At 42.5% G+C, this 59897-nt stretch overlaps 1 protein-coding gene across 1 annotated transcript; it reads right to left on the bottom strand.

Annotated features, from left to right (window-relative positions):
• Nucleotides 1–470: 470 nt before the first annotated feature.
• IL31RA (interleukin 31 receptor A) lies at nucleotides 471–43612 on the bottom strand. The gene is made up of 14 exons (XM_012932713.2): nucleotides 43546–43612; nucleotides 42213–42324; nucleotides 40437–40615; nucleotides 39210–39361; nucleotides 24456–24633; nucleotides 16194–16273; nucleotides 13415–13631; nucleotides 11261–11443; nucleotides 10161–10262; nucleotides 7387–7533; nucleotides 5453–5593; nucleotides 3704–3797; nucleotides 2340–2421; nucleotides 471–935 (listed from the first exon to the last, which is right to left on the bottom strand). The coding sequence occupies exons 1-14, from the start codon at nucleotides 43601–43603 to the stop codon at nucleotides 471–473; spliced, it is 2190 nt and encodes a 729-aa protein (XP_012788167.2). The 5' UTR covers nucleotides 43604–43612.
• Between the last annotated feature and the right edge of the window lie 16285 nt (nucleotides 43613–59897).

The raw sequence follows: 59897 nt of genomic DNA, 5'->3' as shown, positions 1-59897 counted from the left end.
AACCACCACAACAACCACCCTTTCAATAAAGCAGTCAGGGCTACCTCAAATGTGGAGTCAAGAACTCCGGGAGGAGAAGTTCTCCCATCTCAGCAGGAGTGGCAAGAGTCAGGGACCAGTTATTCTCTGGCAACGGGCAAATCTCCTTGGGGACTCTGAGAAGGTCCAGTGCAGGCATGGCCAGGAGCGAGTCTGGATGGTACATCCACCTCAGGGCCCAGGGCCCTTGGAAGTCAGTGTTCAAGGGAGCAGTGAAAGCTTGTTGTTGACATCTGAACTGAGTCAAATAATTGCTCAGACTTCAGTGTCTGGGTCCAATAAGCTTAACCAGCCACTGTTGAGTGACATGCAAGATTTTTTCTTTGACAAGCAGAGCAGGGATATGACTAAGGAAGATCTTCTGGCTGAGCTTCAACTCTCCTCCGCGGGAGAGGCTCCTGAAATGCAAGAGAGATTCGAGCTGCATGGCCTCAGTCTTGCTTGCTTTGGTCTAGCAGTGTTTCAGACCCAAGAAATTCTCTGGTTGTGACAGAATTTTTCAGGTAGGGATTTGGTGCTTCTTCCTCAGAGAAATGGTCTGGCCCAGAACGTTGTGTGGAAGAAAAATGCTCCTTGACTTCTGAGCGGCTGCCCTCCAGCATATCAGGACACAGCTGGGTCTTTGTGGGTGGATCCTTGGTTGAAATGGAGTAATCCTCAAAACTCTTCTCAACGGAACAGTATGGCCTGAAGGGGGAGGTCACATACTCGTTTTCTTCACCTCCCAAAACATTTTCCTGACCTTTTCTAGGCGGCTCTACGGAAACGTCTTCCAGAAAATTCTCAAAGTTCACTACCAACTTGTCAATAAGGTCATGGGGTATAGGACATGGTTTTAGGATCCTGTCTTCCTCCCTGTTCATAGGGTCATCAAACTCCTTCAGATTCAGCTTATCCTGGAAAAGAGAAAGAAACACCCAACCAATCATTTGGGAAGTATATATGGTGCAACCAAAACCTGGTTGCATTTTGGAATCTCAGTAACTAACCAGCCCCACATTTTCTGCTCTTCATGCCCTTTCACAGGAACTAGGCCTGTTTCCTCAGAAACTGCCCCCATATTCAAAAGCTTTCTTTTTTTATGCATTTATTTCTTAGAGGGGCTGTTTGGTGGACCACACCCAGCAATGCTCAGACCTTATGTCTGGCGCCAGGTATTCAACAGGGGTTCACCGCACTGAATGTAAGGGAAGCACCCTGCACTGTTTCTTTGCCCCTTAAATTTTAGGGGAGGAGGCCAACTCCAGCAGTGCTCAGGACTTACTCCTGGGTCTGCACTGAGGGATGACTCAGGGGAGTACTCAAGGGACCACATGGCAACCAAACTCAGGTCAGCCACATGCAGGGCAAGAATCCTACCCACTGTACTATTTTGCTCCAGGCCCTAGATCTAAAAATTTTTTTTAAAAAAAAGCTTTTATAAAAACTTATTGAAAAGGAGGGTTTGTGCTTAGGGACTATTAGGGATTATTCACAGAAGCATCCCTGCCTCTCGCCCTTCAATTGCTCTAACCCTCAAACCCCAGTAAAGGTTGGGCTGCCCAGCCTGGGGGCAGCAAGGCATGTCAGCAGCTCCTCAATGGCGCCAGAGGGTCTGAGCATGAACTTGCTCCTGGTTACTTTTCGTGGGGGGGTGGGGGGGTTGCCACACCTAGCAGGGCTCAGGGAGTACTTCTGGCTCTGTACTTAGGGACCACTCCTGGAATTGCTCTGGGGACCATATGCGGTGTCAGGAATCAAACCCAGGTTGGACACGTGCAAGGCAAATGCCCTGCCCACTGTACTCTTGCTCCAGCCCCTCCTGGCTACTTTTAGGGGGCTTCAGATCATACATCCAGGCTTCTTGCTCTCCAATTACTAGTAAGACCATGGGGAAAGGGCTGAATTTTCCTCTTCTCACCCCATGTCAGTCCTAGGCAGAGCTAATGCAGGGGCCTTGCCAGCCTGAGAATCCCCTTTCCTCTTGTCTGCAGAGGGAGGTCAAAGGGCCCCAGGGGGCCTGGCCCCAGCTAGAATTTGGGGTTGTGTGAGCCTCAGGTTCTCCTCATGTGAGCCCTGGAACTCCACCATCACTTGGGTTTTTTTTTTGGGGGGGGGTCACACCTGGCGATGCACAGGGGTTACTCCTGGCTCTGCACTCAGGAATCACCCCTAGCGGTGCTCAGGGGACCATATGGGATGCTGGGAATTGAAACCGGGTCGGCCGCATGCAAGGCAAACACCCTACCTGCTGTGCTATTGCTCCAGCCCCTCCACCATCACTTGGACCACTTCCCACCACCACACGTGCTGACCTTTACCTTGAATACCTGTCCATGCCATGAGGCTATGCTGCTTTCAGCAGGGTTGGGGACATTCGGCCAGCAGAGGTGCTTCAATTTGCTAATGAGAGATAAGATTGTAAAACAGAAAACAGGAAACATGACCCCAAGAAATAATCTCCATTCATGTGATGACCCTGTTCCCAAAGTGGGACACTGTGGGCTGCTCTGTGGAGGTTAAGCACCGGGTGGCCTCCTGAGAGAATCTGAAGGAGTGAAGTCGTTGGCGGGTTGCAGTAGTGAGGCTCCCACGGGGTATGATGGGAGAAGCCCTCAGCCCTGACCAGGCTGCTCCCCTTTTCTGCCCCTCTTTCCCCACAGCTATTCCTGATGCCAGAGACCACACCATCATAGACCATTTGCTCAAACATCTTTTCCAGGAAAAGAGACACCCCAGTCCCATGAAGCACAGAGATTCTGGAAGACTGCTTTTACCCGCAACCAACAGCGCAGCACCGGCCGCTTGTTAGAGGTGCAAGAGGATTTGTGCTGGCGCCCTGCTTGCAACCTACGGTTGGGAATTGGCTGGGCCAGGAACAGCTCACAGCTGCTGAGCAAAGGCCCACGGCTGTCCAAGTGTGAAGGGAGACAGGTTGAAGGATGCCAGAGTCCTCGGCCATGGGGCACTCACAGGTCCTGAAGAGAAGCTCCCTTCCAGGACAAGCAGGACAAAGGCCCCTCGGGTGAGGTAGAGGATGAGTTCAGACTGGACGCCTGTGTGAGCCATGTGTGAGCATTCCCTGCTTGCCTTAGAGAGAAGCTGAGGGCCTGGAGACCCCTTGCTGCTACCACAGTCCCCACTAGACACTTAAAGAATCATCTCATGAACTCTAGTCATGGATGACAACCACCACAGAGACAGCCTGCTGAGCTGCGGGCACGCCCCTGGAGCATGGAGCAGTGTGGAGAAAGAATCCTCTTGTCTAGTCAGAATTCTGAAGAGCCAAGGGCGTGGATCACTGTATCACTATCACTGTCATCCTGTTGCTCATCCATTTGCTCAAGCGGGCAACAGTAACATCTCCATTGTGAGACTTGTTGTTACTATTTTTGGCATATCGAATACGCCATGGGTAGCTTGCCAGGCTCTCTGAGAGGGGCAGAGGAATTGAACCCAGGCCTGCCACGTGCAAGGCAAATGCCCTACCATTGTGCTATCGCTCCAGCCCAAGGGTGTGGATTAACAAGGGTAAGGATTAATTGAATTAATTAAATAGGCGCCACTTAATCAAATGAATGCTGGGTGCGATACTAGAGGAGTACCTCTCTCCCCGCCCATCTCACCTCCCTCCCCCTTCCACCCCTGATCTCAGGGAATGGGGCACTCTGGTCTATAAACTCACTTGGGCGTTTTGAGCGTGTAGACCACTGTCAGGATGATGAAAATCAGCAGTCCTCCCCCAACCAGAGCCGTTACAAGGAGAATCTCAGGGACACCTTCGAGGAAAGAACAACAAAGTCAGTGGGAGACCAAGTGCCTCACTCTGAAGAGACTCAAAGATGGACCCTTTCTTCCTAAAGCTTTAGGAACTTTATAATTCTTCTCATCTCTAAAAACTCAATCCCGTAAAATGCTGGGTGTTAGGTCTCCCAGGATTTCTTCTCCCTGAATAATACTGTCAGACATTGTGTGCACCAAGTCAGTTCTACAAGCTCAATCAGTGGGTAAATCTTGAACAAGCACTTAGGATTTGCCAAGCACTGTTCTGAGTCACAGAACAAACAGTCATCAGTAACAAATACAGGTACTTTGTGCTCAAGGACACTTATGTTCTGAGAGAAAAATTCAGGCAATAAATAGCACAAGATATTTCATAAACACAAGATGGGAAGCTAGAGTAGGTGAGGTGAGTGGGAGTGGGGGAGATATTAGCAACTTTTGGTGGGGCACTGAAGGAAGACTTCTTGGAGAATGGAGTTTTGACTTAATATTAATAATGACAGGGAATTAGCCGTGCCAATTTGCAGTAATACTGTAAAAATGATTTTTTACAACATATATGTTTTTTTTAAATACACTCCAGGCAGAAGGAACAGGAGATTCCAAAGTCTTGAAGCAGAATATTATGGATCCTAGGGCAAAAAGTGGCAGGCAATGCACAATGAAAGCTCCAGAACGCTTTGGGAAGAAGTTTGGATTTTTGTTTTGGCTTTGGTGGTCACACCTGGCAGTGCTCAGGGCTTACTCCTTGCTCTGTGTTCAAGGATCACTTCTGGAGGGAGGACCACCTAGGGTGCTGGGGATGTGAACCGGTCAACTGCATGCAACACAAGCACTTTACCACTGTACTATCACTCAACTGGAGAGATAGCACAGCAGGTAGGGCGTTAGTCTTGTACGTGGCCGACCGGGTTGGATTCCTCCATCCCTCTCAGAGAGCCCGGCAAGCTACCGAGATTATCTTGCTACCTGTGGTGTATTTGATATGCCAAAAACAGTAACAAGGAATAAGTAAAAACAGTAACAAGCCACGGGTAGCTTGCCAGGCTCTGCCGTGCAGGTGGGATACTCTCAGTAGCTTGACAGGCTCTCCAAGAAGGACGGAGGAATCGAACCCAGGTCAGCCGCATGCAAGCCAAACGCCCTACTCACTGTGCTATCGATCCAGCCCCCAGTCCTTAGTATATTCTTAAAATCAAATATCTGTCACTGACGCATTTGTCAGAATGAACATTTATGCTTCTTTAATTCTCTTCTTTCTTCTTTACCTTGTCCCTTATTTCATCTCCTACTCCTTGATAATTTCCCCCTAACTCTGCATAAAACTCCACTACGTTTGACATTTTCATTATATTTAAGTTTTCTTGACCCATTTTTTATGTAGAACCTGATATATGAACATATCGTGTACTTTTTGGCTCAAAATAACTGCATGAATGATGAGATTAAATTTCTTCCCCCATTGTGGGGTGATGACCCTCACCTCTATTCCTCAAGATGATTGGGGCTTCTTTCTGGAAAGGTGGTAAGCAGAGCGCAGAGTTAGGTATTCATTTTCGCTCAGGTTTCCCCTGCCTTTGGCAAATGTCATCTCTGATTGCCTTAAAGAAATGCCAAGAAGAGTTCTTCAGGGCTAGAAGGAAATACTCACTAATTGACAATGTCTTGAAGTTTATCCTTGTGCTATTGATTCCTCCTGCTCTGGTGCTGGCCAGGACCTGAACAGAGTAAGAGGTCTTTCTTGTCAGGGAGTCCAGATCATACTGCAGGATGTTGGAGTTGACAGTCTTAGCTAAAGGGAAAGTACAACAATTAACCACCAAAGTCACACCCACTCACAAGCACATAAAAGCCTTGGAACCTGCATTTCCAGGATGGACCGCATCTTACATTCCATTTCCTCTCTCCATGTTCTGTCTAAAACTAGCTTCTCAAGAGCTGAATAGATGATAGTATGGGGACTACGGTGCTTGCCTTGTGTGTGGCAAGCACAAATTTGATCCCTGTCACCAATATAGAGTGTCACCTCTAAGAGTGACCCATGGGCACAGAACCAAGCCCTGAGAACTGCCAGGTGATCTTTTACAATAAAATAGCTATATTTAAAGGCAAAAACTATAATACTCATTGAAGACAACAGGGTAAATTTTCATGCAGTTGAAATGGCAGTGGTATCTTGTACTGGATACCAAACACACAAACAAAAGAAAACAGATTTAAACTGAATTCCATCTAAATAAGAGTTTCTGCACTAAAAAGATCAAGATCAAGAGAATGGAATCAAGATAGTGAAAGGAAATGTGAAAAAAAAAAGATTCACAAATCACATATCTGGTGAGGAACTTATATCCAGAACATATAAAGATAACTTACAACTTAACCATGAGAAGACAAGCAATACAATTTTTAAATGGACTGAGATTGGGGGCTGGAGAGATAGTAGGGTCTTTCAGGTACAAGAACTTGCCTTGTGCATAGCCAATCCAGGTTATATTCCCCCACATCCTATACATTCCCCTAAGCCCTGCCAGGAATAATCCCTGAGTGAAGAGCCAGGGTAAGCCTTGAACACTGCCAGTTGTGGTCCTAAAACAATAATAGATTGATAAATAAAATAAATAAATAAATAAATAAATAAAATGGGCAGAGATTGAAAAGACTTTCTCCAAAGAAGAGAGACAAATGGTCACAAGCACTGCCAAGATGGTCAATGTCTTTAGTCAGGAGGGAAATGCAGATGAATACACACAATAATATTTTCCTATCCCTAGGATTACCATACGAATGCATTTGTTTTAACCCAAATGCTCAACTATGGATGAATAGATCAAGAAGTAATAGTAAATATACACAATGAAATACTATGCAGCCCTAAGGAAAAAACAAAATCACTCAATTTTCAGCAACATGGATGGAACTAGAGGCTATCATGCTAAATGAAGTCAGTCAGAAAGAAAGGGATAGATACAGAATGATCTTTCTCATAAGTGGGATTTGAAGAAAGGGAGGAACAAAGGTCCAAAAGCAAGAGAATAGGAGAACTGTCTCCCAGAATTGAGTTGTTAAGGGAGTATTAAAGGGAGAATGTTGGGGTCCTTAGGGGAGGGAGGTGGGTGGACTAGTGATGGGTTTTTTGTTGGAATTATGGGCTTGAGAAATCACTGCACATCAGAAAATCCAATTAATAAAAAATCTTTTTTTTAAAGAATGTGTTTTGTTTGGGTGCCACTCTTCATAGTATTCAGGGCCTACTCCCAGCTCAGTGCTCAGGGGTCACTCCTGCTCTCTGCAAAGAAAAGAGAGGTGGTCAAAGAGATGAGTGGCTGAGTGACTCATGCGGGTCCTGGGAACCAGCCCTCTGGCTGGTCTGTCCATGGACTCTCTTTGAGGTCTGGGTTTCTTTCTCTTTTTTTGGAGGTGGGGGGCGAGGGTTACGTCTGATTCTGCACTCAGAGATCACTGCTAGCTTGCTCGGGGGACCATGTGGAGTGCCAGAGATTGTGAAACCAGGTTGATCATGTGCAACGCAGGCACCCGACCCACTGTGCTATTACTCGGGCCCCATGATCTTTCTTTTCAACTTACAGAACTCCTTTCCATCTTCCGCTTGGTAAAATATAGTATAGTTGCTGATGAAACCATTCCTCTCATTCTTGGGGATCTCTTGCCATAATATCGTGACAGTCTTCACACCAATGTTCTCAGCCCTGATCACGGGTCCTGTCTTCGGTACTTCATGGGGCAGGAAGAGAAATAATGAATCCTGAATCACCCCAACGCATCCTGCCCCTCCCCACCCCTCCAGGCTCAGACCAGAACAGACTGGCTCAGAGCTAGTGGAAGCAACAGACTGGGGAATGGATGAATGTGCTTCTCAGCTCTCTGGACTCATCAGTCTTAGACTTGAAGGGAAGTGGTACCAAACAGCAGCCCCTTTGTTTCTACCTGTAAAGTGTAGCAATGACCAAATGGCTAGATAGTAAGCACCTATGGAGTGACAGAATAGACTTTCCAGTGTTGAATCTGAAAGGAGTTCAAAAAAGGCACAAATAAAGGCTAATTGCAGCACTCATTAAGACTTGGAAAAAACTAATTGCATATATATGCAATATATGCAATATATATTTTATCTCATTAGTAGTTTTGATTTTTTTAATTAGATATCAAGGAGTGAAACTCCTGGATCATATGTTGGTTCTTTTTAAATTGTTTGAGAAATCCCCACTCTGTTTTCCATAGAGGCTTTACATTTTAAAATTTACATTCCACCATCAGTGAATAACTAATATTCGTCAGTGAATAACAGTATTCTGGCTGTTTCACATCCCCAGCAACAAGTAGTGTTTCTAGACTTTTTAATACAGACTATTCTCACAGGTGAGTTTTTAAAATTTGTAGTTCTCTGATAATCAGTGGTGATCAGACTTTATTAAGGTGCGTATAAGCTAAATGTAAGTCCAATAAGATGTAATTGTAATTAAATGTTATTGTAAACCAAATAAGATGGTATTATTTGGGGGGTTATAACAGAGTTTTGTGACTTTTTTTTTTTTTTTGCTTTCTGCGTCACACCTGGCAATGCACAGGGGTTACTCCTGGCTCTGCACTCAGGAATCACTCCTGGTAGTGCTCAGGGGACCATATGGGATGCTGGGAATTGAACCCGGGTCGGCCGCGTGCAAGGCAAATGCCCTACCCACTGTGCTATTGTTCCAGCCCCTGAGTTTTGTGACTTTTAAAAATATATTGTGGGCATTATCTCTTTGTCTGATGTATGATATATATATGTATTTTTTCTCCAATTCATATGATATTTTCTTTTAATGTCAGTTTCTTTGTACAGAGGCTTTTTGTTGCAACTTTTACTTTTGTTTTCTTGTTGATGGATTTGAATCAATGAAGCCAAAATTTAAAAAAATAATAAATGAATAAAGGCTTAGTAGTTTGCTAGTGTTGTGAGTAGATAGGGGACCCTGGTAATGAGTTTGGGGGAAATAACAGTAATAATAAATAGAAACCACGTAGCCTTTAAGTAGCTCAAAAGCACGAGGACCACATTCCTATGAGATGCATATACTAAGCTCTTTGGAAATGAGGAAACTGAGGCACCATCCAGAGAATGATGGACCCACACACACACACACCCTTCAGAAAAGGAGAAGCATAAAGAGAATCTAAAGGTTGTGGTAAGAATTTTAAAGGATGATCAAGAGCCTATGACTACTTTCTCTGAAACAACACCCATATTAACTTTCATGTGCGCAGAGAATCCTGGCCAAGACAATGTGGAGAGATTGTACAAAACTTTCTCTTAAAAGCCATTCTCTGCTCTTTCCCCTCGGCGGCGGAGCCTGTGTTCTCTCTTGATTACCTAGTCCCCTTTCTCTCCCCTCACATTTCTCTAAGTAAATTTCTTTCAAGAAAACTATTTTGTTTCACCATTTAAATTGTAACAACAAGTCTCACAATGGAGACATTACTGGTACCCGCTGGAGCACATCGATGAGTAACTGAATGACAGTGATACAGTGATTTTGCCTCCTCCTGAAATTCTTTTTTCCTGAGAGACAGTGTCAGATCTGAAAGGCATGTGCTGAGGTTAGGGTTGACTTTCCTCTCAGCAAAGAGCATTCCTCAATTCCTTGTTTCAGCCTGGGTTCCCTGCCCGCCCAGAACTCAGGTGATGCTCACTAGTTCCCACATGGAGCAGCACATACGGGTTTCAGGTGTGGCTTCGGCTGCCTCATGGGGCTGGTGCAGACTATGAATGTCCATGTCACATAGATGTTCAGAGCAGACTTGACCAGTCCTGTCCATGTCGGGCATTTCCCCGGGTGGCCCAGGTGAACTGGGCAGAGAGATGAGAGCACTGTTTTCTCGAGGCTACCTCCCATGCGCCCCACTTCACCCAGGTTCCCTGCACTGCTAATAAAACACTGTTATAACACAATTAACACTGTTGCAATCATGTTACCTAAATAACAATAAAGTATTTTTTTTAAAAAAAGGTTATTTCAACATCTCCAACCTATGTTTAAGTAAATGATTTCTGCTTATAGTTCTGTTTGTACTGTTTCCTCATGACTGAAGGCACATTATTTCGCTCCTCTGAGCTTCAGTTTTTCATTTGTGCAAGGAGGGCCTTGGATGCTCTCCTATGTCTGCCCCAGCTTTGAAGTTCAGTGAATCTATAACCATGACTGGGAGCACCCAGAGCTCACTCCTAGCAGCAGATGGAGCACAGCCCACAGGAGCCCCAAGGCAGCCGTGAGAGTCTCAGGCATTCGAAGCTTTGTCTGAATGAGGGAGAGGCCACTGCATCACCACTAATACACCAGATAGACCATGCCCACACATACTGCCTTCTTGGACGTAGGTCTGGATGGAATATGGCTCGCCCACTCGGTCTTGCATCATTGGATACACAGAGATGTTATAGCACCATAAAGGTCTTAATTTATCTGGAAAAAAAAGAGAGAAAGCTCTAGTGCAGAATATATGACGGAGTCGAAGGAATATGGATAGAAGGGTTATGGACTACAACCCATGGAAGTTATTCTATTCTACAGTTTCCCATAACATCCAACAAAGCTACATGTTATTTACTTCTCTTATTGTATTTGTTTTGTATTACCCCTTTTTTTAATGCACAGGCTGGTAAGTTGTTTATATTTGTGCAGATGAAAAATGATGAGGTTTGCTAAGATGGCTTCTAATGTCTATTCCAAGTTTAATGTTTTTAATTAATTTTTTTTTACTTTGGGACACAGCAGTGTTCAGGGCTTATTCCTGACTCTGATCATCTAATTAATTAAACTCTACACCACTCTGGAAAAAAATGACAGAGCTATCCAAGAAGGGAGAAGCAGGAGATTCAATCACTTCTCCATCACTGACTTATTACATGATTTTGGGAAACTGCAAAATAAACTTAGTCCTCTCGACTGCATGTGCACTGGGGAGCTCAGCCTGAATGCTAGATCCTCAGCAGGCTGCATCACAGGCTTCAGATAGAAAGAAGCTAGTAAGCGTGAAAAATGACTGGAATGATGGAGTTAGTAAGATAATGTCTTACAAGGATCACGGACATTCTTGACAAAACAGCTTTTCCCTGCATCTGTGTCTGGGAGACTGACTTAGCTCTTATAGAGGCAACTAGAGCTGAAAAGAGTAGTCTGGGTCCTCAGTCACTGCAGCAAAGATCAAGCTCTCTGGGCTGTACTCTCCATTGGTAGGTGAGATGTTTTCCACCTGGAGCGTGGCCAGATTCTGGTCTGACTGTACGACTTCCCTTAGCAGCCTGACTAGGAAATGCGCTTCTCCTAGCCTGCTGCTTCCAGAGGGCCACAGTTCAGAGCCTGGATGCCAGAGTTGTGATTTAAAAGCAAATAAACAAACAGACAACACTAAAATGAAACCAGATCTATGCAGATGGAACGAGGGGGCAATTCTGCAGTACCTTGCTGGATTGTCCAGTTCCTGGCCTGAGTCACAGACTCCCAGGAAAGGGTGGAGGGCTCTGAGTCCCGATCTGGGACCCACTCAACCATCCACGTGTCCACGTCCGGAGAGGAGCTCTGCCATTCCACCACGAGCTGGTCCTGAGTGCAATGGGCGAGGACAGACTCGACGCTCCTAAAGGCTTCAGGGAAATAAAAGGCTGCTTCAGTACCCTCCACGCATGCTCCAAAGGGACCAACCTTGCACAGGGTTCCATCATCAAGCAGGTGGAGCTTCAGGAGCTCCCCTGTCATGTCCCCTAGGTATAGAGCTATCTCCGCTTCATTTACATCTGCATTTCCTCCCTCCAACATTTGCTATTTAAATACTTTGTGTGCCTGTATTGGTGTTGGGGGTACCTGGCTATGCTCAGGAGCTATCACTAACACAAAGTTCAGGGGTTGCTCCTGGCAGTGCTCAGGGAACCACATGGTGGGTACGGAACCCAGAGTTCCCACATGCAAAAGCATGTGCTCCAGCCCATTGAACTATCTCCTCAAACCTCTAAGTATTTACAAATCTTTCTCAAATTTACCTATATCTAGAAAGAAGCTCCCTAGGGATTTACTAGTGGAGAAAAGATTCATTCCCCTGGTGTCTCTGTAAATTGGAATAAAAGCCAACCTGAGACAAAGATCGGCTCCCTAAAGGTAGGATTTCATGTACCAATAATTCTGTAGGCTGGGATGCTGCAATGTGGTGACCCTAAAAAATCATACCCAAGGAGGTAATTTCAAAATTCAATGGTCTCAGATGGCCCCCTATCAACTGGTTAGATTCCTATTCACACAGTGGTGAGATTGTGTCTATACTTCTGATAATGGCAGCCCACTCAAAGAACTCAAGCACATGCATGTGACATATATACATCCACATATAACAACATTTTCTGTCACAAGAATTTATTTATTTATTTTGCTTGGGGATCACACCCAGACAGTGCTCAGGGTTTAGTCCTGGTTCTATGATCAGGGATCACTCCTGACCCCACCCAGAGGACCACATGTGGTGTTGGAGGTTTGACTCATGCGAGGCAAGAAACTTACGTATAGCACTATCTCTCTGGCCTCCTTATTTAGAAAATTTTCTAGGATTATTATAATTAAATAATATAAACAGAATTTTATACAGAAGTTTCACATAAATCCCTGTAGCTTTATTAAGTAGATGTTATGACCCCATTTTACCTTTATTTTTAAAATAATTTTTAATTTAAGAACTATGATTTACAAAATTATTAATAGTTGAGATTTAGGCATATATTTCAACACCAATCCTACCAACAGTGACAACTTCCCCTCCACCAGTGTCCCCATACTCCATTTATTGCCTCCCCTGCTTCCTCCCCATCCCCCCACCACCTGGCACCTTGAAAGGCACCTTACAGAGTTCAGTGATTGCAGCCTACCCCTCGTATTTTCTTTTTTTTTTTTTTTTTTTGCTTTTTGGGTCACACCCGGCAATGCACAGGGGTTATTCCTGGCTCATGCACTCAGGAATTACCCCTGGCGGTGCTCAGGGGACCATATGGGATGCTGGGATTCGAACCCGGATCGGCTGCGTGCAAGGCAAACGCCCTACCCGCTGTGCTATCACTCCAGCCCCTACCCCTCGTATTTTCAATGTTGTTGGGTCTGTGCTTTGGGTATGTAGCTACACCACTCTCCCACTCACTAGTATAACCAAGCCCTGACCCCTGTTTCACAATATTTCCCTTCCTCATTTTCTTTCTCCCCTCATGATTTCTTTCCTTCTCTGTCCTTTTTCTACTAATGGCCCCATTTTATAAGAAGTTTTAAGTCAGAGAAGTTAATTCCAAGTTCTAGGAGATCAGTGAAAGAGCCAAGATTTGAATCCTCAACCAATGGACACTGAGGCCCACAACTATTTGTTTGTTCTGGGGGAGGGGTTCCCAAGTAGTGCTTCAGGTGCCAAAGGCCACTTCTGGTGACACTTGGGAGCTACTAGGGTGATACCTGGTGGTGTTCTGGGGCACATGCAGCCCTAGGGGTTAAACTTAGGGCCTCCACATGCCAGCAATCCTGGAAAGGACAAGTCCTATACCTGGGTCAACAGGACAAAACCAGTTCTAAGAAGTCTGTATCATACTCACTCTTCTCATCAGTAGCCGGGATCCTTAGGGTGCTCACTGGAGACTCGCCCAGAGAATTGTAAGAAATCACAGACACCCAGTAGGGCTTGCGTCCCAGATGCAGGTCAAACTGCTGGCTACTGGTATTCCTGCTTTCTGTGAGGTTAGTGTTGTTTTCTGGAAAGTACCAGATGTTGTAGCCGAGTGCTTTCTCCAGGAATGGGGCTCCTTTTGCCTTCTGAACCCAAAGGAAATAAAAATTTTTCCCAACATCAAAAAAAGAGACATTCAGACTTGACTGACTGGGGGCATGTGACAGGACAGGAATATTAAGTATTAGAGGCGAAACTCTAATCAGGGAATTATGAATAGAGATAAATAACAATCTGTGTGTGTGTGTTTCTGTGTGCATGGGGGGGTGGGAGTGAAAAATATCACATTAACCCTTTAAATTCTAGAGGTAAGGATTTGCTCCTATCAACCCTTAATATAAGTCCAATTCCCTGAGGCTGAATTAGGAGAACATCAACATTAGCAAGTCACCCCTTTCCTTTGGTGGTAATTTTCTCTATCACATACAGTCAGAGAGAAAGAGAAGCTAAAATTCTAAGTCATTACTCGGAGTGAATTCTAGGTTTACCCTGGCTGTGGGTCATTTCTTACCTGGGAAGCCTCCAAGAGTCAGAAAATATCCAGTACTCATCCTCTTTTCTCTCTATCCCTCCCTCTCAGAGAGAAAGCGAATCCCAGCTGCGAGGATGGAAACTCAGCACTGCCCTACAAGTCACTGGTCCTTCAACGGGTGTCTAAGACCACACCCGTGTTCCCAAGTCTAGTTTTTTCTTTTCTGCCTGGAATCTGAGCCCACTCAGAGGTTTTGTCTAGGAATCAGGATGTTGAGTATTTTAAAGGAATTTCCAGTTGTTCACTTTCTGTTCCAGAGGATGTTCGTGGATAAAGGACGACTGGCTGTCAGACAAATTTAGCAGACAGAATTCAGAAGTCATTGCCCTCTCATTCTCTTAGCAGCTCCCAGGATAGCCAGAACCATCCTAAGGATAGGAACCTTTTTCTCTCTTAAACTGCTCCTTGTATTTCTTTTTTAAACATAATTTTATTGAGATCTATTCACATGCTTGAAAAGCACTGGTGTAAGCCATATGGTTCAGTGGCTTTTCGTAGATTCCCAGGGTTGTGTATTCATCACATTCCTCTTTTGTCACTAACCCTGATTCTTAGAAAATTCTTCTGTGAAGGTCAAGGGAGCCGCATCACAGACAGGAGGGCGAAGGAGAAGGGCACTGAAGTCCTCTCACCTACTCACAGGAGGGCCTGCCCCATCCATAGCCCCAGGTGGAAGATGCTGCCGCTCATCTTCCTTCCCCAAATGTGCTGGCTGCTTCCTTTACTTTCTCCCTTGATAACTGAGGAAGCCCCATAGTTGGGGCTTATTCTCAAAGATTTTCCAGCAGCACTGATCACGCTTTCCTTTGCCTGCTGCCTCTGTGACCCCAGAGTGTCGCCTGGGCCCTGGGTGTGAAGGGGGAAGAGGCAAAGGTAGGAAATTCCAGTAACTGACATGGGAATCTCATTTGACAAAGCCCACGGAGGACTTCCATTTCCAAAAGGATTTCAAAAGGATTTTAAATTTGCCCCAACTTTAGCAGGGGTGAGATAACAGAGTTCTGGCATCTTATTGCTGGCCTCATTCTTATCTTCCTCCCAAGTCCCTCATCTTTTTTCTCATCTGAGGGATGCTTTTTCTTCTAGAAAAAGGATACACTTGTCCTTTCCTCTTTGGCCCCTCTACCATCTGAACTCTTGTCCCTTTTCTAGCTTCTCTGCTGCTCTCCTCTCCGTGGATCCACCCACCCTCCCCTTTGCTCCCCACTCCCAGGTCTTCATGCTAGGAAGGATCACTTCGGCACGCTTCTGTCCTTTCAAGTCCACATAATCCAACTTTCTGATTCCCCAAGGGACATGCCTGCCATATGTGGGTGCAGTGACCCAGCAACTTGCAGGTGAGCTCACCTCAGCCAACAGTCCCGAGCACATGGCAGTGGTGACCACTAGCTATGATATGCCTGCCAGGAGAAGCCAGTGAAGGGCTCCACAACTGCAGATGCCTCTGGACATGCACTTTATTCCTATCCAAAAGGTTTGTGTTTCACCTCAAAGAGAAGGCCTCTGTCATGCACATTCAAGCCAACTGTGGAATGGACTGGTGGGGCTCTTTGGAGCTGGGAAACCACCGTGAGATTCAAGGTACCATAACACCCCTAAATAAAAAAATTCAGGAGGTTAAAGTTCAAGAGTCAGACTTCTCAGAGATACTAGAGGTTGAGTTTTCTGTTGTTGTTTGGTTGGTCTGTTCTATTTGGTTTGGGGGGCACATCTGGTTTTTGTTAGGGGTCACTTTTGGCTTTGCACTCAGGAATTACTTCTGGCAGTGCTTGGGAAACCATAAGGGATGCCAGGAATCAAACTCAGGTCAGCCATGTGCAAGGCAAACACCCTGCCCATTGTACTATCTCTCCAGCCCAATCAAGCGTTTTAAAATAAAACAAACCCTTGGATTCTGATAACAAAACTGGAGTTACCAGAGAATGGAAGTAGCCAAATGGATGGTGGTGAAGGGGTTTCAGTACTGTGGGGAAGATGCAAATGTGTTTAAGTCATGTGAGCTGTACTCTTAAACTTACGTGGTATTGTAAGCCAATGTTACTTCAACCTGAGAGTGTAACAGAGAAAAAAGAAAAAGGGTTTATGACCAATGAAATATCAAGCAGAGGGAATTCACCTTCCACAACAGCTGCACTGTCCTTTCTCCATCCACCTCAGCTGGGCCCAGCACTCTCCACACATCAAGGCCAAATGGAGCTGGAGGGAATAAGAATGAAGAGTTCAACTCTGACAAAGAGAACTGCAACAAGAACTGGTGACAACGACTAGGTCTTTGCAGTCAGGAAACACACTTGAGACACAGGTGCTTAGGGAGAGGGAGGAGTGAGGAGGAGCGGGAGGAAGGGCAGCACCACCAGGATCAGTGACCACATCCTGGAGTGGCCGGAAAACTGTCATCAACCAAAGGAAAAAACCTAAACTGCTCCTGGATTTGATGACTTGGCAGAAGGTAAAAGAAAATTACCACCGAATCCATGTGATGTGTGATGTAATTTATCATCCACATCTGGACTGAAATGGCACCTCTTGCCTCCTCTAAGATCAGCGTCAACAGACACAAGAGCTGGGGACAACTCATGGCCAAGGAGATACTCAAAGTGCTTCATTGCTTGCATTTCAGTCATACAATGATCGAGTACTCATCCCTTTGCCAGGGAGGGAGCCACACCTGGCAGTGCCCTGGGTTTACTCCTGCTTCCGTGCTCCAATCACTCCTAGCAGACTTGGGGAGCCATATAGAGTGCTGGGGATCAACTTAGATCTGCTGAAAAGAAGGCAAGCACTTTACCCACTGCACTATCACTCTGGTCTATCCAATGCCAAAAAATAAAAATAGTTTGAAAAAAAGATCTAAGAAGGTTAATAGCCTATACTTCAGGAAAGAGCAGAAACCATGCAGTACTTGTTATACTCTGAAATCACATGATCAGGTCTTCAAAGAAGGGGATTCACCACCTAAGTCAAGATCTAAATCACTCTATAGGAGGTGCCAGGGTTGGGGGTCAGTTGACTTTCCAGAGAGTCCTAGACCCATCTCTAGGGATCTTTTTACTTTTAGGCAATTAAGTATCTTAAAGTGAAATTACTTAACTTCAGCTAAAATGTCTTCATAGTGTATAAAAAGGGCCAAAGGAAAATTAAGTCAATAAGCTATCTTATCATCAAGAGTCACATTTCTACAATTCTTTTGCAGAAAGCACAGTCTAATTATTGGACCCAAGGCTCCTAACACAAGCTTCGATTTCATATAAGTGAAGATAAGGACATTGGGAAGGTTTAGACCTGACATAAGATTTCATTTACTTTCACTAAGATTTGCTCTTAAAAATTATGCCAGCAGTTTCCAAGAGGCCTCTACTGACTCAGAAGGCAAGACAGCCAGAATTCAATTTTCTGAGATGGAACAAGGCTGCTTTCAGTCCATCCACAAACAATTAGAGGTGAGCAAAGACAGAGTTCTTTCCAGACAGATCTAGCCCAAGGCCACTGAGTTACTAACTCTTCAAAGCTGACTCAAGAATTGGAAGAGCTCTTATCCTCATACGAGTTCCAAATATGTGGAAGTCAGAATCAACGATAAAAATAATATAAGTAGTAAGGGAAAAATAGCTAAGGGCAAACTCTTCATTATAATCTAGTCCCTAGTATGTGAGGTCAGCTTCCAAGCTGTGGAGTACTCCTCTTGGTACTTATCTCTACTATTTTTGGGTGTTAGTTTCCCATTCTGTTATTTTATATTCCACAAATGAGTGCAATCTTTCTGTATCTGTCCCTCTCTTTCTGACTCATTTCACTTAACATGATACTTTCCATGTTGATCCACCTATATGCAAATTTCATGACTTCATTTTTTCTAACAGCTGCATAATATTCCATTGTGTAGATGTACTAAAGTTTCTTTAACCAGTCATCTGTTCTAGGGCATTCGGGTTTTTCCAAGATTATAGCTATTGTGAACAGTGCTGCAATAAACATATAGGTGCAGATGTCACTTTTATTATACTTTTTTGCATCTCCGAGATATATTCCTAGAAGTGATATTGCTGGGTCAAATGGGAGCTCAATTTCTAATTTTTTGAGAAGCGTCCATATGGTTTTTCAAAAGGACTGAACCAGACAGCATTCCCACCAGCAGTGAAGGAGAGTCCCTTTCTCCCCACATCCATGCCAACACCAGTCGCTTTTGTTCTTTTGGATGTGTGCCAGTCTCTGTGGTGTGAGATGGTATCTCATTGCTGTTTTGATATGCATCTCCCTGATGATTACTGATGAGAAGAATTTTTTCATGTGTCTATTAGCCATTCAGATTTCTTCCTTGAGAAAGTTTCTGTTCATTTCATCTGTCCATTTTCTGATGGGGTTGGATGTTTTCTTCTTGTGGTATTTAACCAGTGCCTTGTAAATCCTTGATATCAACCCCTTATCTTGTGGGTATTGGGTGAATATCTTTTCCCATTCTGTAGACTGTCTTTCATTCTGGTCGCTGTATCTTTTGAGGTACAGAAGCTTCTCAGTTTAAGATAGTCCCATTTGTTTATCTCTGTTTCCACTTGCCTGGTCAGTGGCAAGTCCTCTTTGAAGATACCTGTAGCTTCAATGTCATGGAGGATTTTGCCGACCTTGTCTTCAATGTACCTTATGGATTCTGGTCTAATGTTGAGGTCTTTAATCCATTTTGATCTGACTTTTGTGCATGGTGTTAGATATAAGTCTGAGCCCACTTTCTTGCATGTAGCTGTCCAGTGTTGCCAGCATCATTTGTTAAAGAGGTTTTCCTTGCTCCACTTTACATTTCTTGCTCCCTTATCAAAGATTAGATGATCATATATTTGAGGTTGTGTGTAAGGATATTCTACCCTGTTTCATTGGTCTACTGCTCTGCCTTTGTTCCAGTACCATGCAGTTTTAATTATTAACACTTTGTAGTAGAGTTTGAGGTTGGGGAAGGTGATGCCTCCCATAATCTTTTTCCCCAAAATTGCTTTAGCTATCCATGGGGGTTTGTTGTTCCATATGAATTTTTGGAGTGTTTGGTCCACTTTCTTGAAGAATGTCATGGGTATCCTTATAGGGATCCCATTGAATCTGTATAATGATTTGGGAAGTATTGCCATTTTGACAATGTTAATTCTCCCAATCCATGAACAGGGGATGTGCTTCCATTTCCTCATGTCCTCTTTTATTTTGTGAAGTAACATTTTGAATTTTCTCTGTACAGGTCCTTCACCTCCTTAGTTAAGTTGATTCCGAGGTACTTGATTTTCTGAGGCATGATTGTGAACAGAGTTGCTTTTTTTCATATCACTTTCTTCTCTCTCATTATTTGCATATAGGAAAGCCATGGACTTTTGGGTATTGATTTTATAGCCTGCAACTTTACTATACAAGTCTATTGTTTCGAGGAGTTTCTTGGTAGAGGTTTTGGGGTTCTCTAAATATAAGATCATATCATCTGTGAGTAGTGAGAGCTTGATTTCTTCCTTTCCTATCTGGATGCCCTTAATGTCTTTTTCTTGCCTAATCGCTATTGCAAGTACTTCCAGTACTATATTGAACAGAAGCGGTGAGAGTAGGCATCCTTGCCTTGTCTCTGATCTTAGAGGGAAGGCCCTTAGTTTTCCCCATTGAGGATAATGCTTGCTATAGGCTTGTGGTAGATGGCTTTGTCTATATTGAGGAAGTTCCCTTCTATGCCCATTTTGGTGAGCGTTTTCATCATGAACTGGTGCTGGATCTTGTCAAATGCTTTCTCTGCATCCATTGATGTGATCATATGGTTTTTATCTTTTCTTTTGTTGATATGGTGGATTATGTTGATTGATTTTCAAATGTTGAACCATCCTTGCATCCCCGGGATGAATCCCACTTGATCATGGTGTATGATATTTTTGATGAGTTGCTGGATTCTATTTGCAAATATTTTGTTGAGGATTTTTGCATCCGTGTTCATCAGAGATATGGGCCTGTAGTTTTCTTTTTTTGTGGTGTCTCTGTTTGCTTTTGGTATTAAGGTGATATGTGCCTCATAGAAACTGTTTGGGAATGTTTCTGTTTCCTCGATTTCCTGGAAAAACTTGAAAAGAATTGGTAATAGGTCCTCTTTAAATGTTTGGAAGAATTCACTAGTGAATCCATCTGGACTTGGACTTTTGTTTCTGGGGAGACTTTTGATTACAGTTTCGATTTCCTTGATAGTAATGGGTCTATTCAGGTATTCCAAATCATCTTGGTTCAGCCTTGGGAGGATATAAGAATCCAGGAGTTTATCCATTTTTCCTAGATTCTCTTGCTTCGTGATGTATAGACTTTCGAAGTAGTCTCTGATGATCTTTTGAATTTCTTTGGTTTCTAGTTATGATGTCCCCCTTTCATTTCTGATTTGGTTTATTAGAGCTCTCTCTCTCTTTCTTTGTGAGTCTTGCTAGTGGTTTATCAATCCTATTTATTTTCTCAAAGAACTAGCTCTCATATTCATTGATCTTTCAGATTGTTTTTTGGGTTTCCATATCATTGATTTCTGCTCTAAGTTTTATTATTTCTTTCCTTCTGCCTTGATTTGGGCTCCTTTTGTTGGTCCTTTTCTAAGGTCTTGAGCTGTGAGGTCAGGTTATTTATGTGGGCCCTTTCTTCCTTCCTGACATATGCTTGCAGAGCTATAAATTTTCCCCTTAACACAGCTTTAGCTGTGGCCCACAGGTTCTGGTAGCTCGTTTCTTCATTCTCATTTGTTTCCAGGTACCTTTTGATTTCTTCCTTGATTTCCTCCCTGACCCACTCATTGTTCAACATTGAGTTGTTTAATTTCCAGGTGTATGGTTTGGTCCTCTGCGTCTGTGCATGATTAACTTCTATCTTCAGTGCATCACGGTCTGAGAAGATAGTTGATACAATTTCTATCTTCCTGATTCTATGGAGATATGCTTTGTGGCCCAGCATATGATCTATTTTGGAGAATGTTCCGTGTGCACTGGAAAAGAATGTGTATTCTTTTTTATGGGGATGCAAAGCCCTGTATAGATCTTAATAGATCTCAAAGTCCTCTCTCTTCTATTTCTTCCTTCAAGGGCAATGTTTCCTTGCTGAGTTTTGATCTTGTTGATCTATCCAGAGGTGATAAGGTGGTGTTGAAGTCTCTAACTACTACTGTGTTGCTAGCAATGTCCTCTCTAAAATCTGTTAGCAGTTGTTTTAAGTATTTCGTTGGTCCCTCATTAGGTGCATATACATTTAGGAGTGTGAGTTCTTCCTGCTGTACTTATCCCTTGATTATTAAGAAATGGCCTTCGCTGTCCCTTCTAATCTTTTTCAACCTGAAATCTATATTGTCTGATACTAGTATGGCCACCCCAGCCTTTTTGACGGAGTTGTTTGCTTGAAGGATTGTTTTCCATCTTTTGACTTTGAGTCTGTGTTTGCTCTGCCCATTCAGATGTGTTTCTTGTAGGTAGCAGAATGTTGGGTTCAGTTTCTAAATCCATTTTGTCACTCTGTGTCTCTTGATGGGTGCGTTTAGGCCATTGACGTTCAGAGAGATTATTGTCGTGGAGTTTTGTGCCATCTTTCTGTAGGAGATTGTTGTGCTTGTAGGGGTTTTTCTTTTCTTACAGGAGCCTCTTTAGTCCTTCTTTTAAGTTTGGTTTTGAGTCTATGAAGTTCCTGAGCTGTTGTTTATTCATGAAGTTGTGTATGGTTCCTTCGAGTTTGAGTGAGAGCTTAACCGGATAAAGTATTCATGGTGAAGTGTTCATTTCATTCACTATATCCCACCATTGCCTTCTGGCTTAGGGTTTCCTCTGATAAGTCTACTGTGAATCTAAGGGGTGCTCCTTTGTATGTGATTTCTTTTTTTGACCTTGCTGCTTGCAGTATTGTGTCCCTATCCGTAGCATCCATCATTCTGACTATGATATGTCTTGGAGTCTTTTTATTAAGGTCTCTTCTAGCTGGCACCCTTCGGGCTCCTAGGATATGAACTCTGCATTATCCAGTTCTGGGAACTTTTCAGCAATGATTTCTTTGAGGGGGAGGGAGCGAGGTGTTAACTGTGGCTTTCTCATTAGGGTTGCCTCCCTGTCCTTCTGGAACTCCAATGATTCTTATGTTATTCCTCTTGGCATCATCCCCTAGGTCTCTGATTCACCCTAGAGCTATTTTGAGGTCTTTTCCAATTGTTTGTTGTAGCCTGTGGGCTTTCTGCTGCTCATCTTCAAGCTCACTAATTCTATCTTCAGCTGTAGCCATTATACTGTTGAGGGCTCCCCCTGTGTTTTTTATTTCGTCTACAGTGTCTTTTATTCGTGACATTTCTGAATGTAGCTTTCCTATTTCTGCTCTCATTTCTTCCCATAATTTCTTCGCTGACTGCTCCACCTTTCTTTAAGTTCGATGAACATTCTCAGAATTTCTTCTCTGAATTCTTTATCAAAGAGATCATATTTGTGGGAAACCTCTGCTGAGGCTTCTGGACTCTTTTATTCATCCTCTCCTTGCTGCGGGGATTTGAGCTGTTTCTTCATGCTGTCACGGTTGTATGGAGGTGGGAGCTAATCTCTCTTTTTGTGAGGTTTCGATATTTTGGTGCAATTGGAGTATTTGCCTTTTTAGTGGCTTATTTGACTTTTGTGTTTGAGATAGCTGGGGAGATCTCTACATAGGTAATGGGGATTGAAACATCTGTCAAGTATACTAAAACAGGGGAAAATAATCGAGGCTGTGTGAGCGGCCACCGTCCGGGAGACCACGACCCCTCAGCGGAGGCCACGCCCACTACTACAGAGGCCACGCCCCTTCTGGCCTCTGGATGCTGGGTTGAGATTGGGTCCTGGGGCCGTGCAGAGCGCGAGGGCAGGGAGGGCTGGGATGATCAGTGAGGGGAGCCGGCGCACCTGACTGAGGAAGCAGGAAGGGCAGGGTCTGCGGCGGTGGCTCGAACCAAAAACTTTTCCTGAATTATCCTATTTAATCCCATAGCCATATTATTACGTGCACCAATATTGTCTCCAATTTTAATGCACAGAGAGAGAGAGAAAGAGAGATTGATTAAGCAACTGGCCTAAAGCACAGCTTTTAAGTGATAAAGCCAAGATTTAAGTCTAATCATATCCATGTCATGCAGTAAATATTTATGTAGTTAAATGTGGGTAAATAATCTTCAAATCAATACATTAAAATCCAAAAAAGTATGGGGCTAAAAGAATTGCTTCTCATATATGTTGCCCTGGATTGGATCTCAGTAATTCCCTGCCCTGCCCCAACAACCCCCCAAAATGCAGTGCTTAACATTCAATTAAAAATAAAATTTTCAAACCATTAGAGAAAGTTTGAAATGGTGTGTCGTAAAGAACTGTAATTTTATTGTGAAATATGAAAATAGGTGATAAATTAGAAAAGAAGAAATTATCCTGTGGGAGGTATGCATGCCATTTTCATCAGTTTCTTCTGGGATCTTGAAAAAAAATGAAAAGCAAAAGTTCCTAGCAGTGACTTTAATAAATATTTATGATTCAATTAGTCAAGAACACAGAGAACACTGAATTCTAATATTTTGTTAATATACCTAAGCCAGGCTTATTGAAAGAATAAATCTCAGTGGAATGGTTAATCGTGCTTCTGGTTGCAAAACAGAAAGTTAAAATTTGCCTTAGCAAGTGTCCAAAGTGCACTGAGTAACCTGAGACCCTGTACTGGAGCCAGAGGTCACTGCAGAGAAGACTGACAGGCAGGGAGAAGTAGTTGTGTAAAACAGGATCTCACCAGTGTTAGATCTCAGTTCTCAGTCTCCCAAGGGTCTCTGAAAGGTGTAGCAAAGATCATTATCTCAATGCCATTGCATGCTTTCCATTCATGTATTATTTTGAGGGGGAGGGAGCGGGGTGTTAGGGGCTACACCTGGAGGTGCTCAGGCTTACTCCTGGCTTTGCGATCAGGGATCACTCCTAAAGAGGCTCAGGGAACCATATTGGGTGCTGAGGATTATAGCCAGGTATGCCAAGTACAAGGCAAGCACCTTACCCACTGCATCATCTCTCTTGTCCTATAATATATATATATAGATAGATAGATAGATATTTTTTAATGTATCACAGGAAATCTTTAAACAATATCATGCTGCCTCCTATATAGTGTAAGAATTATATAAACGTACTAAAGATGTGATCTTTTGCCTTTGACGCAAAAAGCTGCTAAGGTAACACATGCTGTAGCAGGAGGGACCTGGTCCTGCCAGCGCAGGTGGACCAAACCTGAGGAAAGAAAGGAACAGACTGTCAGGGTTCTGGGGTCCCTGATTCTCAGGTAAGGGTCTGACAAGACTTCCCAGGTTAGCCCCAAGGCCCTGAGCCAGAGCAGGCAGAAATGAAATTACAAGGGACCAGCTTGCCTTCTTCTGCGGTTGTCCCCCAACTTTCTGGGCTCCAGTCACTCCAGAACTCTGACTCCTTCACAGCACACCGAAGAGCCACTGCATATTCTGTAAACGCTTGCAGTTTTGTCAGAGAGTACCGTAAATGCCCGCGCCAGTTAGAGGATTTGGGGCCCCGTTCAAAGTTGACTTCCATCTAAAAGACAAAGAAGAAAGAGCTGGCGGGGAAACCATAGATATTCTTTCTGCTCCCCCACTTCGCTCCCCAGCCCCATCTTACTTTTTCCAAACTATGAGCATTTCATCTCTTAACTTAAAAACACAGGATTTTCAGAAGTAAATGTCCCCATATGTGGGCCATTTGCATCTGTATACAGGAGTCTTTTGCATCTGTAGACAGGAATCACTGAACTACCATCTCCTTCCCATTTCCGGTCAGGAAGCCAGTGGGCAGAGAACCCCCCTCTCAACTGCCATGGAACTGAGCCTGCTGTTCTAGAAGATGCTCTGAGATCCAAGACTTCTGGGGCCTCAGTCAAAGACTAAAGATGACTTCAGTAGCTAGAGAGACAGCCTCACAGAACAGGAGGAACTGACCCTATCAACATCAAGTTCAACTTCATGTCCTAGAAAAAGACATCAGATCATGAGCTGTGGCCAACCTAAGGATTTATTGGCATAACGAGGATCAAAATGAACCTTCTCCCCTAAACTTCTCCCTTTGGATCTCCTCTTTCAAAGTATTGGTCTTTGGGTGATTGTTCAGTGGAGCTGCTAAAGGTTTTGGTAGCCTGAATGAATAAATTCCATTGGAAAGTCTCTTGTGTTATACTTGGAGGGAGATTGGGGGGGGGGAGCTGTAAAATAAATCACTTATTTTTATATCCTAGTTTCCTTATGATAGTGAACCTATTGTTTTGTATATTCTCTGAAGTATCTTCAGGACCTTGCCCTGCAAGAGAAACTAAAAATTCAGATGTTTCTTTCTCAGCATAGGCATTGTTGACTGCCATGTGAATGGTTAGCTATTGGCTTATATAAACTAATGCTAAGCTGATGAATTAAATCATACTAATAGACTTGCCCCCTGTACTACAAGCATATTGCATGGTTTCATGGAACTCTACAAGGGAAGGAAGTTCTTAGATTCCTTAAATGCCTTCCACAGCTATAAAATTAAGTACATAACGAGAAACCTTCAGTTTCTAGGAAATTGGGCAAAGTTGAGGATCTATGTATGGCGCCCTAAGCATGTTGGTAGATTTTTTTGAACTCCCTGTCAAGGTAAAAGGCATGGGAACCAAGGAAAAGTGTGCAGACGGGGTGTTAGTTTTGCTGCACTAGGGTAGAGCCTCAGCTTCCCTAGCACTTTCTGTTAGCTGCCTTAGAGATGCTGCAGGAGCAAGAAAGGGCTGTGGGGATCACAGCCTCAGACATCATCCCTGGGGAAGTAGCTTCCCTAGACTACCTTAGCTATGGGACCCATTACTGAAATTAGATTATGATATTCAGGGAGAGACCCAACCACATGGAAACCTCCAATACAACCCAAAATAAAAACAGTATGAAATTAGAAGGTGTGTAAGACAGTCAACAGAGTTCTGTTTTACCTTTAGTGCTTTTAAAAATACATAAAATTGTTGGGACTCTAGCGGTAGTACAGCAAGTAGGGAATTTGCCTTGCATGCAGGCATGCAAGGTTCGATCCCCTGTCCCACATATAGTCACAGCAGGAGTTATCCCTGAGTTCAGAGCCAAGAGTAAGCTCTGAGGCCAGGTGTGGCCTCAAAACAAAACAAAAATTACAAATTTGTTTTAAAAATATCTTTGAAATCTCCAGTTCTGCAGTTGCCGTCAGCACATGCTTGGTCTTCTTGATCTTTGTGCACCTGCCATACTGCCCTGCGCCTAGCTCTCACTAGACTCAGTGAGAGAGAGAAAGGTGCTTGGTCTTTCCAGCTGTCTCCTGTAAGCCTTCATTTACTTTGTCTCCAAGTGAGGTATGTCTGGTGCTCATTGGACTCGGGATTAATTAGTTGATCCTACACACACAGGCTGACGTCTAAAACTTCTCCAAGTTTTCCAACTAAGCCCAACTGACAGACTCCTTCCAAAACACCAATTAACTTCATCAGGTTTGATTCTAACAACCTATACATTATGCCAAATCCTGGCTCACCCACAATGTTTCTGCTTTGAAAGATGAATCAGGTTTGGGCACAAAGCCTAAATCAAGTTCTTAGAACAGTCTGGAGAGCCATTGGTAGGGTGCCCACATAATTCCATTTTGTAAAGGTAGAAACCCTTGAGGCAAGGTTCATAAGAAAGAATTCTGGATGCTGCTATAGTGCATGCATTCAAGTGGCTGAACTTAGGGGTCAGAAAACCAAGGCTCAGGCCTGCACCTAAAAATCCTTACAATCTTGTGAAAATTGACTAAACTGTCTTTATTATATTACGATATATATGTGTGTTATATGTGTGTGTATCCTAATATATGGGCTGGAACAATAGCACAGTGGGTATATATATGTATATATATATATGTATACATACATATATATATATAAAACCTAATATATGGGCTGGAGCAATAGCACAGTGGGTAGAGCATTTGCCTTGTACATGGCCGACTCAGGTTTGATTCCTCTGCCCCTCTCAGAGAGCCTGGCAAGCTACCAAGAGTATTCACCCTCACGGCAGAGCCTGGCAAGCTACCTATGGCATATTTGATATGCTAAAAGACAGTAACAACAAGTCTCACAATGGAGACGTTACTGGTGCCCGCTCGAGCAAATCTATGAGCAATGAGATGACAGTGATACAGTGATACAGTGAACCTAATATAGATTTTTTATTTGTTGCTCTTTGCCCCTCCTAAATTTTATATATATATATTTTTTCTTTTTTTGGTGGGTGACATAGTAGCCAATGGAAAGAATTGCCTGTACTTCCTTTCTGTTTAAGTTTGGTTATTGAAGTTTGAGTCTTAAACTAATGATGTTGGCTCTGTGGTTTGAATATATGCCTGTACCCCATCCCTACCCCAGCCAGGTGACCCGCCCCTCACTCCTGCCCCCTCACCTCCTGTCTGCCTCTTTCTTTTTATTTATTTCTTGCTTTCTTATTCTTCTTACTCTCTGCCTCCCTCCCCCTTGATATATTTTCCCTTTCCTGTCCTCATATTTATCACATAGGCCACAGGACAATCTAGACAGCCCCCACTGATACTTTGCGTTCCCTGATCCAGTTATTCTGTATTCCGCAGATGAGTGAGATCATTGGGTGTTTGTTCTTTTTCTGACTTACTTTACTTAACATGATATCTATCAGTTCTATCCAGTCACTGGACACCTGTAGCTTAGCTAGTGTGCTGAGTGCTGCAGTGAATAATGGTCATTTTGAATGAGTGTTTTTCTGTCTTGTGGGTAGGGAGCCATGAATAGAAGTTGCTGGTTTTTATGGTAGCTCTATTCTTACTTTTCTGGGAAATATCCATACTATATTTATAGGGATACAGTATAAAATGAGGCCCCCATAGCCATGCCACTGGACTCCATGCCAGGCTGTTTTCACTTGGCGCACCCCAGAGGGGGGTGGGTGAGAACCCTCCCTGCCACAAGGGACACAGCCTCGGCAGCTGACCTCCACTACCCAACCACCGCCACGCTCCAGTCCACTTTCCAGACTGCACAGCCACGAACATTCTAAGACATTTCCTACTTCCTACCCATTTTCCATACTTACCACACCATATGTTCAGACAGTAGGCAACAAATCATAGACATATATATATACACACATCTTGGAGAGCCCGGCAAGCTACCAAGAATTTCCCACCTGCATGGACAGAGCCTGGCAAGCTACCCATGGCATATTTGATATGCCAAAAACAGTAGCGATAGGTCTCATTCCTCAAACCCTGAAAGAGCCTCCAATCATTGAGAAAGAGGAGTAAGGAGAAGTTGCTAAAATCTCAAGGCTGGAAGGAATAGAGACATTACTGGTGCCCGCTTGAGTAAATTGACGAACAACGGGATGACAGTGATGCAGTGACAGTGATATTTCATTTATAAGATTTTCCACAACTGAATTGTTTGAAGTTTAAGAAAGTATTTTGTAACTCATTTAGCATAATACAAATGTCTCTTGCTATATGGATATATTAAGATTTTGGAATTTGCTTTTACATGATTTAATTTAGTTGAACATATATTGAGCACAGTGATGGGAAACAGCTGAAACTCCAGACTTCTGAGTTTGAGAAACTTCCAGTCTAGAGGGGAGGGCAACTTAACTTATTTAGTTAGTTTAGGGGCCTCAATCAATGATGTTCAGGGGTTACTTCTGCATTGTGGAAGTATTCTTGGTGGTGCTCGGGGAATCATATGGGATACTGGGGATTGAACAATCCCCTGTGTCAGCCACGTAGAAAGTGAATATCCTACCTGCTTTTACTATCAATATGGAACCCCTATTTTATTTTTTAATTTATTTTTTTTTGCTTTGGGGCCACATCTGACTGTGCTCAGGGCTTACTCCTTGCTCTGCACTCAGAGATCACTTTTGGTGGTAATCAGGGAACTATCTGTGGTGCCAGAGATCAAACCCAAGTCAACTGCATGCTAGGCAATCTCTCTGCCTGCTGTTCTATCTATTCAGCCCCAGAGTGAGAGTGACAACGTGCATGTTGAACATTATATGCAGTGGAAGAGAAAGAGCTCATAGCTCTGGCTCTCAAGAGGAAATAGATCAGACCTGAATTCTGAATGGAAAGAGATCTAGCAAGGTTTGGGGCTAGAGTAAAGGTACAAACACACTCTATCTACAAAGAGGCATAGAAGAGTGACATGACAACATCTCAAACTACTTCAGAAAAAAGGACAGCTGGGAAACGCAATTGAAGGGGTGCATAGGGCCTATGTCTTAGAAGGTTGAGGATCTGGAACTTTTCCACAGTAAAGGGCAGCATGGAGAGAATATTGGGTTGGTTTTACTTGACTTGAGAATTGAGGACACGTGTGTTTTAGATCACTGAAAAGTTCCTCAGGTTCACTGAGACTGCAATGTGAGGGGTGAAGGAAGATGAATTTTTATTTTGCAGGAACTGCTTGGATTTCATGTGTTGCTTTCAGAAACTACAAATCTATGAGTCTGATACTACATATAATAAGGTTTCAGGAAAATGACTCCAAAGCTAACTGATAAAGGAAGTTGGGAACAGGTGAAACGATCACCATTCCTCTTGTCTTGCAACAAAAACAAATAAAACTGAGTAAATTTTATCTTCCAATAGATTTATATGCCAAGAGTCAAATGTTCTATAACAGGAATTCTTCAGTTTTTCCCACTTGTAACCCCTTTTCAAACTGAAAAAATTTTTATACAGCCCCAGGTATACAAGTATTAAAAATGGGTACACTGGTTCCCGGCACGCCTTCCGCCCAGAGATGAACCGAGAGCCGCGGCACGAGAAGCAGAGCCTCCGTGCCTATTGACTGTGATCCTGAGGTCTCCTAACCCATTTTGGCACCAGAGTGGATGCTTGAGCCATGCATTTTGACTGTGAACTGAGCTACAACCTCGTGCAGCCCGGGGAGGGATTTTTCTCCCTCTCCACCCCATTTTTCTGAGCGAAAATGGCGGCAGCGGCAGCAGCCACGCGGTGAGAGCCACCCTCTAAGACCCCTCCACCAGGAGGTAGGACTTTCTTTAGTGACGTAGCCTGTAGGTGATCCTGGGAGTGGGGACGTTCCCGGCGCACCTTCCGCCCAGAGATGAACCGAGAGCCGAGGCACGAGAAGCAGAGCCTCCGCGCCTATTGACTGTGATCCTGAGGTCTCCTAACCCATTTTGGCACCAGAGCGGATTCTTGCAGCCATCCATTTTGACTGTGAACTGAGCTAAAATATTAGAAACCCAAAACCGCGTGGCCGCTATTGCGGCCGCGCGAACTCAAAGTCTTCACTCTTACCAATGAAGAGAAATTATTAGATAATGCCTATTCAGCAGGCCTGATTGTTGGGGAAAATTTCCAATCAATAATAGTGAGTTCTGTATGGAAATATGAAATGTACTCAATATATATAGAGAATAATGGGAATATCATTAGCTACTTAGATGGGGGGTGGGGTGGGAGGGGGGTGTATTGGGGTTCTTGGTGGTGGAACGGGTGCACTGGTGAAGGGATGGTGGTTTAATCAGTATTTGACTGTGACTAAAACCTGAAAGCTTTGTATTTTTTTTTCTTGTTTTCACGGTGGTTCAATAAAATATTTCTTTAAGGAAAAATAAATAAATAAATAAAAATTAAAAAAAATAAAAAAATAAAAATGGGTACACAGGGTGGTGGAGTGATAGTACAACAATAGTTCACCTTGCTGACCCAGGTTCTATTTCTCCGTCCCGCTTGGAGAGCCCAGCAAGCTACCGAGAGTATATCATCCCCACGGCAGAGTCTGGCAAGCTACCTGTGGCATATTCGATATGCCAAAAACAGTAACAACAAGTCTCACAATGGAGACGTTACTGGTACCTGCTCGAACAAATTGATGAGCAACGGGATGACACAGGACCAGAACAATGGTACAATGGGTAGGGCATTTGTCTTGCATGCAGCCAACCTGAATTTGATCACCAGCACCCTATATAGTCCCCCAAAGCTGCTAGGAGTGATTCCTGAGCACAGAGCCATGGATAAACCCTGAGCACTGCCAGGTGTGGCTTCAAAATTTAAAATAATATTTAAAAGGTATAAAAATCAGTCACTAATAGTAAATAATAGCAAATTTTATTCTAAACTATATTTTAAGTGATTTGTGATCCCTTAAATTTAGTTTCTTAAGCCCATTTGGGCTCAAAACCCACAATTTAAGAAGTGAGGCACTCATAAGTAACCTAACCTCACAACTTAAGATCTTGGAGAATGACCAACAAAAGAAGCCCAACTCAGGCAGTAGAAATGAAATAATAAAACTTAGAGCAGAAATTAACATGATGGAAACAAAAAAATAATCCAAAAGATCAATGAAACCAAGATCTGGTTCTTTGAGAAAATAAACAAGATTGATAAGCCTTTAACAAGGCTCAAAAAGAAAAGGAGAGAGAAAATCCTAATGAACCAAATCAGAAATGAAAAGGGGGACATCACAACAGAAACTACAGAAGTTCAAAGGATCCTCAGAGATTACTTTAAGAATCTTTATGCCATGAAACAAGAAAATCTCGAGGAAATGAATAAATTCCTGGATTCCTATAGTCACTCGAGGCTGAACCAAGAAGACCTGGAGTACCTGAACAGACCTATCACCATCAAGGAAATTGAAACAGTAAAAAGTCTCGCCAAGCACAAAAGTTCTGGCCCAGATGAATTCACTAGTGAATTCTTCCAAATCTTGAAAGAGGACTTATTCCCAATCCTTTTCAAGCTTTTCCAGGAAAATAAAGAATCAGAAACACTTCCAAACCATTTCTATGAAGCAAATATCACCCTGATACCAAAAGCAAATAGAGATACCACAGAAAAAGAGAATTACAGGCCAACATCCCTGATGAATACAGATGCAAAGATCCTCAACAAAATCCTAGCAAACAGAATCCAATGACTCATCAAAAAAAAATCATACACCATGACCAAGCAGGATTCATCCTGGTGATGCAAGGATAGTTTAACATTTGCAAGTCAGTCAACCTAATGCATCATATCTGTAGCACTGTAGCACTGTCGTCCCGTTGTTCATCGGTTTGCTCTAGTGGGCACCAGTAACGTCTCCATTGTGAGACTTGTTGTTACTGTTTTTGGCATATCGAATATGCCACAGGTAGCTTGCCAGTCTCTGCCCTGGGGATGATATACTCTCGTTAGCTTGCCGGGCTCTCCGAGAGGGACAGAGGAATCAAACCTGAGTTGGCCGTGTGCAAGGCGAACACCCTACATCATATCAATAAAAGAAAATATAAAAACCATGTGGTCATATCAATAAATGCAGAGAAAGCATTTGACAAGATCCAGCACCCATTTATGACGAAAACTCTCAGCAAAATGCACATTGAAGGAACTTTCCTCAATGTTGGGGCTGGATTAAGCAAGCCGTCTGGATGAGCCCGTGTAGACTGATCCACAAATGGGCAGGAGCACAGGGACCCATGAAAATGGATGAGATTACTCATGTGTCGTGACTGGTTTGGATGAAGCTGAACATCTCTTTCTTCAAGCTGCCTTCAATAAATAACAAAAATTTCAGCATACCGAAAGAGTCACTCTTCCTCTTCTCACAGATCCCAGTTGCTTAACTAGTTTGTTTTCAGTATGCAGATCCGTGGTACTTAGCTGTTTGTTTTCAATATGCAGATCCCAAGTAGTTAGCCTGCTTTTTCTTAGTATGAAGAAAAGCTTTGGCTTTGCATGTCCTTCCTGTAACTTCTTTGGCTTTGCACATTCTTCCTGTAACTTCTTTGTCTTTGCAAGGCCTTCCCCGTAATTTCTTTATTGATGACCTCACTGTATTTAGCCCTTTAGAGGTGTGTATAGTAGGACTGTAATAAAAGGAGATCTCAGGGCCCTCTACCTTTGTCACAGGGTCTGAGTGAATCCATAATCCTTTATGAAAATAATTTCTCTCATGTTCCTTGCCTCAGCAACTCTGACTGAATGAATATTCACACAACACCTCAATATAGTCAAAGACATCTACCACAAGCCCATGGTAAGCATCATTCTCAATAGGGAGAAACTAAGAATCTTCCTCTAAAATCGGGGACAAGACAAGGTTGCCCACTCTCGCCACTTCTATTCAATATAGTACTGGAAGTTCTTGCCGTAGCAGTTAGGCAAGAAAAAGATATCTAGGGCATACAGTTAGGAAAGAAAGAGGTCAAGCTACTAATATTTGCAGATGATATGATACTATACTTATAAGATCCTAATGACTACAAAAAAGCTCCTAGAAAGAGTAGGTTTATATAGTAAAGTGGCAGGCTACAAAATCAACACCCGAAGTCCATGGCTTTCCTATATATAAATAATGAAAGAGAAGAAATAAATATTAAAAAAATAATCCCATTCACAATAGGGCCTCAGAAAATCAAGTACCTTGGAATCAGCTTAACTAAAGATGTGTAGGACCTATACAAAGAAAATTATAAAACACTACTTCAAGAAATAAAATAGGACACTAGGAAATGGAGACACATCGCCTGCTCATGGATAGGGAGGATTAACATTATCAAAATGGCAATACTCCACAAAGAACTATACAGATTTAATGTGGCACCTCTCAGGATAACCATGATATTCTTCAAAGAAATAGACAAAACACTCCTGAAACCCATATGGAAGAATAAACCTCCACTAATAGCTAAAGCAATCCTTGGGAAAAAGAAGATGGGTGGCATCATCTTCCCCAACTTCAAATTTTACTACAAAGCAGTAGTAATTAAAACAGCACAGTATTAGACTAGAAACAGATCTGCAGACCAATGGAACAGAATTGAATAGTTTGTCACAGACTCTCAAATATATTTGAGATCACTTAATCTTTGATTAAGAAGCAAGAAATTTGAAGTGGAAAAAGGAAAGCCTCTTCAATAAGTGGTACTGGGAAAACTGAAAAGCTACTGCAAAAAAAAAAAAATAAACTCTGACTTCTGTCTAAAGCCAAGTACAAAAGTCAAAGTAGATTAAAGACCCCAGTATCAGACCTGAATCCATAAGGTACATGGAGGAAAATGTAAACAGAAGCCTCCATGACATTGAAGCTAAAAGCATCTTTAAGGATGAAACACCACTGACCAAGCAAGTGGAAACAAACATAAACAAATGGAACTACATTAAACTAAGAAGCTTCTGCACCTCAAAACAAAACAAACAAACAAACAAAAAAACCAGTGACCAAGATACAGAGAGAGCCATGGAATGGGAAAGAATATCTACCCAATACCCACTTGGTAAGGGATTAATATACAGGCTATACAAGACACTAGTAGAATTGTACAAGAAAAAAGCCTTCAACCCCATCAAAATACGGGGAGAAGAAATGAACAGAAGCTTTCTCAAAAAAGAAATACAAATGGCCAACAGGCACATGAAAAAAATGCTCCACGTCACTAATCATCATGGAGATGCAAATCAAAACAACAATGAGATATCATCTCATACCACAGAGACTGGCACACATCAAAAAGAACAAGAACAACAAGTGCTGGCATGGATGTGGGGAGAAAGAGACTCTCTTTCATTGTTGGTGGAAACGCTGATTGGTCCATCCTTCTTAGAAACCAATATGGACATTCCTTAAAAAACTAGAAATTGGGCTTCCATATTACCCCACAATACCAATTCTGGGAATATATCCCAAGGGTGCAAAGAAGCAAAATAGAAATGACATCTGCACCTGTATGTTTATTGCAGCACTTTTTACAATATCCAGAATCTGGAAACAACCAGAATGCCGGAGAACAGATGACTGGTTAAGGAAACTTTGGTACATCTACACAATGGAATACTATGCAGCTGGTAGGAAAAATGAAGACATAAAATTTGCTTTTAAGTGGACAGTCAGGGAGAGTATTATGCTGAGTGAAATTAATGAGATAGAGAGGTGTAAAAAATTATAAACACACAGGCACGGAAGGGGGAGATAATGTGTGTGTGTTGTGTGTTCACGGGCTCTCGGGGTGGCGTGTGCTCTCTCTCTCTCTCTCTCTCTCTCCCTCCGCACCCCCCACTCGCACTCGGTGCTCTCAAGCCACTGTGTATGGACCAGATAGGGATGGCTCCTCCTTGTGCTCTGCTTCTGTACCGCTGTGCTCTCTTCTGTCTCTCTATCTCTGTCGTCTCTCCTCTGGTCTCTTCCAACCTCTCTTTGTCTCTGTCATCTCTCCTCTGGTCTCTTCCAATCTCTCTTCTTCTGATCACTCTCTCCAGAGCCCTTCTTCTTCAATCTCTGAAGACCCATTAGCTCTCACTTCTCACTCACTTTGTGCTCTTTCTTTCCCCTGCTTTCTGGCTCCGATGATTCTCTTTCACTCTGTGCTCTGCTTCTGTGTCTTCTCCCTGCTTCTGTGTCTTTTCTCTCACTTCTGTGTCTTCTCTGCTGCTTCTGTGTCTTCCCTCCATTTCTGTGTCTTTTTCCTGCTTCTGTGTCTTCTTCCTGCTTCTGTGTCTTCTCTCCTCCACTTCTGTGTCTTCTCTCCTCTGTGCCTTCTTTGCTGCTTCTGTCTCTTTCCCCATACAATTTCCCAAAATATCTCATTGTTGTTTTGATTTGCAGACTTATAAGTCTTCGTTTATACAGCAATCACATAGGGTGGTGACACAAAGATGAGTTGAACACTAACAAATCAACAAAGAGGGGTAAGACCATTCCTCCAGGAGATTAACAAAATCTCATCTAAAGAGATTACTCCAGATTACTAGGAAATCTGCTCAAGGGTAGGCTCCAAACAAGGGTGTGTCACTTTCTTCTTTCCTCAGCTAGTAATCCACTTAAATAGTTGTAGTAAATCTACTTCTAATATTTCTAGAAATTTCATTCTGTATGAGTACAGTAAGAGATATATCAGACTTAAAGTTTGGTCCTTCCTAAGGACATCTCACTATATTTTCTAGACCACAGTCCTCAGGTCAGCTTAGTCTTCCTAACCCCAGCAGAGCCCTAGTCTCATCATTACTTTTGGATCATGACAGCATTTGCCTATGACCATGCCCTCAACTTATAGTTGAGTATTGTGGAGCTTTGGCCTGGCCCATTTCGATGCCAGGTTAGCTCACAGCTTGCCCTGGGTACATTCTGTCCCTCGTAGGGACCCTGCTTTTGGGGTGCTAGAAACTAAGGGCAACTGAGTCAAGAAAGCAGATGCCCAGGAATAAATATTATTGGAGTCAATCAGCTCCCAAGTTACAAAGCATAATATTAACTGTCTTACTGTGTCCATACAGAAAGGACATTGCTTTAATGTAAACTAAGTTCCCTGCAGCAAAGCTAAAAGGATAAACCCAATGTTATCTTACAGAGAGGAACAGACATAGAATGACTGCACTCATTTATGGAATATCAAATAATATGATATAAAACTGACACCGTAAGACAGTAGAAACAATGACCAGGAATATTGCTTCATAGTTGGAAGCCTGCCTCATGAACGGGGGAGAAGGCAGATGGAATAGAGAAGGGATCACTAAATCAATGATAGCTGGAGGGATCATTCAGGATAGGAGGTGCTTGCTAAAAGTAGATAAAGGACCACACGTGATAGCCTCTCATTATCTATATTGCAAACCATAATGCCCCAAAGTAGAAAGAAAGTATGGGGGAAACTGTCTTCCATAGAGGCAGGGGGAGAGTTAGAATGGGGGAAGGGATACTGGAGACATTGGAGGTGGAAAATGTGCACTGGTGGAGGGATGAGTGTTCTATCATTGTTTTTTTTGTTTTGTTTTTTGGGTCACACCCAGCGATGCTCAGGGGTTACTCCTGGCTTTGCACTCAGGAATTACTCCTGGCAGTGCTTGGGGGACCATATGGGATGCCGGGGACCGAACCCGGGTCGGCCGCGTGCCCTACCCGCTGTGCTATCGCTCCGGCCCCGAGTGTTCTATCATTGTATGACTGAAACTCAAACATGAAATCTTTGTAACTATCTCACAGTGATTCAATTAAAAAAAAAAGTGAGGCACTATGGGCTTTAGTGAATGAACAAGTTTAGAGATACTCTCATGGACAAGATGGGAAAAATAGACTGATTAACTACATTGGTGAAGAAGAACATTCCAACAAGCCTGAATAAACGGCCACACTCGAAGAAGATGCTGATATCTCTAGATGTCTCTACTGGCCTATTACATGCCTTGATTTAGTCGTTGTTTGTACTAATGACTAGATAAAGGTATAGAAATAAGTGTTACTAAATCTAAATAAGTGTTACTAAATACTAAAAAATATTAGAGAGTAAAAAAGTTATCTATACATTTTATTGAAAAGTGGTAAAGTAAAATTTTAACTCTAAGTTTTGAATTATAGAATAAAATTTTTAATAGGCTGAAATTATGAGTATGATCAAAATAAAATTCAATAGGAATAAAAACCAAGGTTAAAAACCAGCAGGTTTTAGAGATGTGTTTTACTAGCTATATTTGTGTGGCAAAACTATCTTAAGGATATGACAGATTTAACTGACTTATAGCTGACCTGACTAAGATTCATAGAGGTCATAGATGTTGTTGAGGCCCACGCAAAAAAATTTATTTTTCTGGTCACATAGATGGAAGTACAAGAATACCCAGTTTATTTTGAAGTAAGAAAAATTTCTCTAAACAAAAGGTAATTTGCAAAAATTGTCAGAGCAGTTATACAGCCAGTAGGGCACTTGCCTTGCATGCAGTTGACCTGGATTTGGTCCCTTTAGCACTACCAGGAGTAATTACTGAGTACAGAGCCAGTAATTTTTGAGTAATCCCTGAGAACTATCACGTGTGATCCTCAAACAAACAAAAATGTACAGTGTTAAAATTTAGAAGTTCCGCTCATCAAAAGCCACCATTTATACTGTTGGTGGGAGTGGTGTTAGAACATTGTATGCCTGAAATAACTATCATGAGCAATTTTGTAAATCATAGTGTCCTAATTTTTAAAAAGTCACCATCTATAACTCGAAAAGTCAAGTTACATAGTGAGATATGTCTGTTTCTTACATAGCCAAGACTCACTTTAAACAATATAAGGAATTCCTACAAGTCAGTTTAAAAACAAGACATGAGTTTTGGAGATAGTACAGTACTACGCATGTGCCCAACCCAGGTTCAATTCTTAGTACCACCAAGAGCATTGCTAGGTGGAACAGTGAGCACTACCAGGGGGGCCCATGTATTCCTGCACTGCAGGACACAAATAGCATTGCATCCTCAGGCCCTTGTGTTTAAACCACAACCAGTTTGTCAAGAATGACAAGTGGGGTGCCCAGACCTCCTGCATACCACCCCAAATCAGAGAAAGCATGAAATATAAAAGTGTGTAAAAGGTATACACCAATACTGCACAGAGGAGTACTCTGAATGGCCAAGAAACATTTGAAATTGTATATATGCTCATTTAAATTCAAGCACATGCAAACTAAAGCCACAATTCCACTCTTTTCCTACAATGAAATACTATAGAGCAACAAAACATATAAGCTTCAGCAACATAATGCATGCAGAGAAATCTGCCAAATACTAAAAAAAACAAAATGTGTAGATTCTATTTATGTAATGTCTCAAATTAAACAATGAAGTCAAAGTAAAAAGTTAAAAAGTGACTGCCTATAAAATCAACCTAGCAACTAGATCTTAGATGAAGAGAGGGTGATATCAGGAAGGGCCAGTCAGGGTGTTCTGGCTGATTCTCACCTCAGTGATTTTAAAATAAGAGCTGAGTTAATATTTTTTCATGTAAATTTTATGTGTTGCTCACTTTTCTAAGTGAATGTTGTACTTCACTTTCTAAAAGATTGGAAAAACTCAATGGTCAGGCCACAGAATCTTTGGCACAGAGCATTTCTAGCCACAAACCAGACTAGAATACTAGTAACTTTCTCATCCAGTATGTCCTCATATCTCTCAGAATACAGAATGTCAAGTTGCTTCCTGATATAAAGGACCCAGATGGGAAACTGGGAAGGAATAACTCACTACTGTCTTCTTTCTTGGAGAAAATGGAAAAAATGATTCCTAGCAATAGAAGGTGCCATGGTTTTCTTCGTTGGGGGTTCTATTAGAAACATAATGGTAGAACTTACCCACTGGGTAGCATTTACTGCTCTGAATCGAAGTACATATTTTAAAATATATGACTGAGGTGCCAGACTTGGCCTTTTCCACGTTACTCGAACTGTTCGCTTGACATTCAAAACTGGTTTCACACTCAAAATCTCAGGTGGTTCAGTTTTCACTAAATAGGAAAAGTCACACAGTTATTACAGATGCAAAAAAAGCCAAAGTTGCTAAAAACAACTATCTAAAATTAAGGGGTGGGAGGAGCTTAGTTTGGAAAAGCAAGTACATAATTTGCCATTGCTCAGTGTAACCAGCATTGGGAAGACAAATGCATAAGGAATGTGACTCAAACTGTAATTAAGTACCAAGCCTGAACTAAAGTACTGAAAAATGCTATAAGATGGGTATAATGCTACAATGTATGCAAAAGAAAAAATACTGTAGATGCCACATACTGTATCATTTCATGACAAATGTCAAACTAGTCATATACCATTGGTGATTGCAAGAGGCTGGGAAAATCGGGAATGGACTATTAATAAATATAAAGTTTCGTTTTGGAGTGATAAAATGTTCTGGAATAAGATACTGGTGGTGTCAGCACAAATTTAAGAATATAATAACTACTGAGTTTTATTTTTCAAAACAGTGAACTTTGAGGTATATAAACTTTATTTCAATAGAGCATTTTAAAAAATAAAATGCTAAATATATTTTTAAAGAACTTGAAAGGTAAGAATCAGTGAGACTTTTTTTTAAAAAATAAGAGTTTCTTTCTTCCTACATAAATGGCAGTTTCATTTTGTTTTGGTTTGGTTTTGGGGTCACATCTAGCACACCTGCTCAGGTCACACCTGCTCTGCACTCAGTAGTCACTCTTGGTGGGCTTGGGAGACCATATGGAATGCTGGGGACTGAACTTGGGGTTGGATGCATGCAAAGCAAAAGCCCTACTCACTATACTATCTTCCAGCCCTATGTAGCGATGTTTTAAAGGGAATTCCTTTGTTTATTTTAGCACAACTTATAATACAAAATGTTGTAAGATATTGGGACCAGTAAAATGCCCCTTCCCTCCCTTCCTCCCTTTTTTCCTTCTTCAATAAGAGCACAAATTATCTGTATATCCATAAACGCACCTACAATGTATTTCAGCTTAAGGTCTACTTTTTAGTTGACAAATACTTCTTTTTAAATGAGTGTTTTACCCTTTAATACAAGAATATGTAAGAATAGTAAATGATACTTACTTATGGCATCCAAATCCTCAACTATTATGTCAGATTTAATTGTTCCATCTGCATTTTGAGCTTCAACTTGAATGGAGTGATTATCCGGTGGTGTTATTGTTGGACGGAAGAAAGAGCATGAAGCAGAGTTTTTATTTCTAGAACTATTAGTCTCACAAGTCTCACTCTTTCCACGAGAACTTTGAAGGAAAAGGGATTCAACATGAGCTAAGCAGTCTAGACTATAAACACACTCGTGTATTAAGCATGCAATTGTCAGTTCCCTCTGGTTTTCTCTTGAGAAGTATATAATGTAGAATTTGGGGCCTTCCCTAAAAATTCCCTCTTTTCTTCCAAGGAAAGATGAAAGTTACCTGTTTCCTGTTGGTCTGAGATGCTTTGAGTCACACAGGCCTCACCATAGCCCTATAAATCCATCAAAAGCTGTACTCACAATGCATTTCCTATTGCTAAGAACTAATGGAAATTCAAGACTCTAAACTTGAAATCACCCATTAAGGGAAATAAAAGTCAGAGGATTGGAGCTAGAAAGATTATACAGTGGATAAGGCACCTGTCTTGCTGCAGCTAACCTGGGTTCGATTCTAGGCACTGCCTGTGGTTCCCTAAACCCCACAAGGAGTGATTTCTGAGCACAGAACCAGGAGTAAGCCCTGAGCACAGCTGGGCGTGACCTCAAAAGCAAAATAAATCAGTCAATCAGGGAATTGGTTGGGTAAACTGTGGTAGATACATAAATGGAATTAAAATTGATAACTTTGGGGGTATTCCAGGGTTGATCTCTAGCATCACATCGCACCCCCAAGAACTGACAGGAACATAAAGGTCCTGTGCACTACCAGGTATGGCCCCCAAACAAAAATAGATTTATTGCTTTTAATACACCTATATACATTTATATGAAAATATGCCCTTACTCTTGTTATTGGTGCAATAAAAAGGAGAATGAGGGGCTGGAGTGATAGCACAGCGGGTAGGGAGTTTGCCTTGCATGCAGCCGACCTGGGCTCGATTCCCAGCATCCCATATGGTCCCCCAAGCACCGCAAGGAGTAATTCCTGAGTGCATAAGCCAGGAGTAACCCCCGTGCATCGCCGGGTGTTACCCAAAAAGCCCCCAAAATAAATAAATAAAAATAAAAAGGAGAATGCTTATTATGTATTACAATAATTGTAATTATATAATAAATTCACATATGTAATTAAATAGTCTTTGAGATACGTGGAAAAGCCTTCAACAAAATGTCAAAGTTCTTAATTTGCTGGTGTGATTTGGGGGATATTTTAAAAATTTTTTATTTTGTTTTGGGGCCACACCAAGCAATGCTCAGGGCTTACTCCAGGCTCTGTGCTCAAGGATCACTTCTAGAGAGGCTCAGTTCTGAATTCATACATATCTGAACCTATGTAAAACAGAACATGTAATGCATTATACATTACATTATTCTTACATTAGAAGACTTCTAACTGAATACAGCTGGTACAAATATCTTTCACTATACTTCTAAGTAGTGACTTTCTCCCAGACTATATGGTAGCCTAAGGAAGGAGGTTATTGTCAAGCTATGTTTCTGTCCATTCTGTCCAGTGGAGTTACAGATCCTGTTCGCATGGCAGCAAATAACCAAGATGTCACTCCAGGCAATGGGTGGTTAGAGCATCACCCAAAAGCTATATTCTGAGAAGTATTTTACTACAGAGGTGACTTAAATGATGTATGCACCAGGAACTCTCTCTTCTCCACAAACTGTCAAAACACATCAGTTCCCAAACTTACTAAATTCTCTTAACAGTGTAATTCACAGCTTCGTGCTCTGAACTCCAAGTGCAGGTTAAATTTTCCTTATAATATAGGACACAAGAAATGTTTTCAGGTTTAGCTGGCAGATCTAAAAGAAAACACATACAAACATAAATTTTAGCACATAATAAATGCTGCCAACATTAAAACATTTTATGAAAATCATATGACTAAAGGCTGGAGCAACAGCACAGCGGGTAGGGCATTTGCCTTACACACAGCTGACCTGGGTTCAATTCCTCCGCCCCTCTTGGAGACCCCGGCAAACTACCAAGAGTATCTCGCCCACGTGGCAGAGCCTGACAAGCTACCTGTGGCGTATTCAATATGCCAAAAACAGTAACAACAAGTCTCACATGGAGATGTTACTGATGCTCACTCAGCAAATCTATGAGCAACGGGATGACAGTGACAGTGACATCTGACCAAGAGCTAGATATATTGGCCATTTGCTAGAATTATTAACAATGATGATCTCCTGACCAGGACCATGAAAATAATCTAACTTCATCTTTTTAATTTTTCCCTTTGAAGAGTTAGTTTCTACTTTTCAAAAAACATTTTACATTTGTATTCAAATGCAACACTTGAGAAACATTAGCCCCCAAGCACTATCAGGTATAGTAGATAGTATAAAATTTGTTTAGTTTTGGGAAAACTGTGTCAGTTCTCTCCACAACCTGCTTGTGTGAGTTAATTCTTATTACAGTCCTCCCAAAATAAACTATATATGTATATATACACACATATACATATGTGATATATACATATGTGATATACATATGTATATGTGTATATATAGTTTTTTTGGAGAGGACTGTGATATATGCATGTATATATGTATATATATTCTAACTACATGTATGTGTTACATGAAATTACTAAATCAGCTCCTGTGGAGCTATTGAGATAAGCATTGTAATTACTCTAAATAGTAGAACTTACATTGATGGAGCTATGAGTGTTGGAACATTGTGTGATTAAAACCCAATCATGAAAAACTTCGTAATGATATATCTCACTGTGATTCAATAAAACAAAAAATTAATATTAAGAAATAATAGAACGTGACCTTTTGAGCGACATAGTTCCCTATGAATGCAGGTGAAGCCATCTTGCCAAATTTGCACGTGAAAAGTCTGTATCAACACGCATACATGTCCAAACACACAATCAAGGAGGGCACAGATCCCCTGCTGTCGAACCCTGTGAGCTAGGCATCCCTTTGCTCTGGAGCTAGACATTCATTTCTCTGTCTAGAGGAAGCAGAAGAACAATCTGATCTATGAAAAACCACCTCCTGACATACCTGCCAGGCTGAACCTGCTGAGAAGTGGGAGTGTCACCCAGAGTGCCCCAGTCCACATGGTCCCTCAGCTCACAGGTAGGCTATGGAGAGCGCTGACACAGTTCTCCCCACAGAGACACACTTGCTTTTTTGCTTCTCTTCAACAACTCTATTTCCGGTGACAGATTCTGCAGGGTTAAAGGAAAAGTCTCTTTTAAAATGTAATCTATTATTTATCATCACATAGACTAAGCTGCATAATTATTCCATCCACCCATCTACATTTTTGTCTACAATTCATCGTATAATCTAAAATGCAACTATAATCAGAAAAACAAAAGTATTTGTATGACTCCAAGGCCACCCTTCAGCCAAGTCCTCCAGCCAAAGGCAACAATTCATGAACTCCTACAAGCGCTATCCCAAATAGCCATGTAGCTCCAGTCGCCCCACTTATTTCTGTAAGATAACCCTTCCTGCCAGACTTACCTCAAGGTAAGTCTTTTTCTTTTTGTAAATTTATTTTTATTGATTGAAGTTCTGTGATTTACAATACTGTTTTTGATCGCTTCTTATGCTCACAATTCTAACACCACACCCATAACCAGTGTACCCACCTCCCTTCCCCAAGGGCATCAACACCTTCTCTTTTAAGCCACAAACACACACACACACACACACACACACACACACATCAATTCAATTCTGTGGATAAGTTCTCCCACTGTGTTAAGGCTCACTTTTTCTAAGCACCTGAGTTCTCAGATGGTGCTGAACTGTCTGTCCCTCTGTGTGCCTCTCAATCCCCCAGGACCTCAGTCCATCTGCAGGAGTCACACAGAATGGCATAGAGCAACTTACCTTTTAGTAGCTCTAGATATAAAGAGCTTCTGAAGAGTAGAAGTGCTCTTATTCTTCTTTGAAGGCTTAAGACTTTTCTAGGGACAGATAAAAGTGCCAGAGATCAAACACCAGGCCTCATGCAAGCCAAGCTCCCATCCTACCACTGAACTATAGCCCTGGCATCAAGGCTGAGCACTGGAAGCAGTGCCTGGCATACAGTAGGTAGTTTATAGGATTGGAACAAAAGACTTATCTTTATTGCATCCCAGATGTGATAGTAAGATAGTCTAAGGATAAAGCAAATGTTAAAAACAACACGTCTCTTCAGAAAAAAAAAAGTAATGCTTTCATTGAACAGATATTAAAGAGTCCTCAACAAAATCATTTTAGACAAATTCAAAACGCAGCATTTTAAAAGAAAAATACAGGATATAATTTTCTCATACATAAGCCAATTAAAAGATCCAATTATATTTAAAATGCCTAAGGCAGTAAAGCAGATGGAGAACTTGGATTTATAATAACAGAAATACTATCAGGAAACAATGAGACTTGTTCCATAGCAACAGTGAACATCTGTTATTCAATAGCAATAACTCTCTCAAGAAACCATCATCGAATTAAATAAGTGTATAACCTGAAGGGAATTTTCTAAGAGGATGGGCATGTTCAGCTTAGTTCAGGCTATGTTGTAACAGGTATCAAACCCAGACATTTTTGCATATGCCCTACCGATTGTGCTATATCTCTGAGCCTTAAAGAAAACATTTTCAATTTTAAAATGAAAAATTAAAAATTTAACACTATGGGTTTTTTTGTTGTTGGTGATGGTGGCTTTTGTTTTTTTGTTTTGGCCTTTTGGGTGATAACCTGTTGGATAACATTGGGTTGCCCTTGCTCCCCCAGCAGGGAGCTTAGGCTTATTGAGCTACTCCCACAATAGTGCCCCTGAGACATACCCAATTCCGTCAGGCACTAATAATCCTATATTGCTTTTCTCTTTCCTTTATGTCATTTGCATGGCTTATTTAGCAATGTCCTTTTTTGTATAGACACAGGAAGACAGTTCATGGTATGCTTTGTAACATGGGAGTTAATTGACTCCAAAATAATATTTACTACTGGGCATCCATATTTACTTGACTTAAGCCTCAGTTGCCCTTAGTTCCCAGTATTCCAAAAGCAGGGTCCTGATGAGGGGACTGAAATGACTAGGATCTGTAAGCTACCTTGGCATTGGAAGGAGGCAAGCTAAGCGCCATAAGTATAAGTTAAGAGCATAATCATGGGACAAACTCTGTCATGACCCAAAAAAGAAGTGACTGAATAAGGATCCTGATGGGGTTAGGAAAGACTGTTGTCTGGAATATATAGCAAGATGTCCCCAGGAAGAGCCAACCTTTAAACTTACTATATCTCTTACTGTGTTCATACAAAGTGACTAGAAATATTATAAGAAGTAAATTTTACTATGATTATTTAAATGGATTACTAGCTGAGGAAAGGAGAAAGCAATACACCATGGATGGAATCCCACCCTTGAGCTGATCACCTAGTAATGTAGAGTGCTAAACTCTCAGATGACGTTTTGTCTTTGAGTTAATCTCCTGAAAGAGAGGCTTTACCTCTGCTTGTTGTTATGATAATGTTCAACCCCAACTTTTGTGTATACCACCCTTTATGATTTCTATGTAACTATGCTGTATGCGATATGAGAGGACTAGAAAGTCGATGACTAGAATGACTAGAAGGAGGATGAGAACTGAGACTTTGGGACTTTGGGACTTTGAGGACTAGATGGAGGACTAGATGATGATGCTGATGACTGGAAGTAGAGGAGTATGAGACTATGGTGAGATGATAAAGAATAGAACGAAGCAGAGGACTTTGAGGTCTATGAGGAGACTAGAATGATGGAAGTATAGTGACTAGGACTATGACCAAAACTATGACTATAGGGGCTGGAGCAATAGCACAGCGGGTAGGGCGTTTGCCTTGCATGCGGCCGACCCGGGTTTGATTCCCAGCATCCCATATGGTCCCCTGAGCACCGCCAGGGGTAATTCCTGAGTGCAGAACCAGGAGTAACCCCTATGCATCGCCAGGTGTGACCCAAAAAGCAATAAATAAATAAATATGTATAAATATATTTATTTTTAACGATGACTATGATTATGCTGTGAGGGTGAGATCAGATTACATGGGGGAGGAGCGAGAAATAAACTGTCTGCCAACCAGCCTGGATCCCAGTTTCTCCGTTCTCTTGGTCCTTCATCCATCCACCATCACTGCTGTGGGCCAGCCAGGGGAATGTTTCTCGGATACCTAACACTCAAGTACCTCCCTCTCATCTCCCCCCACACGTGCCCACCAAATTTTCTATTTGAAACTCACAATTACCAACAATGCTCAGGGGGTATTCATGGTTCTGCACTCAGAAATTACTTCTGGCTATGCATGAAGTAACCATATGGGATGCCAGGGATCGAACTCAGATTGGCTTCCTGCAAGACAAACACCTTCCCTGCTGTACTAGCACTCCAGCCCCAATGTTATGGTATTTTAATGTCTACTTAAACTAATGTGTTAATTTTCTCTATCTCTTGTTCAGCTCAGCCATTAGTCTTAGTTCATGTTATTTACAAGCCCCAAATATATTAAGAGGGAGAGCCATGAAAACACCGACTGTTTTTCTCAGTAATTAATTAAATGGAGATTAATGGATGCTAAAGGAAAACTTGTCAGTTTGACATGAGATTTTGTTTTAAAAATATAATCAATATCAAATGTCAAATAAAATATTAATATATATCATTGTTCAGCTAATGATAGTTATTGCTAATGATCCCTTTACAATAAGAATACTCACATATTGTGAAATGAAAGCAAAATGTTTTTTTTAATTTAAATCAATGAAAGCATTTATTACAAGCAGATTCCCTTTCCCATACTAAATTAAAAACATGGGGAGCAGGTTAAGTTTCCTTCCTTGCCCCAACAGTGTCTCAGCAGCTAAAAACCTCCAGAATCCACCCACCACCATGCTCATGGCCACTCTCCACAGGCTCAAATGAGCTTCATCCATGAGGGAATCTTCAGAAAAATCCAGAGCAGGAATAGGCCCCCTCCCCCATCTTCTAAGTTTTCCAGTAGTTAGGCAGTCACACCCACAAATTACCCCTGGTGCCATATAATCTCATCAATAGCCATTATCCAGAGACTCAGAAAAGCTCCTGGAAGAAAGCAACATAGGCTTCATCCATGAGTGGCTGTGGAGCTGGAACTAGAAAATCCTATTATAATAATAGGATTATTATAAATTTTAAGAGTACCTGGAGTGTCCGGCCACATTTGCAGCCACATGACCTCTCATACTCTACTCCACTGATGTACCAAGCTTTGGGACACACAGTTTGGGAATTGGGGTAGAAACATTCGAAATATTGTGGTGGGACTGGTGTTTTAATATTATATGTAATGAATTGTTGTGAACAACTTTAAAAATAAAATTTAGGGGGAAAAACATAACCTCCAAAGGAAAAGGACAAAAGTATCCCAGGACTTTAAATAATCAAGAAAGGCCATTCATAATCTGAATGGAGAAGGAAAAACAGTAACCCAAATCAGTCAGAAAAACTGACAACCCAAAAGCTGTCAACATTTTACAGCTTTTAATGAACCACATCAAACTGCACTATTAATGTGTTTCTCCATGAACATTTTGTGAAATTGAGACAACTCTGTATATTATTGACAAATATTTTATCTTTGTTCTGGTCATCCACAGCCTTTGCAGTTCTTCAATACATCATTGGCATACCTTCTTTTAACTTTAAACTAGTCAGAGGCTGGGACAGGCCAGTGAGACTGAGGAGAGGGTAGTGCTAATATTTTTTTTTTCCATATGAATCCTTTCTTCTTCAGTTTTTGTTCTTTCTTAGCCTGCTTTTCAACCCTATATTAATTTTTTCCAGTTCTACAAGAAGAGAGGAACTCTCTTTTTATTTCAGGGAAAAGACCTTTATTATGTCCCACTCAGATTCACCTCTCCCACCCACTAGAACCCAGATACAAGGAAGTGCTGGTTAGTGCTCCCCAGAGCTCCGTGAGTCCATCAGGCGAGGTCCAGCCTACTCAGCCGGGCAGAGGGAGGTGAGCACAATGTCATGCCAGGCACTGCAGCTGCCCCTGCTTCCGCTGGTCCAGAGCTGGCATCAGAGTCCAGAAAGGCACCGAGTGGGCAGAACGCGTGTCCACAGAGGACAGCATATTGCCCCAAACAAGTCTCCAAGTCATGGTCACCCAGTGGCCTGGGTTCCAGCTCCGGTAGCCATGCCACCTCCTCACTTCCCTCCCTGCTAGATGGGGGCTCTGGGCAGCCTGGGGAGGAAGTTGGGCCCAAGCAGCCCAGCTGGTGTCTGCCAAGGGCACCTGCTCCTGCCCATGTCCAGAGGGCCTGGGCCAGGCAGGTTTTGCCTGTGGAAGTCAAGGTTCCTAACCTCTTCACAACCTCTTCAGGGCCGTCCTGAGTGTTTTGTCTGTATTTTATCTTTGCATGAGCAGGTCTCTACTTAAACACAAGAGCTTGAGTTGGCTCCAATCATCTTTGCCTCTCCCTCTCCCACCTCTGGCTGGTCCAAACACTGGGCCCAGCCGCTCTAGTCATCCTTGAGGCTCTGTCCGCCACCCGACCCCGGTCATCCTTCCCTGTCCCCCTCTGACAGGAGGCCTGAGCGCCGCCTGCTGCTGTCCTCTGTGGCGCACGTTGGTGGAATCGCGATGCAGCAGCCTCCACCTCTCAGACAGACGCCGTGATGACGTCCAGCTTCCCAGGAACCCCTGTGCCGGCCCAAGACCCGGAAGCAAACCCCATGCCCCTTGGCAGCGACCAATCAAAAACCGAATTTTTAATGAGCTGTCTTAAGTAATATCCAGAAACAAAGCGTGAAAAGTCGTTGAAGAGTGAGGAACCTAGAGGCTGAGATGACCTGAGCTCTAGCTCTGGCTCTCTCACAAATTAGTTGGTGGCCTCAGATATTCCCTTATTCATTCTACAGAGTGCCAGCCACACATAGACATAAAAGACAAGGCCATGCTTACATTCATTCAATGAATATTTTATAGGTGAGGGGTTGGGCCACACCTAGTGGTGCTTGGGGAATCAAACATGGACATCCCACAGTCAAAGCATTCACCCAATCATTCAGTCTTTTTATTTTTTATTATTTATTTATTTTTAATAATGTAGGAATACTTTTTATTCAGCCATTGATTAAGTTGATTGAATTGGGCATGAACTCCACATTACTTTTTCCTTTTTTATTCAGAATGTTCATTTTATTTTATGATTTTGTTATTATTTCCCCCAACCCCCCTTTTTAAAAAAAATTTTTATTAGTGAATCACTGTGAGGTACAGTATAGATTTACATATTTTTCCCCACCCCTTTTTTGATTGACCGTGAGATACAGTTACAAGGCTTTCGTGTTTTTTTCTGCTTTTTAATTGAATCACCATGAAGAAAGTTATAAAGCTTTCAGGTTTAAGTCTCAGTCATATAATGATCAAATCCCCATCCCTTCACCAGTGGACGTATTCCACCACCAAGAACCCCGATATACCCCCTCCTACACACCCCCACACCTGAGCGGCTAATGATCTTCACTTTACTCTCCCTATACTTTGAGTACATTCAATATTTCAACAGAGGACTCACTATTATTATTCAGAATTTTCCCCCAACAATCAAACCTGCTGAAAAGGCATCATTTGATAATTTGTTTTCCATTGCTGAGAGTGAAGAATATATGAGATTTTAGGTTTCTGATATTTTAGTAATTAAGTCCAGAGAGATTTCTGCCAGAAGTCACCAAAAGAAAGACAAGGCCAAGAGAGAAAAACCTTTCCCCTCCCCGGGTGGCCTGGGGTTGTAGCTCAGTTCACAGTCTAGATGCACTTCTGTAAGAAGCTGCTGGGTGCCATAAGTGATTAGTAGCCTCCAGGAGCAGAGGAGCCATTTCATGTGTGTCGCCACTCCGGTTCTCGTCTGGGCAGGGAGCGCACCAGTAATACTCCCCCTTCTCGAGATCTCCTGTGAGCCACATCACTGCTATCTCATATCTCTAGTTAATGGGGTCTGGAAGATGGCGATCGCCATGTGGGCGCTGCTGTCACCCCCACTGCCACTGCCACTGCCACTCCCATAGAAAGAAGAAGCCAGGAGAAATAAAAACATTCCCCTCCCTAGGTGCAAGGCTTTCATTTTGAGCTTATTTCATACAAACATCAAACACCCGTCACTTCATTAGTGCACATTTTCCACCACCAAAATCCTCAGTATTGCCCTACTCCCATCCACTCCAATCCTTCTCCTGCCTATGTAGGGGACAGTTTCCCCCATACTCTCTCTCAACTTTGGTTACATTTGATATTTCGATACCAGTCTCACCACCACTCAAACATGCCGAAAAGGCAATGCTAGGTGATTTGTTTTGTATTGGTTTTTAATGGATAGACCATAATGTCCAGGAAATTCTGTGTCATTCTCTTCCGGGAGCTTTCATTTAGTCTCTGGGTCTTGGCTTTTGATGAGATTACATGGCGCCGGGGGCGATTTGTGGGTGTGACTGCCAAGCTACTGGAAAACTGGGGAGCTCAGGGGAGGAGGCCCAGTCCAGATCTAAGCAGACTTGGAGATCTCAGTCATGGGTTCCCATGTACCTGGGTTTTCCAGTCGGTCTGCTCTCCAGTGAGGTTCATCCTGTCTTGAGTGAGGCTTGTCGGTTTTCTAAGCACGTGGAGAGTGGCCTTGGGCATGGTGGTGATTGGGTTCTGGATGTTCTCGGCTGCTGGGGCTCTGCTTGGGATGGGGAGAGCGACTCAACCCGCCCCCCTTGAGGTGTCCCAGTGAGGACAGTCTGGTGCGGGGTCAGGACATTCTGCAGCGCTCTCTTCCGGGAGCTTTAGTTTTTAGTCTCTGAGTCTTGGCCGTTGATGGCATTACATGGCACCGGGGGCAGTCTATGGGTGTGACTGTTAAGCACTGGAAAACTGGGGAGCTGGGGGGAAGAGGCCCAGTCCCAATCCAAGCGGGCTTGGAGATCTCAGTCACGGGTTCCTGCATACCTGGTTTTTCCAGCTGGTCCACTCTCCAGTGAGGCTAACCCCTTCTTGAGTGAAGCTTGTCCCCTCTTGGGAGAGGTTGTCCAAGCGTGTGGAGAGTGGTTGTGATCGTGGTGGCACTTGGGTTCTGGAGGTTTTCAGCTGCCGGGGCCCATTTGGGTTGGGAAGGTTGACTCAACCTTCCCTCCTCCGAGGTGCCCCAGTGAGAACAGTCTGGTGCAGGGTCAGGACATTCTGTGGCGCTTTCTTCTGGGAGCTTTAGTTTATAGTCTCTGGGTGTTGGCCGTTGATGACATTGCATGGTGCTGGGTGAAGTCTATGGGTGTGATGGTCAAGCTACTGGGAAACGGGGGGGCGGGGGGCCTGCGGGGAGGCCCAGTCCTGATCCAAGTGGGCCTGGAGATCTGTCACGGGTTCCCCCCCACCTCTGCTACAGGCCCTAAATGCGTCTTTTGATCTCTTTTGAGATTTATGGGTCTCTGAAATAAGGTGTTTTGTTTTGTTTTGTTTTGTTTTATGGGTCTCCGAAATAAAAATCAGAGAGTCTCTTGCCTGCACTCCTGGCTGTCTTCCCCGGGGCCCCTCAGAGGGGATGGGCTCCAGCTTCCCTCCCCGCCCTGAGCAGAGCTCCCGGCGGCCGAACACCACCGGAAACTAGCCACAGCCATGCTCAAGGCCCCTCTCCACATGTTCGGACAAGCCTCACGCATGAAGGTACCGGCAGAAGAACCCAGGTGTTAAAAAAAAAAGAAGAAGAAGAACCCAGGTGTGTGTAATCCCATCAATGGCCAACATCCAGAGACTTAAAAGCAAGCTCCCAGAAGTGCGTGGCCACTTATAACCTACTTCTCCCTCTGGGAGAAACCAGCAAGCTACTGAGTTTCCTGCCCACATGGGACAGCCTTGCAAGCTTCCCATGGTGTATTCATATGCTAAAGCCAGTAACAAGCTGGATCTCATTCCCCGACCCTGAAAGAGCTTCCACTGCGGCATCGTTGGGAAGGCTGAGTGGAGAGAGGCTTCTAAAATCTCAGGGATAGCTCAAATGGAGAAGTTACTGAGCCCACTAGAAAAATTGACGATCAACGGGATTTCGTGATTCGTGAAATAGGGTCAATAAGTGAACTTATATAGCTGAGCCAGAGGTGGTTTGTGGGCTTGCTCCCACATACCTAACTTTTGGTTATTTAATTTATTGGTAAACTTGGCCCCAAGTTGTTGGGGTCTGGCCAAAGACATATCAGCAATTTTGGGGTATCTGGACGACTGAAAGCACCATGAGGCTGCTGATGCATTCACCCCGCAGATATAGGTTGACCTGCTGGTGGCACCATAACTCTTTCATTCAATCTTCTTTAGATATTTTCCCAGTCCCTTATTGTGTGAGAGTTTTTTTGGGGGGAGGGTGGTCTCCCAAAGTGATGTTCAGGAGGCCTGCAAGCCAGAACCTGAGGATGTGATGCTGTTCTGTCTCTGGGATGGCAGGGACATCCAGGGGCTCTAAGGAAATTCCTGAAGGAGTATAGTACCAGGGATTAACTCCAGATTAGATGCATGATATGCACCCTAATTTCTGTGCTATCTCCTAGGCCCTCATTCTGCGATTTTTAACAAGACAGGTGTAAGAAGATGGAGGGGATACAGAAGTGTGTGTGTGTTTGTGTGTGTGTGTGCCTGTGATTTTTAAAATTTTTTTAAATAAATTTATTTATTGAATCACCGTGAGAGCAGTTACAAAGCTTTCAGTCATACAATGATGAAACACACGTCCCTTCACCAGTGCACATTTTCCACCACCAAAAACCCCAGTATACCTCCCATCCCACACCATCCCCCTACCTGTATGGCAGATGATTTCCACATTACTCTCTCTCTACTTTGATTTCATTCAATATTTCGACACCAGACCCACTGTTATTATTTGGGATTTTCCCCCAACACTTAGATCTGCTGAAAAGGCAACATTAGACAATTTGTTTTCTAATGTGATTGTAAATTATATTGTGATTGTGAATCTATACTGATTGTGAATAGCATATGATGTTGCATGACTGCGGTAAGGGCCACACAATTTTGGAATTCTGAAATTTTAATAATTAAATCTGGAGGGATTTCTACCAAAAGTCGCTGGGTTCTGAGATTTGTTTCTGAGTCTCTGGGATCACAGCCGTTAAGCAGCTTGATCGTTAGCCAAAGGGGCCATTCATGGGCAGCGACTTGGGGTCTTATTGGGGTGGGGGAGGAAAGAGCCGGCTCCACCCCCATCCCATGAGGCCCCGCCTGACTCATCATTGCAGGCCCGTACCTGGTTGTCCATTGGCCTCTGGAAAATGGCGGCCACTGACTCACCAGGAGGAACCATCAGAGGGACAGCACCATTTCCCACCTGGGGTGGCCCAGGGCTAGTAATCTAATGCGAAGTCTGGACAATTTCTGCCAAAATCCACTCGGTTCTGAGATTTGTTTCTGAGTCTCTGGAATCATGGCTTAACCCGCTTAAGCCAAAGGGTCCGTTGGTGGTCAGCGACTCCTTTTATTTATTTTTAAAGGCTCAACGAATGCTAGTTTATTGAGCACAAATTCATATTATTTTAATAATATTTTAAAATTAAAATATTTAGCTTTGTAGGAAATTGTTGTTTTTAATTTTTTTATTTTACTTATTTTTAGATCGACTGGATCGATACACAGCAAGTAGGGTGTTTGCCTTGCACACAGCTGACCTGGGTTTGATTCCTCTGTCCCTCTCAGAGAGCCCAGCAAAATACCTAGAATATCCCGCCCGCACGGTAGAGCCTGGCAAGCTACCTGTGGCGTATTAGATATGCCAAAAACAAACAGTAACAACAAGTCTCACAATGGAGACGTTACTGGTGCCCGCTTGAGCAAATCAATGAACAACGGGATGACAGTGCTACAGTGCTACTTATTTTTAGAAGTGTGTGTATGTGTGTGTGTGTTTAACTACTGTATCTTATACAGCAGTTAGGGTGCTTACTTTGCACTGGTGTCCGCAGGTTGATCCTCAGACCCCAAATAGTCCTGAGAACCCACCAGGAGTGGTCCCTGACTGCAGAGCCAGGAGGAAGTCCTACGCACAGACGGGGGTGGCCCCAAACAAAAACAAATTAAAAAATTCAGAGTTACTAATCTACTGTTACTGATATTTCTGTGTCATATTCCTCAAATGGGTTTGAGCAGAAAAGGGGGATGAGAACCATGAATCCACTTGCATTAAAAATAAAAATATCACATGGCAAGTGCTGAAGTGATAATAGTTTAAGCAGAAAACAGAATATCTAGGGAGAGGAGGGAGCAAAGATAGTAAAAGGCTGTGATGGTGATGCCCTCATTTCAAAGCCAGCCTCTCCCCCACAGCCTTTCTCTTTACCACACACACCAGAGAATCATCTCACAGTAATTACCAGTTGGTAGTAAAATCCAGTTGCCCGTAGGAGTAAATCAAGAATGTTTGGATAACCCCTTGGCATCTATTTCAAGAATACAAAAACATTAATTAAAAAAGATATTTGCGAGGCTGAAGAGATAGTACAGAGGTTTAAGGCCTTGCCTTGTATGCAGACCACCAAAGTTCAATTCTTGGCATTACATATGGTCCCTGAAAATCACCATGAGTGAGCCTTCAGCACTGCAAGGTGTGCCCCAGTCCTCAAAAAAATAATTGCATGCCTAAATTCACTGCACTGCTGTTTATAATAGCAAAGATCTGAAAAACAATCAAAATGCCCAACAACAAATGAGTAAATAACTTGTAATATGGACTCAACTATCAAAAAAAAAGTCCTGCTCTTTACTACATGTGATCGGAACTACAGGGTATCATGTTAGATGAAATAAGATAGAGTGAGGACAAATGCCAGATGATCTCATTCATATGATGTAATTAAAGAAATAAAGTAAGGGATGGACAATGGCCCATGAAACACACTTTTGGACTCTTAAAACAAAAACGAGGTTACCAAGTGGGGATTATTGTGTAGGGAGGCACAGAACAGAAAGAGAGTGACATAGGATGGTAGTGGAGAGTCTTGAGGTACAGTAATTTTATACAGAAAAGTACAAATGTTAACCCTATTGAAACCCATGCTATCCCAGTAGTATTTTTTTTTAAAGAGCATATGGGTATGTGTGCAATTAAGAGTTTGAGTTTACTTCAAACTCTAGGCAAGAAGGATTAGGTATGATCTCAGACAGATCTGAAACGTCTTTATCCTTTCCTTGCTGGAATCTATTCAACTGATTATATCTTAATTGAAATGAGACAGATTTTTAAAAGGTCATGTTATCTCTGAATGTAAAATGTTGATAGTTTAAAGAGAAAGACGCTATAAATGTTTCTCCAGTTACATCTATGGCAGGAAAATCTAAATTTTCTGGCTTAGGGGTGATATAACCTAGAGCAGAGCATCATAAGACTTCACCACGTATTTGAGGAAAGAAACTTAAAAATTCCTCCAAATGCTCATATTTTATGAAGCATCTTTAGATGACTGATTTAGTGGAAAGGGAGCCCCCTAAATGAACAAGGGCTGTGAAACTTCTCATTTTTTGGAAAGGTAGCTCAAGCAGAATTGATAAATTGTAAATTAAATAAATGTCCCTCATCTGAATAATCTGGGATACAACAAGATTCAGATTCAAGATTCTCTATACTCTATAGGAAATAGAGTATGTCATGCTGTTGAGGAGAACCCACCAACCATTCCCTTCATTTTCCAGGCCATCAGCCCTAACTTTTAAAATGCCACTTCTGTGCTGGAGTGATAGTACAGTGGATAGGGTGCTTTCTCTACATGCAGCTGATCGGGATTTGATCTCCAGCATCCCATGTGGTCCCCAAGAACCACTAGAAATGAACCCTGAGTTCAGAGTCAGGAGTAAGCCCTGAGAATCTTTGGGTGTGGCCCAAAAGCCTAAAAAATAAAATGCTGCTGCTTTGAACAACTAAGTCTTAAGAGTATGATTCTTAGAAATGGAGTTTCATGTTAATGGGATTTCATTTGAATATGGCGTTTAGTGGAGCCCTAGAATTAATTTTCCAATAGCACTGTCAATTCCATGCTGGGCTGAGAGACTCAGAATGAGCAATGATGTCTCTTAAGTCAACGATAGTGTCTTCTCTTTATCTTTTATTTTTGTTATTGGGGCTCACCTGGCTATGCTCAGGCTTACTCCTGGTTCTGCACTCAGGGATAACTCCTGGCAGGAATCAAGGAACCATATGGGATGCTGGGAATGGAAGCTGGGTCAGCCATGTGGAAGATGTGCTGTACTACCTCTCTAGCCACTCATATTTTTCTCTTTGCTTTGAGGCCACACCCAGTTGTGCTCAGGGCTTAATCCTAGGTCTTTAGGCCAAGCCTCACCCACAAGTGAACCTCCAGAAAAATCCAGGCATGCGAGACTTTGTGACTGAGAACACTGGGTTCAACAGGATGAGGAACGGAGATCCTTCACCCATACCCCCATCTCCATCGAATCAGCAGCCACACCCATAAGCTGCCTCCGACTGGCACCTGATAACCTCATCTCTGGCCACCATCCAGCTCACATGTCCTTATCTCCGGGGACGCTCACCATGCCACTGGACCCTACGCCACTGTTTCACTTGGGGTGCCCTGGAGGGGAGCGGGTGAGACCCCCTCCTGCCCCAAGGGACCCAGCCTGGGCAGCCGAAAACTCCAGAACCCAGCCACCACCATGCTGACGGCTGCTCTCCACACACTTAGGCCAAGCCTCACCCATGAGTGAATCTACTCCTGGACCATGCAACTGCATTTGTGACCAGGTAATACGTCAAACCACACACCCTATCCATACTCCAATATTACTGCACCACATTTGATAGGGTTCAAAGTAGGAGGCAGCCAATTTTAGAGGGAAATATATTTATTTTTAGATATATTTGTGTATCAGTTTTCCCTCTTGAAGAACCTGGCAAGCTCCTCGTGGCATATTCATATGCCAAAGGTGGTGGGATTGGTGTCTGAATATTAAATGTAATGAAATATTGTGAATTACTTTATAAAATAAAAAAATTTTCAAGAAATCTTAGGTATATGCTCATGGATCATTCCTGGCAATACTTCTGGGATCATATGAGGGAAGTGCCTTACTCTCTGCAGTGTCTCTCTGGCTCATGTGATCTCTTTTCTCTTTGAAGATATTAACCTGTATTACTGACTACATAATAGTATTACTACAATTCTGAGCCAAGAGTGAAAAAAATCCCAGCACAACATTTTATCATCTTAAATTACCCTTGTCTCCTCATTACCTATCTCACAATATCACAGAACCAATGCAAAAGTGATAGTGTGGCTCCCTCCCTCCCTCCCACACACCACAGTGGACCCTTTGGCAATTTAGTTTCCATTCAAGGCTAATTCTAGATGCTAAATTTTATCTGATTTTGCTTGTACAATATATGAAATTAGGTGATCTTCCTAGGTCTGACCTTTTTTCATTTATCCATTTACACACTTACTCAATGAATGTATTTTGATGCCCATGCTTGCCAGGCACTACGCACTGTGTGGGATTTGGGTTTTGTTATTTAGTTTTGTTTTGGGGTACATCCCAAGCAGTGTTTGGGGATCAGTGGTCACTCCTACCAATACTCAGCCCAGCTGTGCAGAGCAGATGGCTCAGTGCTTGAGTCAGGGGATTAAGTAACACTCAAGTCCGATAGTGCTAAAGGCTACCAGGGCCACATCTATTGGTGCTCAGAGACAGTGCTCAGGGACTGAACTCAGATCTTCTGCTTGCTAGGTATGCCTTCCAGACCCCCTGGGGCTATCTCTCTGCCCCCCCCCCAGAAATGAGTTTTTAAAGAAGAGGCAAAAATGAGTAAGTTTCTAGGAATAGTACATCGTTATAAATTTAAGAATCTGTATACAATAGCACAGGGAGGAAGGAAGCGAGCATCAAATCATTTTTCATTCCATCCTTCCAAATTCCTTACAGGTCAGTGAGAGTGAGCTTGTATTTTCATTTTTATTAAGTAGAAAGGTTCTAATTGCATGAGGGTAAAACAAGCACGAAAATGAGTGAATCTGTAACTATACCCTCACTGTGACTCACTAATAAAAAAAAATCAATAAATTTTAAAAAAAAGTAGAAAGGTTCTTGTTCCCTCCCAAATATATTAGGCTGCAAAAATATAATAATAATAGTAGTAACAATGACCTTATATTTACTTGGAGATAAATTATTTAATTTTGTCCTATCACCAATAAAAACCTATTATTTTCACATTATCAAATATTGACAACTAGTCTAATATATCCTAATCATACCCTTTCTTTTTCAGTTAGGAAATAGATTACTACCTTGGCCAAGATAAGATTAAGAGCAATCAGATAAGGTGACTCTACACAAAGACCATATTGAGAAGGCAAGTGAAACTAACAAAAACACAACCAAAAGGTCATAGTGAGAGGCTAAAAGAGCTAATTTCTTTAGTTTATCTTGTCCTGATAAAAATCCCTATAGGACAGTTATTATTTTCTCTCAGAGATAAAAAATGGACCCAGTGATATTACATAACAAGTCCAACAATCACATAGTTGAAAGTGGCATAGTTGTGATTCAAATCCAAGACTGCCTACGTTCTCTCCACTAAAATCGAGCTTTCTATAATTCCCTCGTCTGCAGCCCCAACACAAAATATCAATACATGCATGTTTTTCCTGCCTCTCCATGGTTTGCTTTTATCTAACCTAGAGTTGCCATCATGATAAATCCATTACAAATTCTTTTTCACAGCCTCTGACCGTCATGGTTTAAAATAGGAGCTATCAAAGATGAGATTTTCTGTAAATATCAACAAAGGGAAAAGGGGTACTATGGTAGATTCTGCCCCGTAATTTTACAGATACCAACAGAAAAGAAAGACAAGTCCATCATGGAAAAGGAGGCCTTGTTTGCAGGCATATGGATTACCAGACGATTCTGAGCGGAACACTTACCTCCCTGCAGCAGATGGAGGCCAGAAGATACCAGTGCCTCAAAGTGACTGCTTCTTAGGGCTGAATTTCCCACAGCACCAGGCAGAATGGGGAGCAGGACTGGGACATATCCACAGAGACATGTGTAAATACGTCATTTTGGGCTGTCCAGACTTCTTCTTAGCTTTTAAGCCCTACCCATGGCAGGGAGTCACTTAGGCCAGGAAGAGGAGTGCATTATGGTAACATAGAAAGCAAACATTAGCTTCTATGAGAACACTCAGCTTTACAGGAAAGTGCCATCGGAACCACTCAAAAGAATGAAGAAACTCCAAATTTTCTATTCAGTAAGTGCTTACAAAAGTGGTCATGGATAAAATGCTGTTGTTTAATTTTAAAAGAAAAAGAAGCAATTGTATACTTATCTCTAAAGGAAAG

Source organism: Sorex araneus, chromosome 1 (assembly GCF_027595985.1).
Source record: "Sorex araneus isolate mSorAra2 chromosome 1, mSorAra2.pri, whole genome shotgun sequence".
NCBI lineage: Eukaryota > Metazoa > Chordata > Mammalia > Eulipotyphla > Soricidae > Sorex > Sorex araneus.
Note: the sequence above shows the minus strand (reverse complement) of the source record. Positions and strands in the feature narration are given on the sequence as shown.

Bases quoted from the DNA above. Each gene is read 5' to 3' on its own strand.
- IL31RA (XM_012932713.2), bottom strand. From the start codon at position 43,603: ATGTGGACTGGGGCACTCTGGGTGACACTCCCACTTCTCAGCAGGTTC. The intron at 24,634-39,209 runs GTAAGTTCTACC...TTTGTCTTTTAG, and splicing joins CAGTAAATGCTACCCAGTGG to ATGGAAGTCAACTTTGAACG. The intron at 11,444-13,414 runs GTGAGTATGATA...ATTTCCCTGAAG, and splicing joins CCCGGCTACTGATGAGAAGA to CCTTTAGGAGCGTCGAGTCT.